Consider the following 72,089-nt stretch of genomic DNA (forward strand, 5'->3'; position numbering starts at 1 on the left):
CCTCACCTGATTCATGAAAAGCCCCTAGGATAATCAGTCACACACCCGCAAGGTTTCCCATTCAACACCCTAAAAATGATATTCCCCATAACTAAACTTCAGTATTTCTTCGTATACAACATTTCCTATAACTATAAAAAGACCAAATTTTGAATAAAAAACCTTACCTTAACTTAAGGATGAATTCCATAGTATCTCCACCAACGATCTACTTTGGTAGGTTTGTAGAGAACTTTCCCAGGAGCATCGTGGTGGCTTCAGATTGTCAAACCGGTGAGAATCTAGCCCGAGATGTTAGAGCGAAGGTAGGAGGAATGAAGTGAGAAGAGAACGAGAAATTCTCGCAGGATTTTTGGCCAAAAATGAAGATTAGGCCTATTTATACACTGGTCTTCGTCGACGAGCCACGTCACCTCGCCGACGAGGGCAAAAAGGCAATTCATCGATGAACTCTCACCCCTCGTTGACGAAATTCAGAATCTCCAAAACCCCTCTCGGTATCTTCTCATCGACGAGACACGTCCCCGTCGACGAGCCCCTCTTGTGCTCTCATCGATGAATCCCTTGCGTTCATCAACGAGGCTCTGTTTATTACCTTCTTTAATTCCTCTTTTCCCCCTTCTTTCATTATTTAAATATTACAATTTCTCTGGGGCACTACAGTGTATATTTGGAAATCAAGTAAACATAAAGTGTAATTTTTATTTGGGATTGCGAAAACCGAAAGGGAGTACGTTGGTTAAACCATACTTTGCGGAAACCATAAGGGAGTATGTTACTTGGTTAACACCCAAAGATAAATTTACTAAAAGTTTATTTGAATTCTGAATTTTGGGAAGAGTGTGAATGTTTTGTTGAAAATTACGTTGAGAAAGCTAACTCATTATTAAAAGGATTGCATTAACAATAGAGCTACACACAAGTTGAAAAAGCTGAGAATTTTCATTAAGTTGCAACGTATATCTTGATTGAATGTTTGGTTTGAATAGTGTGGTTGATTGAAAGGTTGATTGGTTACTTAATTGTTTAAGTACTTGTGCTGTGGTTGTGGAATGAATTTTTGTTTTAAATATTCATTGTGTATTTGATAAAACAACAAGAAAACAAGAATTCATTAAAAAGACTTAAAAGAGGTTAAGAAGTCCCCAAAGGAATTAAGAGAAATTTTTTTAAATCCAATTCAACCCCCCTCTTGGGACTACACCTTAATTTTCAATTGGTATTAGAATCAAGTTATAGCAAATCTTAATTAGTAGCTATAAAAAGATCTTAATGGCTCACATAGGCGTAGCTCGCTTTGGAGAGGGCCAATCCTCAACCCGACCACCTATCTTTTGTGGACATAACTACACTTTTTGGAAAAAATGAATGCAAATCTATCTTCAACATATGGATTAGAAAGCATGGGAAGTTGTTATGGATGGAGATCGAATTCCTACAAAAATAGTGGATGGAAAAAAAATTCCTAAAGAGAAAAAAGACTTGACCGATATAGACTACAAAATGCTTCAAATAAATTCAAGTGCCATAAATGCCTTGTATTGTGCTTTAGATGTTGATGAATTCAATAGAGTCATGGCTTGCAAATCGGCTAAAGAAATATGGGACGAGTTAGAAGTCACTTACGAAGGCACTATAGATGTTAGGGATAATAGGATTGATATACTTACAAGTGAATATGAAGCTTTTAAGATGAACCCAGATGAATCTATAACTAGGATGTACACCAAGTTCACTCACATAATAAATTCTTTAAATGTCTTAGGAAAAACATATACTACCTATGGGATGATAAGAAAATTTCTTAGAGGGTTGTCACCTATACGGGAACCAAAAGCCACTGTCATAATGGAAGGAACAAATTTGAAAAACACCTCCTTAGATGAGCTAATAGGTTCTCTACTCACATATGAAATGTCAATAAACGAAAGGAGTGGAAAAACCAAAGCCCAAGAATCTATAGCCTTCAAAACTTCAAAAGAAAACTCTAGTAGTGAAGAAGAGATGGAAGAAGATGAACTAGCCTTCATATCTAAGAAACTTGCAAAAAATTCTTAGAAGGAAAAACAAATTCTAAAGAAGAAACCAAGATTCGGAATTAGAAGAAGAAGAAATTGGCAAAAAGAAATCCAAAAATAAAACTCCTACATGTTATAATTGCAACAAAGTTGGACATATAAAACCGGATTGTCCATTACTAAAGAAAGAGTCTAAGAAGAAAAATAAAAAAGCCATGAAAGCCACTACTTGGGATAGTACAAGTAGTTCGGAATGTGAATCAAGTGACCAAGAGGTTGCTTATACTTGTTTTATGGCTTGGGACGATGAGGAAATCTCCTCATCTAAATCCTTAAATTATTCTTGTAGTCATTCTTCAAATGAATCCAATGATGAGTGTATGTCATCTTACGATGAATTGCAAAATGATTTATACAAAGTACATAAGATGCTAATCAAAGTAACTAAACAAAATACATCATTGAAAAACAAGAACGATGGAATAATAAAAGAGCTAGAATCAATTAAGATTGCTGAAAATGATAAAGAATCAAAATTCAAGGAAATGGAAAATAAGTATGAATCTACAATAAAAAATTAGAAGTTAAAAATCTTACTGAAAAAGAAAAAGACTTGAAAATCAAGAAATTAGAAAGCAAGTACAAAAAGATGATAGAAGACCTTCGATCCCTATCCTCTATGGAACATAAGAAAGACATATATATTTCTGAATGAGATGATATAAGAAAACTATCTCAAGAGTTAGAGAAATCACTAAAGAATGTTGATAACAAGAAAGATATTGAAATAAATGATCTCAAAAATCAAATTGAAGATAAAGAAAAGATCATTTACAACTTCACAAAAGGAAATGAAAACTTTGACAAAATGATAGGCTCACAAAAGATGACCTTAAACAAAAGGCATTGGATTTAATGGGGTTGAAAATACAAAGAAAAAGAATCTTTACATAGGATATTTTTCAAGAGCATCCAAAGATTATGCTAGCACATCTTCTAATGGATGTAAGAATGTCTATTAAAGAGAAAGGATGTAAGAATCAAACAAGTATGGAGAATAAAAGAAAAATCAAGTCTTATGAAACCTTCTGGACCCAAAAAAGAATGGGTACCTAGATAAAAGGCCTTAAAAATCTAAAAGAATTTATTAGAACAAATAAAAACACAAATAACATTGTTGGCCAAAATCATAGGATGATTCATACAAGCTTAAAATAGAGAGTTTTAAAATTTGGAAAGAAAATTCATATGAAAGAAAAAATCAAGCATATTACATGAATATTTTGATAAGAAACATTTTAAGAATGAGAGATACTTGATGACAACTTGAGCAGTATGAAAAAGCAAATGAAAAAGAAATACATGTTGTGCTAATTTGCTATATATACTACATATATGATCATGACTTGACTCATATTAATAATGTATGACTCATTATATTGCAAAGTTGAGCATGATTATGAAGCTAAATCTTGATATAAGAAGTATGGAGTTTGAGCATAAGATTATTGAGCATGGGCATGAATCTTGATATAAAATTAATTTTTTACTATGCATGCTAATAAGAAACAAGGTGGATAAATTTGTCTTGTGTTGCTCTTTATATTGGTATCCATGAGCTATGAATGATATTTTTTATATCCATGAACTATGCATGATATGATATTAGCTTTGGTATCTATAAAGTGTTTTTGGTAGCACATTTTAAATATTTTAATTGGTATCACAATTTAAAAGGCTCAATTCACAAATTGATATTTAAGAATGATAAGCATAATTAAAGTCACGAGCATGATATGATATTGATGATAACATGATACTATTATTTGATGATTGTGTTCTTGAGAACATGCTTGATATGAATCAATATATGAAGCATGGACAATAAACATAAAAGCATAATTGGTATCAAATCTGAATATATTAAATTCAGGGGGAGCATTATGACTTATTGCTTGTATTATGTTTCTTCCCTAATTATTAAATTGGAATCATGGAATAAATAATTGGTATCATGAATTATTATGCATACTGAAGTTTAAAGTACTATACCTTTTTATGGTTGCTCAAAGCCTTAGTACTTAAAGTCTTACTCTTTTTTATTGATGTCAAAAGGTTGAGAAATTTTGGGTAAAAATTGAGCATGATATTAAAAATTGGAAGCTTATTGAAATGATATATCAAAAGGAGGAGAAGTACTTGATATTTATTGATATTGATATTGAATAATGTGATGAGCATAATAGTAAAAGAGTTTTTGAAATTGATCATGATATTGTTAAGTTTGTCAATATGATGCTTATTGAAAGGGGGAGCCGTCTTAAGGCTTTCTCAAATTTTTGCTCCTTCATTGTCATCATCAAAAAAAGGGGAGATTGTTGGCCTTACAAGACTTAAATTTTTTTTTTTTTTTTATGCTAGCAAAAAAGTGCAACTTAACATTTTTGGTTGAGTAGTGATATTTCAGAACTCACAAGGATCACATATGTGAAAGTAAGGTCAAAGTGCTCAGAAGGATCAAATGAAGCTTAAAAGAGTCAAAGTATGGACTTAAAAATGATTTAAATAAAGCTTGAAGATTATGAGAGCATGCATATTAAATTGAACTTGCTAAAAGCCTAAAGTACATTGAGAGCTTGAAGAAAAGATGGACTCAAAGTAAGGACATAAATGAAGACTTCAAGAGTTGAAGGAATTTTAAGTAGTTTTATGTAAGTACTTCAAATAATTTCATTATTGATATATGAAACTCTTAGGTTAACTTCTTGGACCAATATACCTTTTAAATATTTTTATAAGGTCAAAAGATATTTCAAAAAGGTTAAAATTATTTTTGGAATGAAAGCACCAAAAAGAGGTTTTTCCAAATGCTGTCATTTTTTCTATATCCGAATTGAGGTGCATTTGTCTTTATCAAATACTCCTTATTTTAAAAATTGTTAAACATGAAAGTTGTAGGATTTTCTCTTACCTTTCTTTTAACACTAAGAACACCTAATTTGGAGTTGCATAGAAAAGGTTATGACTAGAATACTGAAGCAAGGTCGAAGTTGTCTGGAAAATGAACCTTGTTCATGACAAAACTTCAGAAGACTGAACAGTAGACAAAACAACCTCAGGCGACTAACCCTGTGAGTTCAGGTGTCTAAACCTATACTGACTTCAAAAATTACATAGTTTTATAAAACTTCAGGTGACTGACCCCAAAACTTCAAGCGCCTAAACACTATTACCGGTCATATTTTTTAAAAGTTTTTAAATTCAAATTTGTGTTTCTTGTGCTCCAAACTTTCTATAAACTTGTAAAATACTCCAAGTCACTTGAGGAACACAAAATAGATTTGATTTATCATCTATAAATAAACCCCCAAGGCTAAGGATTAAAAACACCAAGAAAATACAGCAAACAAGCTTTCTTGCTCTCAAATCTCTCAATTCTCTCAAAGCTCTCTTGTGCAATCAATTTCTGAGTTTCACTACAACTGAGATTTGCTTTGAATTTATCAAGAAAATTTTGAGCCTTCTCTTAATTATTTCAACCTAGAAATAAGGGTTACAGTAATATCTTCTTGAGCTTCATATTTGCATATTTGTGAATTTAAATTGAAGCATATTAGTTTTTCAACTGTACTAATCAACTCTATTTGAGAGCACTCTTTGTACACATCTACTTTTTTGTATCTCTTGTAGATTGTGATCAGTCCAAGGTATTCAGATCATTGGCTAAGCGAGGGGTATCACTTAGAGAGGCGGGCTTTAGCCTTATTGAAGGAGTGACCGAATGAGGGTACATCGTTTGAAGAGGCGGGCTCTAGCCTATTGAAGGAGTGTGTAAATAGTGTTTTTCCGCCCGGAAAAGGAAGTGATTTTAGTGAATCCTTTGGTTGTTTTCCAAAGGTGAAGACTTAGGCTGCGTATAAGCTGAACCTCATAAAAATCCCGATTTCACTCTCTCTTTCCTTTACTCTTTATTTTCAGCACATATAAATTCTGTGGATGATTTAAATTCTTAAATCATAATACTACGTATATTTGGAAATCAAGTAAACTTAAAGTCTAATTTTGATTTGAGATTGCAAAAACTGAAAGGGAGTACGTTCATTAAACCATACTTTACGGAAACCATAAGGGAGTACGTTACTTGGTTAACACCTAAAGATAAATTTTCTAAGAGTTTGTTTGAATTCTGAATTTTGGGAAGTGTGAATGTTTTGTTGAAAATTAATTTGAGAAAGCTAACTCATTATCAAAAGGATTGCATTAACGACAAGGTTGTACACAAGTTGAAAAGGCTAAGAATTTTCATTAAGTTGCAACGTATATCTTGATTGAATGTTTGGTTTGAATAGTGTGGTTGATTGAAAGGCTGATTGGTTACTTAACTATTTAAGTACTTGTGTTGTGGTTGTGGATTGAATTTTTGTTTTAATATTTATTGTGTATTTGATAAAACAACAAGAAAACAAGAATTCCTTAAAAAGACCTAAAAGAGGTTAAGAAGTCCCCAAAGGAATTAAGAGAAATTTTTTAAAATCCAATTCATCCCCTCCCCCTCTTGCGACTACACCATAATTTTCATATATTTATGTTAAAATAGTATATGGTCATGTACTCTATGTTATTAGAACCTGGATAATAGTTTAGATTAGTTTTCAGCAGCACGGTAGTGTAGCTATACAGTTCAATTCAGTTCAAACTTGTGCTAACCACACCTGCTAGTAGAGGGGGTGGGAGATGAATAGTCAATGTGGTTTTCAGTGTAGAGTTGTAGACGTCCACCTGGCAATGTGGATCAGGGTGTGGTAGGCCCATCGTACTTACAAACATTTTGACTCGGCAGTGATCGGCCAGCCATTGTCGAGTCTCGCTTTCGAGCTGCAAAATCCGTCATGGGGGGTAATACATGACACTAACTAACTATTCATCCTGGGTATATTTCAGTACTACTATTTATAGCTGATGATTTTATGAACATTAAGATACAGTATGATTTAGTATAACTATGAAATTGTATGTTTATTCAGTTATAATATTATGGGTGTTTTCAGGCATGTAATATATACTGTATATTTATTTTTGCATGTAAATATTCATGTTACCACACAACTGTATTTAATTTATTTCCTTTACTGAGAGATGTTTCACCCTAACTCTGAACCATTTTGGGGAACCCAGAAAGACATGTGGACCGAGCTGTGCGCCATCGTGGCAGTTGATCTATCTTGCTAAAAGGGTGAGTTTTGAACTAGGGTCAGTAGTTTTTTGATTTAAGACCTTAGTTTTGTCTTTTGGTGTTTCTGAAGATTGTATATATACATCTATAGAAATATGGTTGAATGTAAGTAACTCTGGTATTGTATTTTATGGTTGGGTGGATGAAATTTATATTTATTGTTGCTTAGGTGTCCGTTGTATATGACAAGTTTGTTCCCGTTACCCACAGGTACGGGTTGACTTCGTGATTACGTGCCAAAACTGCGTAATTGGGCATCTTACCCGAGCTTTACGAGTTTTATTTTTCATTAAATGTCCAATTATGTCCAATATTTTAATAAAGTTCCAAATTTATCATTTTTGAGTTTTATTGCATAATTTATGGATTTTTGGTAATTTTTTATCGTAGAAAAATTCCTAGAAACCAAAACCCACACCAATTCGTAATTCATGTATAACTTTCCCGTACGAGCTTTGATCGAGATGATTCAAATTTCTATAAAAATAGGAAAAGATTATCTACAACTTTTGTGTTTATAGTTTTAAGAGAAACGGGTTCCAAAAAGGTCAAACTTGGTTGTGAACGCGGAGAACAAAAATGAAGGAAAAAAGAAAAAAAATAAAATTAGTTTTTTTATGTGACCCTGCCATGCATGGCCGGGTCGGGTCTCTTAAATGGGTCTAGGGTAAGCCCCTTCCTCTATTTAATCTTCTTTTTTCCCCTGTCCTCGGTGTGCCCCGCACACCAACTCTCTCCCCTCTTTTCCTTTGCTCCTTTATTCTTTTTTTTTTCTCATTCTCCCTTGTTCCCTCACCCTACTCCCTTCTCTTCCCCTCTGTTTTTATTTTATTTCTCTCCTCTCCTGAGTTCTCTCTCTTCCCCTCTATTCTCTCTCATTCTCTTTCTTCTCCTCTGTTTTCCCTCACACCAGCAGATCTCTACAGCCCCTATGCACAGGCAGCCCTCAATACCAGCTAGAAACAGTTCCAGCAGCCACAATTCTCTACTGCAACCACCCGGGAGGCCACACAGAGGCCACGGAGCTCTAGACTTCCCCGAGCCTTTCTCCAGCCACACAGCAAGCCAGAGTAGCCTTCCCCGAGCTTTTCTTCTCTGTAGAAGCCTTCACACAGCAGCTGCAGCCGGCCCTGCTACAGCCCCAAGCACCATAGGCGAGAGTCTCCTGCAGTTTCTTCTTTCTTTCCTCTCTCTCTCTCTCTCTCTCTCTCTCTCTCTCTCTCTCTCTCTCTCTCTCTCTCTCTCTCTCTATTCTTTCTTTTATATCATTGTTATCTCTCTTTAAACTTCAAGTAAGGTTTCAGTTTTGTTTTTACACAATGGTTTATTATTTATAATTTGTTTGGTTTGTTTTACTCTATTAAAGTATGGGCTACTTCTTAAAAAGAAAAAAAAAATTCTTTTTTTGAGGATTTAAATCTTGTTGATTTTATTTTAGTTGAAGTTGGTTTAATCAAGATCTTATTTTTTTTTTTTTTTTGTGTTAAGTTTATTATTTTGTTGTTAAAGTTCGAATCTTAGTGTGAGTTTTTATTTGATTAATTAAAGCTTGAAAATTTCTCTCGTGTTTCCATTAGTGTTCTTGTTAAAGTTTTAATTTTTGGTTAGTCCTTAGTTGTGTAGAATCTTTGGTTCTTGAGTTTCAATTGAGTTCTTATTGTTGCGTCTTTTAATTACGTATTAAAATTACCATTTTTAGTTTTATTCCAAAGTTCAGTGCGTGTTTCATTGTTTCTTTGATTAGACTAGAGTTCCCGTTTTTTTTCTTTAATTCTCTGCACGTTAGTTTTAGGACTTTAAATTGCGTGTCATTTAATTTGTCAAAAGTGAAATTGAACAATCTTGAAAAACCCAAATCTGAACTGAGTTCAGTACATTTTTATTATGTGAAATTTGAGATTAAAACACATTCCCTGAGGAGATGATCTAGCCCTTGGGCTGAATATTACACGACGTAACTCCTATACTTGGGATAGCTTCCGAGTTGCTCATTTTTCAAGTGAGTCAAGCTTTTAGCGCCATTGCTGGGGAATGTCGGTCTTAGTCTCAAATTAGCGTTTTTCCCATCATTTTAATTCGGCTTATGAAAAAGAAAAAAAAAAAAAGAAAACAAAAAAGCAAAAAAAAAATTGAGTTTTGAAAAATATACACATAAATATGGCTGCACCTGCACTGCACACGATAATGGACTTTTTGCAGCTTGAATATGCCACGGCATCCTCTTCCACTGTTTTGCCTAACAAAGAACTTAATTTCATGATGTAGCGCGGGAGGACGTCACTGCTACCCGAGTTCTATGGGATGGAATCTGAGTGCCCCTATCAGCACTTAGTAGAGTTTGAATTAACTGGCAATATGTTTTTCCCTCATGCTAGCACTGATAAATCTATTCGACTGAATTTATTTCTTGCTACTTGTCCGGAAAGGGCACAGATGTGGTTTCATTCGTTGAGACCTCACTCTATCACTAATTGGTCTGATATGGAGCATGAATTTCTACATGCGTTTTGTCCCTCACAGAAAACTCAATTTTTGCAGGAACAGATTCTTAATTTTGTGCAACAGGATGATGAGACATTTCGGGCTTGCTAGGAGCGATTCAAGGATCTGCTAAGTACTTGTCCACATCACGGGTTTGACTCATGGAGGTTAGCTGATTGTTTTTATACTGCTCTTACCCCTGATTGCAAGCACTTTGTCCAGACCATGTCTAATGGAGAGCCCATCAGCAAGGATCCAGACGAGGTACTATCATTTTTTGACTACCTAGTTGAAAATATCTCACAGTGGAACACACGATACACTCAAGCAACCATGACTGCACTCCCTATCAGCACAATAGGTGGTGGAGATATATACGAACCACAAACTACCCAGATATTCCTTCGCCTCAACACCAGCCACAACAGATCCCTCAAAGCTATACATCATCAGGACTTTTCGAGGATAGCATAACACAAATGTCGAACATGCTCCAGCAGTTCATGCAAACTCAAGTCAATCATAATAATGAATTTCCGGATACCATTAATGCGATAAGCACGCAGTTGTACATCTTAGAAAATGAAGAATTGTTCACAGAACCTCAGCCTAGTCCTCAAGAGTACTAGCAGTCACAACAACAAATGCACGATGTTCTCTTTGATACAGCAGAGACCGCCATTACTCCGAGAAGCGAGAAAGAAGTTCCCCAACCTGAGATGCTCATCGCCGAGCAACCAGTTGTCCCAACAACAGAATTTATGGCTGAACTAGAAGAGGTTAAAGAAAAATCAGAGGAAATCAGCCTAGAAGTGGAGCAGTAAGTTAATGCGAAGACTAATACCAATGAGGAGTACCAACCTGTGGTACCTCCCTCTCAGAGCCCAGAAACCAAGGAACCATCACAGCCGCTTGAATCAGATGTCAAGGAGCCCAATATGGACGTAGACCCTTACAGTGGTATGATGATATGTACACCCAATAAAGAGGGTGACTAGTCTGGTGAGCATATAATTTTCAAGGAATCAGGTAAAACTTGTAATGTTAATGCTTATGAAGAAGGTACATGTTCCAATAACTTTCTCTCAAACGTTAGTTCGTAAAGAAGCAAATTTCCTGGACACGATGTTGAATAAAGACCCTTTCTTGTCAACACAAAAGGGTCGACCTGCACACATATTGTTTGGTATATTGACGCGTATTAATTCATTTGAGGTTGATTTTCGTGTAGGTATGAAGACCGATCGATTGTGGCAGCTCAAATTTGGTGACCCGCCAGTGTAATTTATATACCTGCAACCACCAAACGAAATTCCTCTTGAGCCTCCGCTAGACAATTGTGATGTTTTTATTTCCATTCGTTCCCTTTTATTTTATCTTATTTTATTTTTAGTTAGTTTTCAGGTCCATTTGCTCGTAGTTCAGTTTTTCTTTTCCATTACTTTACCACTCAGGTACGCCTTACTTTTCCCGTGCATAGTCTTTTCTATTTCCCCTATGCTTTCACATTAAGGACAATGTTCCACTTTAGTTAGGGAGGGTGAGCATTCGCATGTGACACTGTGCACATATATGTACCAGGTTTTATATTAAAAACAAAAAATAAATAAATCAAAAATCAAAAAGAAAGAGAGAAAGAAAGGAAGAGCACTGAGGAATTACACTGCATTATGTCATGCTTAACACTGTTGCATACCCTTCACATACTTGCATATAACTTAAGAATGACACACTTGAGTCAATCATGTGTAGTTTCTCTTTATATGATTTTATGACTCCATGAAGAATCGATTGGTAGTACATTCGTATTAATTTGGCTATATAATTTCTTGTATTTACATGACATCTCACGAGGCTGAATAAAAATATTCACGTAATTCATTGCACTTAGGGTTTCTTGTGAGCACTGAGAGAACACCCGTGACGACTATGACACCTTGTGAGGTATTGTTGAGGCAATTATTGTTCTTTTGAGTTTTTGACGTCAACTTAGAGTTCATGAAACTCAACCTTCTTTTTTATTTTTATTTTCTGGATATCCCTTGTATGCTAGTCTATGTTTTGATTTGCTAGCCAAGAGGTGACACCTAGTGGGGAGATAGAAACCTAGGTCTTGCAGCCTACTCAAGATGTGAAGGCTGAGCCACCCCTAGAGATAAACTTAGTCATAGACCATTACTTGAGCTCAATTCCCATTGATTGTTTGAAGATTACAAAAGAAGTGTTAAGATTGTCCTAATTGATCAAGAAAAGATAGAAAATGAAGAATGAGCAGAAGAAAGATTAAGAAATACACATGCGCATAAAATGAAATGCTAATGCCGGCTCCACATAAATATCACAAAAAAGTCAAGGACAGAATACATATTTTCCACGTATGAAGATTCTTCAACCGGTTAATGCCTCAGATGTATTCACGACAAATTTGTGAATGAGTTGATCTAGGGTGGTCTCGGTTGGATATGGCGAGTAGGTGAGAAGATACTAGGGTGAACCCGACACCTCATAGATAGGTTAGATCATTTCCATACTAGTCCACTCTATATACTTAGCGGTTGTTTCTTTTAATATGTGGAATGTTTGAGCACGACACTCCTCCTCACATATGATGAGTGAACCTATTTTCTTCGAGTGTTCTTGAGGGTATACCAGTTAAGTTGAATCAAAGCAACCGTTTTGTAGGTGTCCATTTGTATCCTACGAGTACTAAGTCACAAACATCACACACACCTCGAGAGTTTACCTATTTATACTTGAACTTATATGACTATATTAACTATGAATTGTGCCACTGATTAACTTTATGTGAGTATACTGTTCTTAAATAACACATGAATGATGAAACTTGCATGAGTGGCGTGCTTCAGAGTTGTGTATGTTGAATATGAATGAACTAGTGTGAAATTTAGTTATATTCTTCTATGTGAAACAGTATGGTTGTGTCGCATCTAGATTAATTTCATTTCACTAGAGTTCATAGTTTCGGGCACTACTCTAAAATTCATTCACGTCATTTGCTAGAGACTAGTAAAACGTTAGTTGGGGGGTGTGATTACACGCCAAAACTGCATAATTAGGCATCTTAACCCGAGCTTTACGACTTTTATTTTTAATTAAATGTCCAATTACTTCCAATATTTTAATAAAGTGCCAAATTTATCATTTTTAAGTTTTATTGCATAATTTATGAATTTTTGGTAATTTTTTTTCGTAGGAAAATTCCCGAGAACCAAAATCAGCACCAGTTCGTAATTCATGGATAACTTTTCCGTTGAAAGTCCGATCAAGACAATTCAAATTTCCAGAGAAAGAGGAAAAGATTATCTACAAATTTTATGTTTTGAGTTTTGAGAGAAACAGGCTCCAAGAAGGTCAAACGTGGCTATGAACGCCAAGAACAAAAATGAAAAAAATAATAATTATTAAATTAGTTTTTTTATATGACCCGGCCATGCGGGTCTCTTAAACGGGTCTAGAGCAAGCCCCTTCCTCTATTTAATCTTCTTTTTTCCCCTGTTTTGGGCGTGCCCCGCGCACCAACTCTCTCCCCTCTTTCCTTTGCTCCCTTATTCTTTTTTTTCTCATTCTCCCTTGTTCCCTCACCCTACTCCCTTCTCTTCCCCTACGTTTTTATTTTATTTCTCTCCTCTCTCGAGCTCTCTCTCTTCCCCTCTGTTCTCTCTCCTTTTATTTCTTCTCCTCTGCTTTCCCTCACACCAGCAAATCTCTATAGCCCCTATGCACAGGCAGCCCTCAATACCAGCCGAGAACAGTTCCAGCAGCCACAATCCTCTACTGCAACCACCCAGGAGGCCACACAGAGGCCACAGAGCTCTAGCCTTCCCCGAGCCTTTCTCTAGCCACACAGCAGGCCAAAGCAGCCTTCCCCGAGCCTTTCTTCTCTGCAGAAGCCTTCATACGACAGCTATAGCTGGACCTGCTACAACCCTAAGCACCATGGCCAAGAGTCTCCTGTAGTTCTCTCTCTCTCTCTCTCTCTCTCTCTCTCTCTCTCTCTCTCTCTCTCTCTCTCTCTCTCTCTCTCTCTTTTTATTCTTTCTTTTATATCATTGTTATCTCTCTTTAAACTTCAAGTAAGGTTTCAGTTTTGTTTTTACACAGTGGCTTATTATTTACAATTTGTTGCTTTGTTTTACTCTATTAAAGTATGGGCTGCTTCTTAAAAAAAAAAAAAAAATTTCTTTTTTTTTAGATTTAAATCTTGTTGATTTTATTTTAGTTGATGTTGGTTTAATCAAGATCTGATTTTTTCTTGTTAAGTTTATTATTTAGTTGTTAAAGTTTGAATCTTAGTGTGAGTTTTTATTTGATTAATTAAAGCTTGAAAATTTCTCTCATGTTTCCAATAGTGTTCTTGTTAAAGTTTTAATTTATGGTTAGTCCTTAGTTGTGTAGAATCTTTGGTTCTTGAGTTTCAATTGAGTTCTTATTGTTGCGTCTTTTAATTACGTATTAAAGTTACCATTTTTAGTTTTATTCCAAAGTTCAGTGCGTGTTTCGTTGTTTCTTTGATTAGACTAGAGTTCCCGTTTTTTTTTTCTTTAATTCTCTGCACATTAGTTTTAGGACTTTAAATTGCGTGTCATTTAATTTGTCAAAAGTGAAATTGAACAATCTTGAAAAACCCAAATCTGAACTGAGTTCAGTACATTTTTATTTTTGATTGGACAAATGTGAAATTTGAGATTCAAACGCATTCCCTGAGGAGACGATCTAGCCCTTGGGCTGAATATTACATGACATAACTCCTATGCTTGGGATAGCTTCTGAGCTGCTCATTTTTCGAGTGAGTCACTTCGCTATATCATTAGTTATTGGTATCAAAGTATTTAATGTGAGTAATTATGCAGTAAACTAAGAAGGCCGTTATAGTTTGGTATCAGAGCTTAGGATGTTAGGTTCTGTAAACTCTAGAATGCAGCAGTAACAATACTAGAGTATAGGATAAGGGAATTTGAGGTTTGGTTTTGTAGTCTAGATGTAGGACTATCGTGATGGTTTGTGTGTCTTTCCTGGAGTGACGATTTTAGGAAAGTCATAGTAAACTATTGTCACGTTGGGTATCTAGGTTACTGGATTAAACCTAGAATTAAGATTAGGGATGATAAATCAGTTAAGGATATAATATACTAGTCTGATGATATGTTATGGTAATAGAGACCTAGCTAAGTTTATTGTTTTTTCAAGATGGACCCTAGAGGTAGTAGCGCCCATGCTAGTGGTAATGAGGGTGCTGAGCCATCGGGTGCTGCGAGTGGCGATTCAAACGCAGTACTGTGCAGCATGGCTCAACAAGTCAAGACTGAAATTGCTAGAAACTTTAGAGAACAGGGTGGTCCATCTGCAGGCCTTAAAAGTTTGATTGAGAAGTTTATTAAGATGAATCCTCCGGTTTTCTTAGGAGGAACTGATCCTGCAGTCGCTGAAAACTGGATGCAGGAGACTGAAAAAGTGTTTGTTGTGCTACAGTGTACTGAGGAGCAGACGGTGCTATTTGCTATGATTAAACTGATAGGAGAGGCTGAGAGATGGTGGACGGCAGTCAAAATCTTGGAGCAGTAGAGGATAGTGCCTATAGAGATGACATGGTATTGGTTTAAGGAAGTATTTTTCAACAAATACTTTCCAGCCCCATTCGGAGAAGCCAAAATAGAGGAGTTCCTGAATCTGAAGTAGGGATAGCAGACAGTACAGCAGTATACATCGAGGTTTATTGAATTATCTCATTTCACCCCGTACATTATTTTGGACGAGACGAAGAAGGTAAGATAGTTTGAAAGAGGTCTGAGGAGAGAATTATATAAGGAAGTTTAGTTACTGAAATCGCAAGATTTTTTAGAGCTGGTAGACAATGCAACTATGGCAGAAGTCGAAGAGTGGTTGGAGGTTAAGGAGTAGAAACAGAGAAAGAGATCCATGCCTTCTTATTCCCAGTAGGGGTCCAATCCAGTTCGTGGAAGAGAGGTGGCTACTATACAGATCAGAGGCAGGAGTCCTAGAGTCATGGGTTTCAGGGTATGCAGTCATTCTCAACTTGTCCGACTTGTGGGAAGAGACACCTTGGTGAGTGTCGTGCTGGGTGAGGTATCTGCTACCGATGTGGAGAGTTAGGGCATATAATGAGGGACTGCCAGGTTCATATTGGAGCTGCTCCTGCTCCTAGACCTATTCAGGGAGGGTATCAAGCGCCTCGTGGAGGTCAACAAAGGAATACAACCCCAACGAGAGTTTATACCTTGACGCCTGGTGATGATGAGATAGCCGATGATGTGGTGACAGGTATGGTTAGCATGCTTTCATTTAAAGTTATTGTATTATTTGATTTAGGGGCCATGCACTCGTTCATGCCTATGGAATGTATTAAATTGTGTGAGGTAGAAATGCAGTTATTATATACTGAACTGTTAGTAACTACATCGACCGAGTCGTGAAGTGTAGTAGGATGCTTTGAGGCTGTCCAGTGGATATTCAGGGGAAAATTTTGTTTGCTGATTTGATAGTGCTGGATATGCATGAGTTTGATGTAATATTCAGCATAGATTGGTTGGCAGATAACTTGGCCAGTATAGACTGTCGTTCAAGGGAAGTGATATTCAAACCTACGGGAAGACTAGAATTCAGATTTATAGGGTCGTGAGTGCAATCTCCACCTCAGTTAGTTTCAGCTATTCAGGCGAGGAGACTGCTCCTGAATGGTTGTCAGGGGTTCGTGGCCTTTGTGAAGGAAATGTCAGGGAATGTATTGAAGCTTACTAGTACACCAGTGATAAAGGAGTTTACAGATGTTTTTCTAGATAAGCTACAGGGCTTGCCACTTGATCGTGAGATAGATTTTCCTACTGATCTGCTTCCAAGTACAACGCCGATCTCTAAAGCACCTTACCGAATGGTGCTAGTAGAGTTGGTAGAATTAAAGAATCACTTGCAAGATTTTTTTGATAAGGGTTTTATACGGCCCAATCTTTCTTCGTGGGGAGCTTCAATGTTACTTGTGGAGAAGAAAGACTAGACCATAAGGATGTGTATAGATTACAGGCAAATTAATAAGATAACAATCAAGAACAAGTATCTTCTACTCTGTATAAATGATTTATTTGACCAGCTCCAGAGCACACGGGTTTACTCCAAGATTGATCTAAGATCAGGTTATCATCAAGTAAAGGTAAGGGCAGAAGATGTATCGAAAACCGCCTTTCAGACCAGGTATAGGCATTAAGTGTTTCTTGTTATGCCTTTTGGTCTGACGAATGCTTCTGCAATATTCATGGATTTTATGAATAGAATCTTCCACCAATATTTAAAACAGTTATACTGGTCTATTCGTGGAGCTATGAGGAGCATGAGACACATTTTAGGCAGGTCTTACAGACGCTCAGGGAAAAAAAGTTGTACGGCAAGTTCAACAAATGTGAATTCTGGCTTGAGAAGTTTGCGTTTTTGGGGCATGTTGGCTCAGGGGACAAAATTTCTGTGAATCCTAGTAAAATTGATATGGTAGTGAATTGAATTAAACTGAGGAACGTCCAGGAGTTTCTTGGGGCTGACTAGTTATTACCATCATTTTGTTGAGAGATTCTCAGCATTATCGGGGCCTTTGACACGGTTGACTAGGAAGAATGTTAGGTTGAATGGAACTACATTTGTGAGTAGAGTTTTCAAGAACTAAAGCAAAGGCTTGTCATGGCACCGGTGTTGATCATTCCGTTAGGAGGTGAGGGTTATGTTATCTACAATGATGCGTCCTTGAAGGGACTTGGCTGTGTATTGATGCAGCATGGTAGGGTGGTAGTGTATGCTTCCAAGCAGTTGAAAGAATATGAAAAGAACTACCCTACCCATGATCTAGTATTGGCTGCAGTGGTACATGCATTGAAGATTTTGAGGCATTACTTGTATGGCGAGTGATGCGAAATCTTCTCCGACCATAAAGGTTTAAAGTACTTTTTCCTCAAAAGAAACTGAATAAGAGGCAGAGAAGGTGGTTGGAGCTTATTAAATATTTTTATTGTACTATCAGTTATCACACAGGAAAAGCAAATGTGATAACTGATGCCCTGAACAGGAAGTCTGTGGGACCAGTGCTAGCAACTATGAAGATCCAGTATCCAATCCTGATGGATTTGGAGAGACTCAACATAGAGTTGATTAAGAGTGATCCTCAGGCATGTATTTCCAGCTTAGTGGTGCAACTTACTCTGCAAGAAAGAATTAAAACTGCTCAGAAAGAGGATCCATAATTAGTAGAAGTAATAGCCTGATAGCGGGATGGTCAGGGAGAGGAGTTTAGTATTTCAAATGATTGAGCTTTGCAGTTCCATTCTAGATTATGTGTTCCTGTTAATGCTAATATCAGAAAGACCATCCTAGAAGAGGCTTACAGATCTCTATACACAGTTCATCTCGATAGCATGAAAATGTATAGGGATCTGCAAGAGTCTTATTGGTGGAGTGATATGAAAAAGGAAAATGCTGAGTATGTAGCACAGTGTTTGACATGCCAGTAGGTAAAGACTGAGTACCAGAGGCCAACAGGCCAGTTGTAGCCACTTTTTATCCCAAAGTGGAAATGAGATCACATATCTATGGTTTTTATTTCAGGGCTGCCGTCCGCATTACATGGCTAGAGTGCAATATGGGTGATAGTAGATTGTTTAACCAAGACCACCCATTTCCTTACCATCAAGATCAGCTACCACCCCATTAACAGACTAGCAAAGATTTATATTCAGGAGATAGTCTGTTCTCATGATGTTCCAGTGTCAATAGTGTCAGATCGAGACCCACGTTTCACGTCACGATTTTGGAAGAGCTTACAGGAGGATCTAGGGTCTTAGTTATCTTTCAGCATGACGTTCCATCCTCAGTCGGATGGGTAGACTGAGAGGACAATTCGAATATTAGAAGACATGCTTCGAGCATGCGTGCTGGATTTTAGGGGTAGTTGGACCCAGTTTATGCTACTGGTGGAGTTTGCGTATAATAACAGTTATCAGGCCAGCATTGGCATGACACCATTTGAGGCACTCTACGGTAGAAGGTGTCGTACTCCTCTATAATGGGGTGAAATTGGAGAACGGCGAGTTGTGGGACCAGAGTTAGTACAACAAGCGTATGATAAGGTCCATCTCATAAAAGATAGGGTCAGTGTAACTCAGAGCCGACAGACGAGTTACGCCAATACCCGCCACAGAAAATTGGAGTTTGATATCAGCGATGATGTGTTTCTAAAAATACCTCCGTTAAAAGGGGTTATGAGATTTGGAAGGAAAGATAAACTTAAATCTAGGTTCATTGGCCCATTCGAGATTCTAAAGAAGGTGGGGTCGGTTGCCTACAGGCTATATTTACCACCTGTGTTATCCAGGATACACAACGTATTCCATGTCTCCATGTTGAGGAAATACGTCCCAGACCCTTCTCATGTAATCAGTTATGGTGAATTAGAGCTCAGTGATTTATTAGTTTATGAGGAGGTACCAGTGAAGATTCTGGACAAGAAAGAGCAGGAATTTCGTAATAAGAAGATTCCTCTAGTAAAAGTCTTGTGGAGAAATCACGCAATAGAAGAAGCTTCTTAGGAGTTCAAGAAACATATAAGGAAGAAATATCTGCATTTTTTTAGTGGCTATCTGTAACGCCCCAGACCCACCACGCGGGGCCCAGAGTGTTATGAGACCGACATGCGTCTCTGATACCATTCATGTAGCAAAAAATAATAAAATAACCTTGAACATAATATACTAGAGTTCTATATTTGTACATCAACAACCTCATATCATATAGCCATGTTCTTCATATTGCAAACTTGGAGGAAATATAATAAAACATATAAACTAAAACATAACCGGTCAAATATCACTCACAAAACTACCCCGCCCAGGAGCTATCTAAGTTCGATCACCTGGATAACCTGAAAAGATTTAACATATGACGGGGCGAGACACCTCTCAGTAAGGAAGAAATAGTTTATAACAGTGTGTGGCTGAAGTGTTTGTTATACTATTAAAATACCCATCCAAGGTGTACTCACAATCCACAACTAGCCCAAATATAGTGCCCATAATCACACAAGGTCAATGTCTTTATCATCCATTCACATACCCATAACCATCAATATTTTACTATTAATTCCCGAGAATAGGGAAATCTACCTGCCCATATAAGTAGGTTCCCTCTGCTCTAATGTTAACACTAGGCACAAACCTTTCTTAGTAAGTCCTCGAGTTTGTATCTAGGTAAAGTCACCAAGAATGGGGAAAATCACCCACCCATACAAGTGGCTTCCCTCTACTCCGGTATCCATAAATAATTACCAGAGTACTCACCTTCCTTAGCAAGCCCTCAGGTATAGTAATCTACTTTACCCAAAATACGTAATTAATTAAAATCACACACTGCTGACTATATTCTTTTCATGGGACTCCACACATATAAACATATCGCAACCAATCCACACAGGATATTCATACAGTTTTCAATTATACCCACACCGGGTCTACATTCACATAACATATAATCATTCACACAGGATCAAACACAGCATATATGTCCACACAGGACTGGTCCACCCAGGACTAATCAAATCACAGCTTAAATGTCCACACGGGACTAATCAAATCACAGCATATATGTCCACACAAAACTAATCCACACAGGACTAATCAACCCACATAGGATACAAAACAATACTTCGTTCATAGTAAATAGGTAAACAACCTCCTCATACCATTGTCAATGTTTACCTCCCAATATAAACGTCCATATAACGACCTCCTCATACCACTACCAACATTATATGACGGTTATACCAGGTACGATATAACGACCTCCTCATACCACTACCAACACTATATTGTAATTTACATGAACCAAAACCCAAATCAACAGTAACCAACCATTTGACATATTCATGATTCTACCACAATATACACCACAACATCATATTCAATCAGTGAGAATTCACAATCAAACAAAATTCGTTTCCTCAATAATTTCTTATTCCGCATTATCCACAATCATTTAATTATCAAAAATAGTTTCAACCACACGATTTTTTTTCCAATATAATTTATCTATCTAAAAGCAACATTTTCAGTACTAGCAAGGTTTAGAAAATTATACCTACATATATATAGAAATTCATACTCAAAACTAGTCATTTAAAATTATTAAAAAGTCATTATAAAATATTTCCCCTTACCTGCTCCTCGATATTCGACCCAAAATCAACAAAACGAGACCCTGTAATCCAAAGTTCCAAATTCCTCAAATCTTAGTAAAACACCCTTTTAATACTTCCTAGATTCCAAATTACAATATTGGCTAAGGAAATTCCAAAATAACTCACTTACCTTGGTTTTGGGATGTTTCCCAAACTTCTAAAATCGAAGATCCACTCCGCCTATATTCCAGAGAATCTTCCCAGGAGTCTCGTGGTAGCTTTTGATTGTCAAACCAAGCTAAATTCAGCCCGGAATCGAAGAAAGAAGGTGGTAGGGCTGAATTTCTAGTGAGAGAGAGTGAACATGCAGAAAATTTCATGCAGAAATTAAAGAAACCGCCATTTATATGCATGGATTCATTGACGAGACACGTGGACTCGTCGACGAGTCCTAGTACATAGTTCCGCGATGAAACAACCAACTCGTCGACGAATTTCAATCGTGTAAAAGCCCTCTCAGTAATTCCTTGTCGATGAGACACGTGCCTTCGTCAACGAGCCAAGAAAGTACACTTGTTGACGAGACCAGTTTGCTCGTTAACGAATGCTTGCTGCCACCTTTATGAACTTATTATTTCTCCCTTCTATCTTCCTTATTATCTCAAATTATTTAAAATTTCCCAGGTTATTACAAGTTCAATTATAATCAGAAAAGTGTAAGTGGTTATGAAATGTTTCTCTTGTAGGTTAGTCAGTACATGTAGTAGTTTAGTTAGTAAGTAGTATTTTAGTTTTGGGAGAATTTTATTTTATATATGTAATCTTCCAAAACTCTGAATCTAACCACGATATTCCTCTGCCACAAGTGAGGGTACATAATAAAATAAGTAGACTGTTTGTCTTTAGAAGATAGTGAAATTTCAAGGACGAAATTTTTATAAGGAGAGGAGAATGTAGAGATCTCGTGAATTATATTAATTAAAAATTAGGAGGAGGGGATAAAAGGAAATTGTAAATTTGGAATTCAACAGGATCTCGTCGATGAACACGCTTGATGGGATTGTCGACGTAGACACGCGTCTCATCGATGAGAAGTTACCGAGGTACTATTTTCAGTTCGGAATTTCAGCAACAAGGAATAAGAATTTGTCAACAAACTCCCTTCATGGCCTTGTCGACGAGGTGACGCATCTCGTCGATGAGTGTAGGTGTATAAATAGCCTGAACTCGGTTTTCACCGTAGAATTCACGTGAAGAACCTCTCTCTCTCTCTCTCTCTCTCTCTCTCTCTCTCTTTTTCTTCTCTTCGGTTCTCCTTCCTTCTGTCTAAGATTTTGGGTCCATTCTTTGTTGAATCGATGATTTGAAGCCGCCACACTACTCTTGGGGATGTTCTCTTCAAGTCGATCTACTAGAGTAGATTGTTGGTGGGGCTAACGTGGACTCCATCCTAGATTCAGGTTAAGACTTTTTATTGAGTATTTGACATTCCTACAATTTTAGAAAAGGTAGCATTTGAAGAAATACTAAAGTTTTGTTTGGGGTAATTTTGTTTTCAGGGTGTTGAGCGGGAAACCATGCGGGTGCAGGACTAGTCATTTTAGGGGCTGTTCAGTAGTCAGGTAAGGGAGTAAACTAAAACAGTAATATTTCATGAAAATTATTATTAAATAATAGCAGATTAATTTTTAGAAAGCATGTATTATGCATGAGTATATTTGGAAAATATATATTTGAAAAAATACTATTGTTACACAAGAATATGTTTTTAGTATAAAAAGTCAGAAAATGTAATTATAGAACAGATTTCATGTTTTTATTGAGTTTGTGTGGCATGAATATTATTTCAAGTATATTGCATTATGTTAAGTCAAATATGCTAGAAAAAACATGTTTATAGTTATTTTCAGGAATAACATGGATAATACAGGAAATTATGGTTTCATAATATATGATAAACAGTACATATGCTCAGTTCAGTATCTATGATATGTTCGGCGCAAAGCCGTGATTGATAGTCAGCGTAAGGCCGCAGTTATGTATGTTTTTCGGCACAAGGCCGTGATTATTTATGTTATAACAAAATTCAAAAAATGCTATCAATCTATTTATGTTAAAACAATATATGATCATGTCCTATATGTTATTAGAACCCGGATGATAGTTCAGATCAGTTTTCCGCAACACGGTACCATAGCTATACAGTTCAATTCAGTTCAGACTTGTACTATCCACCTCTACAAGTAGAGGGTGTAACGCCCCGACCCTCTACGTGGGCCTAGAGTGCTACTAATCCATTCATTTACCTGATAATCCACATATTAATATCATGTACGTAGTGAAAAACATAAATATAATCTCCACAAATATAATACCAGAGTTTACTATTTCTATCTATAATCCAAAATAGCTATTCATCACCTGTATTCTCATATATACACATATCTCCAAAAACATTCAGTATTCACAACTAACCATTTCCTCAGAAAACATAAAACATAAATTTTATACATCCCAAAATATCATCAACATTATACCCTCTATTGTAATAACTCAAATCGAGCTCTCTAAGCTCGATCACTTGGAAGACCTGAAAAAGATGAATTCATATTTGGGTGAGACACATCTCAGTAAGGGAAGAAATAATATATTAAAACAGCATATGGGTAACATTAGCTTCATAAATATCATTTTAATAACATTCGCAAAATGTTATCATAAACACTAAAATCATTCTCTGAGCCTAATCAAATGCATGCAAAATATTTAACCCCGCGAGTTACCCAAGGGTAGGGGTGATTACCCGCCCATACAAGTAGCACCCATCTGCTCTGATACATTTGGCAATCCAAGAGTCACTAGTGAAGCATACCAGGGCACTCACCTTACTCAGTAAGCCCTCAAGTATTATATTAATCTCGTACTCACACAAGTTCAAACAAAGGTTTACCAGCGAAGGCTCCAAGGATAGGGAAATCTATTCGCCCACACAAGTAGGTTCCCTCTGCCCTAGTACGTTATGCAGCGACTGCTATATCTGAAGTTACTAGTGCACTCAACTTCCTCAGCAAGCCCTCAGGCGAAGAGTACGCCCCACTTAATCGTAACATGTTCTATGAGCATAAATACGTCTAATATCATAATACATTATTCTTTCTGTCATTATTCAACCATTCACATCTGTTCATGTTCATAACTTAAACATTGCATTACATTTCACTTTAAGTGACTCTTTCTTAGTTACATCGTTCACATTTCACATTTCACATTTCATTCCATTGTTATTTCATTCCATTTTCATTTATTCATTTGTACTACAACCGTTCTTTATCCGATATCAGTTAGTCCACATAGAAATGCGCTAAAATATGCTAATACAACTTCTTTTAGCTATCATCAGTTAGTCCATATAGAAATGCGCTAAAATATGCTAACACGGCTTTCAATTGTCATACATTTACATGGTTGCATAAACATACACAAGCAGCATGGTTCATATCATATTTCATTCTTAATGCTTTACTTACTTAACATGCATCTCATACATTTAACATATATTTGCACAGAACTTACATTTACTTATGCCACACAATTCGACAGTAAAATTCATACATTACCTGTAAAATAAGTCAACCAACATTTAACGTTTATATATTAAAAATACCTTTCATTTCTTACATAATTATCTTAAAAATATTTTTCCCTTTCATCAGTTCATTTTCACATATACGTATCTAATAAATAACTCTAAACTCGAAAAAAAATAATTTAAATGGTTGGCATTTTAAACTCATACCGAAACATATACACGTATATATAACGCAATTCATTTTCCATTAAATTCAGAAAAATTCTAGTTTAATATATATTTTTTCCCTTACCTAGTTTCTTGAACTACGCTAACAGGGACCCCGAAAAATACCTACGGCGCTCATCCGAGCCCTGAATCCAAAATCTTAATTCCATTAAATTAATCATAAATAAAATATTATTTTAATATTCCCTAGGCACATAAATTTTAAATAAATAATTATACCCTCAAATATAACCAATTTACCTAATTTTTCAAATCTCATTCTCGCTTTGGAGTAGGGCCTAAAAAACCCCAATTGGAAATTTACTCCAGCCAAAACGTCGACGATCGCGACTAGGACCAAGTACGTGGTGATGCCCGATCATCGATTTAGTGACAGATTTAGGGAGAAATTAAGGATTTAGAGGGAATATATCTTTCCTCATGAGTGGTGCCTACATCGTCCCTATGATAAAGCCACTCCAGTAGAAATATCGGTGGCGGAGCTAGGAACCCAAGGGTGCCTTCCATTTTCCGATCGATCAAATATCCGCCAAGAAATTGAGAAGAGAGGAAAGAAGGGACGAAGGAGGCATCGAACGCTCTGAGAGCTCTCTCTACAAATTCAATTTGCAGGAAGCTTCTCAGTAAGCTTCTTTATCCTTTTCTTAAGCTTCTTTATCTTTTTTTTTCTTTCCTTTACTTACTTTAACTTATATGATAATAATATTATATTTTATATATATATATATATATATATATCATATTATTTATTCAACAAATCAAATTTAACAATACTTAATTAATTAATTAATTAATAACAAATAATTTTAAATTAATTTCATTTAATTTTTTTATTATTCATTTTATTTGTTTATTTAATACATTAATTTAGTAATGTTTAATTAATTAATTGATTGATAATTTTAATTACTTAAAAAAATTTTATTTTTTTTCCCAGGTTATTACATTCTTCCATCCTTTAAGAAATTTCGTCCTCGAAATTTTGCTAGCGAATCAATCATTTCCTCATTTCAGACATTCATTAACTCACTATATCCCAATATTTATCTAATGAGTTCCTACATTATCCGTAATGAAATAAAATTATCATATAAATTTCTCAATCATCCATAACCAAATTAAATCATTATTATCTTAATCATAAACCTATACTTGCACCCCTGACATTATCTGGCTTAGTAAAGATCAACGAGTACACTCATGCTGTTGCACCTCTTCCTAGAGGTACTTTATCGTTTCTCCCGATACCATAACCTCTAAAATCAACTAGCCAACCTTATACCACACATTTCCACATACTCCAATTTAAATATCAAACTCCCAACTTGAGTACAAACCATTTAATCACATCACCTAAATTATTCTGCTTCAAAGATTTTTCTCCCTAAATCAACCAACCAAACCTTCGAGTTCAAATCCCAAGTTCTAATTTCTCTGCTCAGAAACATCACCATCGATGGATTTACCGTGATTTTCTGAAGCTAACTACTTCTTCAGAAAAACACAGAAGACCATCAAGGGATTTCTACCCCTAAGCTTACAAAACACAACTCAGAATTCCTAATGGTATCTTAATCTACCCATCCCTATCTTTATTGCAACTCAATCCTATACTCTGGTATAAATCATCCCTAACCTAATACTCTAATATTTCCATATTCAAGCGATGTAAATCTAATCACACTTTTGGTTGGACATTACTCTAATATCATCTGTAACGCCCAGACCCTCTACGTGTGCCTCGAGTGCTACTAATCCATTCATTTACCTGATAATTCACATATTAATATCATGTACGCAGTGGAAAACATAAATATAATCTCCACAAATATAATACCAGAGTTTACTATTTCTATTTATAATCCAAAATAACTATTCATCACCTGTATTCTCATTTATATACATATCTCCAAAAACATTCAGTATTCACAAACACCAGTATTCACAACTAACTATTTTCTCAGAAGACTTAAAACATAAAACATAAATTTTATATATCTTAAAATATCATCAACATTATACCCTTTGTTTCTATAACTCAAATTGAGCTCTTTAAGTTCGACCACGTGGAAGACCTGAAAAAAGATGAATTCATATTCGGGTGAGACACATCTTAGTAAGGGAAGAAACAATATATTAAAACAGCGTGTGGCTAACATGAGGTTCATAAATATCATTTTAATAATATTAGCAAAATGTTATCATAAATGCTGAAATCATTCTCTGAGCCTAATCAAACACATGCAAAATATTTAACCCCACGAGATTACCCAAGGATAGGGATGATTACCCGCCTATATAAGTAGCACCCCTCTACTCTGATACATTTGACAACCTAAGAGTCGCTACTGAAGCATACCACGACACTCACCTTACTTAATAAGCCCTCAAGTATTAGATTAATCTCGTACTCACATAGTTTAAACAAAGGTTTACCAGTGAAGGCCCCAAGGATAGATAAATCTATCCGCCCATACAAGCAGGTTCCCTCTGCCCTAGTACGTTATGCAACTACTGGCACATCTGAAGTTACTAGCGCACTCACCTTTCTCAACAAGCCCTTAGGTGAAGAGTACGCTCCGCCCAATCGTAACATAATCTAAGAGCATAGATACTTCTAATATCATAATATATTATTCTTTCTGTCATTATTCAACCATTCACATCTGTTCATGTTCATAACTTAAACATTGCATTGTATTTCACTTTAAGTGACTCTTTCTCATTTACATTGTTCACATTTCACATTTCATTCAATTGTAATTTCATTCCATTTTCATTTCATTCATTTGTACTACAGCCGTTCTTTAGTCGTCATCAGTTAGTCCACATAGAAATACGGTAAAATCTGCTAACACAGCTCCTTTTAGCTGTCATCAGTTAGTCCACATGGAAATGCGCTAAAATGTGTTAACACGACTTTCATTTGTCATACATTTACATGGTTGCATTAACATACACAAGCATCATGGTTCATATCATATTTCATTCTTAATGCTTTATTTAGCCTGCATCTCATACATTTAACATATATTTGCACAAAACTTACATTTACTCATACCACACAATTTAACAATAAAATTCATACATTACCTGTAAAATAAGTCAACCAACATTTAACGTTTATATACCAAAAATACCTTTCATTTCTTACATAATTAGCCTGAAAATATTTTTCACTTTCATCAGTTCATTTTTACATATACGTATCTAATAAACAGCCCTAAACTTGGAAAAACATAATCTAAATGGTTGGCATTTTAAATCCACACCGAAAAATATACACGTATATATAACACAATTCATTTTCAATTAAATTCATAAAAATTTTGGTTTAATATATCTTTTTTCTCTTACCTAATTTATTGAACTATGCCAACAGGGACCCCGAAAAATACCTGCAGCACTCACCCGAACCCTGAATCAAAAATCTTAATTCTATTAAATTAACCCTAAATAAAATATTATTTTAATATTTAATAGGCCCATAAATTTTAAATAAATAATTATACCCTCAAATATAACCAATTTACTTAATTTTTTTGAATCTCACTCTCGCTTTGGAGTGAGGCCTAGAAAACCCCAATTGAAAATTTACTCCAACCAAAACATCGACGATCATGACTAGGACCACGTAGTGGTGCCCGATGGTCAATTTAGCGATAGATTTAAGGAAATGTGGGTGGCAGAGTTAGGAACCCAACGGTGCCTTTCGTTTTTTGATCAACCGAATATCCACCGAGAAATTGAGAAGAGAGGGAAGGAGGGATGAAGGAGGCGTCAAACGCTTTGAGAGCACTCTCTACAAATTCAATCTGTAGGAAGCTTCTCAGTAAGCTTCTTTATCCTTTTCTTAAGCTTCTTTATCTTCTTCTTCTTTTTTTTTTTCTCCTTTACTTACTTTAACTTATATTATAATATATATATATATATATATATATATATATATATATATACCATATTATTTATTCAACTAATCAAATTTAATAATACTTAATTAATTGATTGATTAATAACAAATAATTTTAATTTAATTTAATTTTTTATTATTCCTTTTATTTGTTTATTTAATACATTAATTTAATAATGTTTAATTAATTAATTGAATGATAATTTTAATTAATTAATTTCTTTTAATTTCTTTTACGGGTTATTATAGAGGGGGTGGGAGATGGATAATCAATGTGATTTTACTTGGGGTAATGTTGTTTTCAAGGTGTTGAGCGAGAAACCCTACAGGTGCAGGACTAGTCGTTTTAGGGGCTTTGCAATAGTCAGGTAAGGGAGTAAACTAAAGTAGTAATTTTTCATGAAAATTATTATTAAATAATAGCAAATTAATTTTCAAAAAGCATGTATTATGTATAAGTATATTTGGGAAAATACTGCTGTTGCACAGGAATATGTTTTTAGTGTAAAATGTGAGAAAATGTAATTCTAGAACAGATTTTATGTTTTTATTCAGTTTTTGTGGCATGAATATTATTTCACGTATATTGTATTATGTTAAGTTAGATATGCATAAAATGCATGTTTATAGTTATTTTTATGAATAATATGGATAATATTGGAAATTATGGTTTCAGAATATATGATAAATAGTACATATGCTCAATTCAGTATCTATGATATGTTCAGCGCAAGACCGTGATATATAGGCGATGCAAGACCGCAGTTATGTATGTTATCCAGCACAAGGCCATGATTATTTATGTTATGACAGAATTCAGAAAATGCTATCAATCTATTTATGTTAAAACAGTATATGATCATGTGTTATATGTTATTAGAACCCGGATGATAGTTTAGATCAATTTTCAGGAGCATGGTACCGTAGCTATACAATTTCGTTTAGTTCAAAGTTGTGCTAACCACCCCTACTAGTAGAGGGGGTGGGAGATGGATAGTGGATGTGATTTTCAGTGTAGAGTTGTAGACATCCACCTTACAATCCAGACCAGGGTGTGGTGGGCCCATCGTACTCAAAAACATTTTGACTCGGCAGTGATTGGCCAGCCATTGCCAGTTCCCGCTTTCGGACTGCACAACCAGTCATGGGGGGTAATACATGACACCAGCTAGCTATTCATCCTAGTTATATTTCAGTACTACTATTTATAGCACATGATTTTATGAACATTGAGATACAGTATGATTTAGTATAACTATTAAATTGTATGTTTATTCAGTTATGATATTATCAGTGTTTTCAAGCAAGTAATCTGTACTGTATATTTATTTTAGCATGTCAATATTCATGTTTCAACATAAATGTATTTAGTTTATTTCTCATACTGAGAGTTGTCTCACCCTAACTCTAAACCATTTCAGGAAACCCAGAAAGATAGGTGGACCGAACTTCACACCGTTGAGGTAGTTGTTCTACCCTGTTAGAAGGGTGTGTTTTGAACTAGGGTCAGTAGGTTTTTGATGTAAAACCCTGGTTTTATCTTTTGGTGTTTTTGAGGATTGTATATATACATCTACAGAAATATGGTGGAATGTAAGCAACTCTAGTATTGAATTTTATGGTTGGGTGGATGAAATTTATATTTACTGTTACTTAGGTGTCCACTGTGTATGACAGGTGTTTCCCTGTTACTCCCAGGTTCAGGTTGACTTCGCTATATCATTAGTTATTGGCATTGGAGTACTTAATGTGAGTACTTATGTAGAAACTAAGCAGGTCGTTATAGAGCAAATGAGTAAGCATATGTGTCACGTATACTTCCTTTAGAATACTGAGTAGATTGAAAAACGACATGGGAAATGCCGTACATATTTTCTTCTGGATAAAATCAATCTGCCTATTGTGGACCACAGCTATTTTTTGAGTAATTTATTATCAATCATAAATATATTTTTAAAAACATAAAAAAGATTGGTAGTACATATAGTTTTGGGGTACAAACTAACCATAATCATAATTTCTTCGATATAAGTAACTTTTACATAAGACATGGATATTCTATCGAGGAGTAATCATTGTAATTGTCATCTCATTTTTGGAACACGCACTCGATGTGGGTCCCATAGGATTTGAGTTTGGGTCCTTATTGGTTTGTTTGACAACAAATGCTGGTTGTTTTGGAGAAGAAAGAGCTACTTCATTGCTTAACATGAAAAAAATTGTTGACATGGTTGGCCTATCCACAGCATTACCTTGAACACATAAGAGCCCAACTTGGATACACCTTAAAACTTCAAGCTCTTGCCAAGAATTGCCCATTGAAAAATCAACTATCTCTAAAGCTCTGTCTTCACTCCACAAGTCCCACGTCTGAAAAGTTACAACATTTCTTTAAAAAAATGTAAAGAAAACTTTAGCAGTATGGAATGCTAAAATGTACATCTATGTTGCACTCACATGTTTTATTAAATTTGAGAGTGGATCATCATTGTAAGAAGTAATATTCTTTTTGCCACTAATGATCTCTAATAGTAAAACTCCAAAGCTAAAGACGTCTGATTTCATTGAGAAGAGACCATCTAGTGCATATTCTGGCGACATATAACCACTGCCCATTACGATAGAATTCAAATTAAAATGTTTTTCAATGATTCATCGTTTAATTTAATATACTTTGTTATATTCAAAGTGTAAACTGAATAGGTTGATCAAACTTACAATGTCCCGACTACCCTATTTGTATTTGCTTGAGTTTGGTTTTGTCCAAATATTCTCGCCAACCCAAAATCTGAAACTTTTGGGTTCATCTCTCCATCAAGAAGTATATTACTAGCTTTCAAATCCCTATGAATAATTCTTAACCTTGAGTCTTGATGAAGGTAAAGAATGCCTCGAGCAATTCCAATGATAATTTCGTAGCGCTTTTTCCAATCCAATATTGCCTGCCTAGTATGATCTGTCATGAAATCGAACACTTACATATCAATTGGAGTTTCTTTATAAGAGAGGAACAACAAATGTTAAAGGGGTCATACCAAAAATGAAAGAGTCCAAGCTTTTATTAGGCATGTATTCGTAGATTAGCATTGTATCTTGCCCATCAATGCAACAACCTAAAACTTTAACCAAATTTCTATGTTGAAGTCTAGAAATCAATAAGACTTCATTTTTGAATTCTTCAACCCCTTGGCTTGAGCATTTCGAGAGCCTTTTCACAGCTATTTCTTGTCCATTGGATAGGTGACCCTACAAAGGCAAGTTAAACTTTCACAAATGCATAAATATTGGCAAAAAGTTTAATCTTTGTAGCTACTTTTTTCAATTCATATATCATGCCTTTACTTAATTGCAATAACAGATTCTTTACATAGTAATCTTGATAACTAAAATCCACTTTCTCAACAAAATAGAAGGGAGATGGATACAGCAATATTGCAATCCAAATGAAAAAAAAAAAAACATTTACCTTGTAAACTTCGCCAAAACCACCTTTCCCAAGTTTGTATGAGAAGTTGTTTGTTGCAGATTTTATATCCCTTAAATTAAAAAATGGCAAATTGACATTCGTTTCTCCCACATCATGTCCATCTTCTTCCAAATAGTCCTTGTGTGTTTTGGCCAAGTTGAGCAATAACATTTTTCTGTGACTCTTCTTTCCCCAGTGGCCTAGTTAAGAGAAACAAATCCAAAAAAACATAATATCAACCATTACTCTAATATAAAATTTTTGTTGTTTCTATTTGTTGATCCAAAGGGGAAGTGTAGATAATCACTTTGTTAACAAGGGATTTACCAAAAGAACAACACAAAATTAAAAAGAAAGGAAGAAAGAAAGAAAGAAAGAAATTTCCTCCTCAACCTACAAATCAAAAGTTTAGTTTAACCAACTTTGCAGAATATTAAAAACAAAAAGAAAAAAAATATATAAAGCCTCCAAAAGATACCCAAGATAAGAAATATTATTATAATATTTGATGCTATTAATATTTCATATCCTCTTTATGTTGAAAATTTTAATATGCATGTGTGGGTGATCTTTCATGATCACATAGTGTGAGCACCTATATATAAATAATTAATTAATATTAACCTATGCTTTAACTTATTAATGAATATATAATGGTAAATTGACCAAAGTCAATTGTCTTATTTATTGGTATGTAAGACACAATGACCAAAGTCATGTATCTATAATGATTAATGAAAAATATCCTAAACAAGATATGTTAAAATAATGGAAATGCAGTAGCTAAAGTCATGAATCTCCTTAAGTAATGCATCATTAAGGAATTCATCATATTTAATCAATGTATATTCATCTTAGAGGAGGGGAAAGGTCACATGCATGTATTTATGATTCTTTGATTGATTCAGTCACTTATGGATTTCTATATAAAGGGTTCTTGGTCCCTCTCAACACTCAATAATCAAGTTTGGTAGAATCTCCATCACTAAACCAAAAGGTGTAAGACTAAACCAAAAGGTGTAAGAGGGAGAAGATCAAGTAGTTTTCTACGTAATAAGAATACAATGAAAGAAGATCTAATTGCATCGAAATATGGAAAGATATATTTGAATTGTTTTCCTTATCTTGACATGATCATGGTTCATAAAATAAATTAACTATGCTAGTTATATGTATTAAACAATAAGAAAGTGTTTTGCAAAATAAAATCTATTGTAAATAGATACCTCTAATCTTTGGATGCCTCTTACACAAGTAAAAGATAACCACGAAAAGCCCTACCAAAACAATAGGCCCAGTCACAATCACCAATGTCCTCTTAGTACCCTTAATGCCATTGGAGCTCTTTCTTGTCTTTCCTGTTACAAATAAAAAATGTCAATCAATAACAAATCATAATTAAAAAGCCATCTTATTTTTGTAGTAAAAATCATAAAATTTTGTAAAGTAATAGTTAATCCAACAATACTACCCTACCCAATTCAATTGAGTCGACTCGAATGTACAAATCTTGACCGTCACTTGCATACAACTTGGTATCAACCAAATCGCCATGCCACGTGAGGCACCCCCTCCCTCCACCCTGATATCTGCACTTGTATACGCTACGCAGGTGCAATTCCTCAAGCACTCCTCCTCACACGCTTCTCGGTTCAAATTCATGTTCACACGTGCCACTGACGTGTCAGGCACCTTCACCAGTCCAAATTTCACGAATCCCTCTCCGTTCCCACACATCGAGTCAGCATGCTTCCTCTTGCAACCCTTCGAACCATCCCTCAAGTACCAGTCCTGCGGTGACTTGGGCTCGAACCCAGGAAGGCACTTGCACTCTTCATACAAATTTCGATTCGGGTCACAATAACCGTACACACCGCACTGTCCGTAGTTGTCACATGGGTCAATTGGCGCAGAATGAAACTCGACCCATCTCCGGTCGCTCTCATGCCACGCTAACCATTGGATGTACCCAGATTCATCCAACACCATTCTCAATAAGATGGATGGGTTTAGGATGTTGTTCATCGCATATATTTCGTCACGATCCTCAACATAAGTAACGTTCTCGAGGATGTTGTTGGCCATCTCCGGTATGCCGCTAAATCTGACTCCGTTCCACGGCCCGGCCCGCCACCACCGTGTAGAACCCTTGTACAGGAAGAACTGGGGAGTTCCTGTGGGATCTATTCTGAAGGTGTAAGACCCAAATCCCGGGTCATCTGGGGACCTCCAGGACGTCAAGAACCAGTTCAGACCGGTTTTCCTGTCCAGCCCCAATTTCATGAACGGCATCATGGTTTGCGTGGGAAAATCGAAGCCTTGCCATACAGTTTCTTGCGTCGATTGTCGAATCAGAACCAAGTTTCCCGTGTCTAAGAGATGGGCTACTACAGAATCGGAGTTATTAGTTAACGGCGCCGAGATATTCGTAGACCAAACTGGGGTGCTGCTGTCATTGCCCTGGATGATGAGGTTTCCGGCGCCGTTAAGGGAGAGGACTCCGGAGGTGTCGTTGAGAGGATCGCCTCTGTTTGCCACCCACACCACGGTTTGTTTGGAGACCTTGTTGTACCACACTCCGACGTACCGGCGGCGAGAATTACGGGGGCTGAAGAATCCCAGAGCAAATGTTTCTCCTTGGGAGACTAAAACGCCGCCGTCCGCCACGGGATTTGCGGACGTGATGGTGCTGATTGAAGAGCAAAACGGGAGTTGGATGCACAGAAGCAGTGGATACAGAAACCCATTTGGAAGATTCATGGTTTATCCATGGCGGATTTGGGGTGAGCGATGCTTTTAGTAATTTATAATTAGTGGGGGGGGGAGGGGAACACCCGAGAGGGCGAGAGAATTGGAGGAGGAGATTGGTCGGCACTCACAGTCAATGAAAACCAGAAAATGTTAATGAAGTCAAACAGTTTAGCTTAAGGGGAAACTGTGTGGTGCAAGAAATCCCTTGCATATCTTTGAGTTTTTTACGGAAATAATAACAAAAAATAATAAAAAACATAAAAAATAGATAAAATATGTAATATTTACCAAATTATACCCAAATCGACTTTTCAAAAGTCGGTTTGGGTTTTGATTCTGACCCAGCCGCAACTTTTAGTTTTAAAAAATAAATAAATAAATGGGTGGGGGAAAGGCTGCCAGAGAGACGTTTTTGGGGTGGGGTGGGGGGTGGCGGCCTGTGGAGGAAGGGAGATTGATGGGAGGGGTTGTCAGACCAAAAAAAAAAACACATAGGGGCGGGGGGGGGGGGTGGACAGCATGCACAGCGGGAGAGGGTGGGTGGGGGTGGGTGTGGGGGCATTTAATGCCCAGGGAATTAAAAAAATAATAATAAAAAAAATTTTATTTTTTGGAGGAATAAAACAGATATATTTTTTTTATTTTGAAATAATAAACATATTTTTATTTTTTATAAAATAAAATAAAATAAAAAATTATAATATTTTTATAATTATTCAATAAACTAAAAATAAATTACCCAACTTTGTTTCCTCCAAACAAATTCAAAATAAATTGTAGGAGTGAAAAAAAAAAATTTATGCATGCATAAAAATGTAAATTAAATTTTAATTATTAATAAATTTAATTATCATTATTATTTTTTATAAAAAATTAGTGATTTTTTTTTATTTTAAATTTACAATACATAAATTTTCTTTTAATGTTTTATTGATAGTTTTAAATTTATTTAAAAAATAAATAAACATAGGTAAAAAGCAATTTAAAAAAAAAAAATGAACGTGTCAAGTGAGCCAGCTCAGGGCTTCAATTTATACGTGAACGTATCGAGTATTGTGAAATTGAATCTGCCTTGACTGAGTTTTGAACTCATTGAGAAGTCGATGTTCTCTCCTCCAGCGAGGAACTACTTCATTGACACGGAACACGACGTGAAGTGTCCAATGATTCAACCAGTGAGCTTGTCGTCGGGGTTCTCAGTAAAAGGAAATATGATGCAATAGAGTTTCCTATTTGAGTTTGATACAGATCGGTCGCGACTCCATTTTTCATGGTGGGGGTATGGTTGACTATGACGGCGAACGAGTTTTTTACTCATTGAGTTGAGTTTAAATGTCATTTAATATTAAATATTTTACACTTTTTATTTATTTTTCAAATGAATAAAAAAAAGTAAGTTAATTTTTTAATTTCAAAATATTGTATAAAAATGAATACAATATAAAAAAAATTGAAATTATTTACTTTTAGGAATATTAAGACAAAAAATGATATTTTTCTTTCTAATTACATAAAAAATTTATTTAACATATAAAAATTAAATAAAATATTATTATATATATTTTATATATGAAAATTTTAAAATGTAATATTTCTTACCTAACCAACTTTTCAAAAGTGAGTTTTGGTTTTAAAAAAACGAAACAAAAAACTTGCACAAAAATCTAGGCACAAAAAACAAAACAAAAAATTGAAAAGTTGGTTTGTTGACCTGCACGCATCACACAAAATTGTCTTCTTAAAATATATATATATATATATATATATTTTAATAAATATATTAAGTCAAGGCTCATCAGCCCACCGACCCTTTATAAGCACCGACCAAATACTCACTTATAAGCACTGATCAAATACTCACTTTTTCCAATGTAGGACAAACTTCACAAATAAAATTCTCAATAGTTCCATCAATTTCTATGTATAAATTGAAGCCCTGAGCTGGCTCGCTCGACACGTTCATTTTTTTTTATTGAAATTGCTTTTGACTTATGTTTATTTATTTTTAAAATAAATTTAAAACTACCAATAAAACATTAACGGAAAATTTATGTATTAAGGATTTAAAATAAAAAAAATAACTAATTTTTTATAAAAAATAATAATGATAATTAAATTTATTAATTATTAAAATTCAATTTATATTTTTATGCATGCATGCAAATTTTTTTTCACTGCTGCAATTTATTTTGAATTTGTTGGGAGAAATTAAAATTGGGTAACTTGTTTTTAGTTTATTGAATAATTATAAAAATATTAATTTTTGTTAAAATTTTTTTGTCTTTTATAAAAAAAAAAGAAAATATATTTTTTATTTTAAAATAAAAATATATATTTAACTCATCCCAGAAATTAAAACAAAAATTTCTATTTTTTTCTTTTTTTTATTTAATTTCCCTAGGCATTAAATACCCCCCCCCCCACCCCCACTTTTTTTTTGAGTTTTTTACAAAAATAATAACAAAAAATAAGAAAAAACACAAAATAGATCAAATATGTTATATTTACCAAATTATACCCAACCGACTTTCCAAAAGTCGGTTTGGGTTTTGATTCCAACCAGCCGTAGCTTTTAGTTTAAAAAAAATAAAATAAAGGGGTGGGGGAAAGGCTGTGAGGGAAAGACATTTTGGGGGTGGGAGGGGGGGGGGGGTGGGCTGGGGGGAAGGGAGTTTGATGGGAGGGGATGGAATTTTGATTGTCAGACAAGAAAAAAAAAAAACACGTGAGGGACTTGCGTGCATGCGTGGAGGGGCAGGGAGATAAGGGTGGGGGGGGTGAATTTTTTTTTGTTGAAATTTTGCATGCACAGCAGGGCAGGGAGAGAGGGACGACAGGGAGTTTGATGGGAGGAGAGGGAATTTTGATTGTCAGACAAGAAAAAAAAAACACGTGAGGGACTTGCGTGCATGCGTGGAGGGGCAGGGAGATAAGGGTGGTGGGGGGGGGGGGGGCGAATTTTTTTTTTGTTGAAATTTTGCATGCACGGCAGGGCAGGGAGAGAGGGGGGGGGTCGGACTGGATTATTATTATTTTAAAAAAAAAAAAAAAAGGACAAAACCGACTTTCCAAAAGTCGGTTTGGTGTTCAAATTTTTTAATTTCAATTTTTTTTTATAAAGTGACCAAATCGACTTTTCAAAAGTTGGTTTGGTGAATTTTTTCTATATATTCATATCATCTTCCAACTGCTCTCATCTACTATCATTTCTACAGTTGCATTATTTGCATTAGTTTCATTGTCAAAAATATTTATTTTGTTTGAACACTCCTACTATATTTAACACTTAGAGATGGAGTTTGGTCCACTTCATTCATCTATATTGACATTGGGGATTGTACATCCTTCCTATAGGGCATGGGAGGAGGATCATTCTAACGCCTTTAAAGGGCGTTAGTGTGTGCGTACATTAGAAACCATGTGGCATGCCCATCCTAGAAGCATTCCGTGGATTCAACGAGTAGGGTTCTATCCACCGTACCAAATTCGGTATAGTCGCTTAGACCATCATTTAATTAGTGCATTGTTGGAGCGTTGGAGGCCTGAGACACACACATTTCATTTTCCTTGCGGCGAGGCAACGATAACGTTGCAGGATGTTGCAATTATCACAGGATTACCTATTGATGGTGACGCTGTTACGGGCATGATGCAGCAAGACTAGGAGATGATGTGTCAAAGCCTACTCGGATGCAACCCCCCCACTGGCCGGAGCGGACGAAACGACGCGTCCTTGTCTATGACATGGATGGACGGGAACTTACCTGATCTTCCTGATGAAGCATCTGAGGAGGTCGTATTGCAGTACGCTCGAGGGTACATACTACGTCTAATATGCGGCTTGTTATTCGTGAACAAGTCGCAACATTATGCGTCGTTGATGTTCCTCCCTCTGTTGAGTGACTTGGAGAGGGCGTCGACGTATAGCTGGGGTAGCGCTGCACTTGCATGGCTGTACAGAGAGATGTGCCAAGTTGGTCGTGTGCAGACGCAATCAATTGGAGGTGCACTATTCCTCCTGGAGGTTTAGGCATGGGAGCGCAAGCCCTTTCTTGCTCCAATTAGAGTTGGCATGCCACATCTTCCTACTGATGTCGACGATGGCCCATTCCCACTTACAGTTAGATGGCGAGCTTCATTTCATGTCGCCCACGTCCCTCAACATACTCTGCGGTCCTATCGATATGACATTGATATGATGCGTGAGGACCAGGTAATATCGTATTTATTTTATTTGAATCGTTCAATATGGGTTCGGAACGTTTACTATTCGTAGTAATTTTCTAACATAAATTCATTGTTAGCAGTTTATATGGATGTTGTACACTGCGGATATCTACGCGAATCTACCCCCTATATGCCTTATAGGTGTACAAATTTGGCTTGTTCTCACTCCTATGATTTGCTTTCAGATCATGGAGTGGCACTTGCCGGATCGTGTAATGCGGCAATTCGGGCTGAGGCAACAAATCCCTCATCCAGCTCAGACAGGTTACGACCCCGACAACCATCATTCGGATCTACATGACTGTGACCAGCGCGGCAGTCATCAAATCAACTTTCGCACTAAGTATGAATGTACGCTCTAGATGTGGCAACACAGGCTGGACAATGCCATCTACATACTTAGGGAGCTTCCACTCCCTAAGCATACACCTCCATTGGCGGAAGATGGATATAATGACTGGTACCGATCCATCATGATTCGCTGCGTGAGTAGAACCGCCAATTTACACATGACAGTGGTGAGTTAAAAAAATAACTAAACGCATGTAAAAAACATACTGGTTTTATATCATTAACTTATTCGTATTGTGTCCAACGTATTTTTTTGTAGGAACATATGATGGGGACCATCCACTTATCAGATTGTGTCCTGACATGTCCCGCTAGACCAATTGCAGAGGCATGTATGCGGTTTGTGGCTGAGGAAGCTCGTCGATCAATTCATAGGTCTCGCCACGCCAACGCGGAGGGTCCTGAATCAGATGATGATGTCACAGCTACTGAGCAGGCATCGCATAGAAGAGGTCGTGGTGGACCTCGCCGAAGTCGTGGAGGGGGGCGTGTTCGAGTTGAGGGGGGGTCCCACCCAACCATCCCAGTGGACAGAAAGTGATTGGAGAGCATCAACACCGCAGTTCACACCGGCACAGACCTCCATGTGGCACGTAGAGGCTTCTTCTTCCCATATGCCATACGGGGGTTATCAGCATCAGTATGGGGCATCAACCAGTACACCATACCATCCAGAGGCTCTGCAGTCCATACAAAGTGACCCACCTTCAATGTATCGGGAACAACAGCAATACCATCAATTTCCGAGCTCATCACCGATCCCATTCGATCTTTTCATTGATGGGGGGTCGCTTGATGCCGGACTGGAGGAACATATCCCTCCAACAGCTGAAGGTAACGATGGTGCGGAAGGGGCAGCTAGACATCGCAGAAGGCAACGTCAACCTCCGCAAGAATGACACCAACAATCGCCGAGACAAAGGAGACCACGACCATGTGGGACTTAGTGACGCAAGAGTACATTATTATGCATGTATACTTTAAAATTTTTTTTTTTTCGAGCAATGAATAATAATAATAATAATAATAATAATAATAATAATAATCATATTTAATAAAAAATAATTGTATATAACTTTTTTATACAAAATTTTTTTAAATTTATATTTATAAATTGACCATGAAATAAATTAATAACAGAATAGAAGAACGAAATAGAACTCGAGTACAACTCACTAATTTCAAAAGCTAAAAAGCTTAATGGCAACTCACAAATTTCAAGTACATTACACATTAAGTACATATTTTGAATGTATTATGATGGTCCAGCATTGTCATGACCTCCAGTCCTCCTTGGACATCGATTGCGGTTGTGACCCTCTTGGTGGCAAAACCCGCACCGCATCCTCCGACTACCCTCTCGTACATCCATTTCGTTACGCAGTCTCGAACTTTTAGGGCGTCCTTTCTGCCTAAGCAAATTTCGATTACCGTATAATATTGGCGCTACTGGATCCCTCCAATAATGTTCATGGAGGATGGGAATGAAGTCCATCGCATATGTCGCATAATGCTCCTGTACCGTGAAACAAGGGTCAATATAGGTTCTAAACCCCAATCTTTTTGCACCACAGACAACTAACAAGTGAGAACAAGGGTAGTGTAGATTCTGCCACTTCCCACATGTACACCGACGTCCCTTTATGTCAACTGTTTGAATATTTCGACCCTTATTTGGTGGCCGCGGTGCAGTTTGAATGCTGAACAACCCCCTTTCAATGTTGAAGTTGATAACCTCATGTCCAGCATACGCCATCTCCCTCCTTTGCATTTGCAACAACATATGTGGTGTGTAACCATTCCCCGACTCCATTGCTTGGCGAGATGCCTCTCGGCGGGCACTAAAGTACTATGCAACGCGATAAAATGTCATCTGGAACAATGGCCGTTATTGGTAGACTACGAGTTCCTTTCAAGACGGCATTAAAACATCAACAAGATTTGTGGTCATGTTTCCTTACCTTCGACCACCATCGTGACATTGCGTCCATATGTGAGGAGGTATCTCTTCAAAAAAGGACTTTGCAATTGGCCCACCCTCTCTTAGGATTCTTTCCATCATACTATTGAATTTCCTAACTTGGTGCTCCCTACCAGCTATTTCAACCATCCGCTTGAGCATCGTATTGTGCACCCTCTGGTTGAAGTTGCTAACAATGTGATGTAAGCAAAACCGATGGTGCGCACGCGGTGGTTGCCAGTCATCGTTCTGACGAATGGCAGCAAGAATACCGACATGTCTATCTGATATAAGACACAAATTATCGCGCGATCAGTCACTTCATCCCGAATGCACTTAAGGAACCAGGACCATGTGCGCAAACTCTCCTCCTCAACGATGGCAAACGCTACTGGAAATATTTGTTGATTTGCATCAGGGGCCGTTGCAATTAATAATTTACCTTTATATTTTTCGTACAAGTGAGTTCCGTCCACATAGAGAACTGGAGGACAATGACGAAATCCCTCTATTGATGCTGCAAATGACCAAAACACACATGTCAAAATAGCAGCGTTGTTAGCATCAGGGATTTCTGTCCACGCCCACTTCACCTTTGTACCGGGATTTATTTCACACATAGCATGCATCCATTTTGGAAGTAGTTGATTTGAAATATCCCAATCTCCAAACACCCTTGCAACTGCCCTTTGCTTCCCGAGCCAAACCTTTCTGTATGATACATGGTACTGGTACTTTGACCTCAAGTGTGTTTGCAAAGCTGCAATAGAAGCACCGGCATCACTTTTGATAATTTCTACGACTTCATTTGCAACTAAGGTAGACTTCAGTTGTGGGTGGTCCTGCGAGAGAGTCTCGTTTATGCATGTATGTGGCCCTCTGTATTGTGTAATTTCAAATAGCCCATGCTTTTTACGTTGAGTTGCACGCAACCGCCAAACACAGGTTTCGTCTGCATTGCACCTAACCATCCACGTTGTTTGGGTGGATTGCACCACCTTAAATTTGTGGTGTGTTTGCGCATGGTGGACGCGCACGGAGTGAATGAGGTCATCCTTCGTGTTGAAAATCATACCTTTCCCAAATTCTGATACGCCATCCCATCGGGTGCCCTCGAGTGAACTTTCAACTTCAGTTCTGATATGACCGGATTCAACATCAACCATGTAAGCTAATGGCTACACGTCGCGTACCCTCCTGTGACCGACATGTGTGTTCTAAGGAGGCATCACAAATTCTTCATGGTGAACCCCATATTCATTTTGTTCACCAGCTTCATCTACCCCTGCATCCGCCTCTTCAAAATCCTCTTCTATATCCTTTTCTTCCTCAAATTCACGGTTGCAGTCCATATCAGGTAGCATTGGCTGGACCGTGTATGCCCCCCCTCTTATTCATGACAATAGATGGAACTTTTTGGAAGTCTGGTATGGACACAGCTCTAGTTGAACTTCGGTCATACCTATACTTTGTTGATTGTTCTGCTTCGTGATAATAATTGCTTCCCACACTGAATCCCTGCAAGGTAGACTCCTCACGTTGAAGCTCTGTTGTCAAGAATTCTGGTTGAAATGATGTACCAAGGATGTCATTCAAATCTAATGCCGCAGTCACCTGTGAAAGGTGATCAAATAGTCTGCTCGTCTCACCGGTACCATATTTGGTATATGGTTGAGAATAAATGAATGCTTCCCCTTGCAAAGTTGGGGCTCCGCCTATACTACTACTTCGAGGAATGCGATTAACAAAAATCTCAACAACATATACGTCTGGACAAGAACTCTGCGGGTCCAACGCAATTACGACGTCTGCATCATTTTTTATTGGGATGTCAATGTAGAACAAATTTCCACCACCCCCTCGTTGCGGATATCTTGATGTCAGTTCTAACATGTATTCCTTTGGATCAATATCTAATCCTTCATATATTTGCGTTTCAAACTTTCTAACTTCATCCTCCTTCGAACTCGAATGGCTTTCGTTGGCCCAGCGCTGTACTCAATACCGATTGATCCATGAATAATCTCACAGTCAATGTATAATAAGACCGTAACTTTGTTAGCTGGAGAATTTGACGTCATTATGACTTATCAAAAGTAGAGTTTATCTGCAAGGTGGTAAGAAGGTTGGAGGATCAACAAATAAATGAAAAGGGAGAAAGCTTGAGTAATGGTTGAGGGATGATGAACAAATATATATTAGACTAGCATAACAAAACCGACTTTTGGAAAGTCAATTTTGATTTTTTTACGTACACCCACACACATGCATACACGACGGACTTACTTTTTTTTAATACCAAACCGACTTACCAAAAGTTGGTTTAGACACTATTCATACCAAACAGACTTTCCAAAAATTGGTTTGGATACTATTTTCAAGAATTAATTTTTTAATACCAAACCAACTTTCCAAAAGTTGGTTTGGACACTATTCATGCATGCACAAATGCAGGAATTAATTTTTTAATACCAAACCGACTTTCCAAAAGTCGGTTTGCACACTATTCATGTACTTACACATGCAACTATTAAGCAAGCCCCCCCCCCCCCTCTTCTCTCTCTCCCCCTCCTCCTCTCTCCCCCTCCCGACACCTATCCCTCACCTTTTTTTTTTTTTTTTATTATGCTTCCCCTTTTTTAAAATAAAAAAAAAAAATTCAGCCTAGCCCCACCTCTCTCCATGCCCCTCCCGTGCATGCATGCAGAAGTCCCCTCATAGCTTTATAATCACAAGACTCATCTTTAAAAAATAAATTATTAACAATTGGAACAAGGTAAGAAATATGAATGATAAGAAAAGAATGTTAAAGTTGAATTTAGAATCGATATACCAAATTGCTAAAATTACCAAAATAAAACAAAATTTACTTAACAAAAACTTTTTAATTTCAAATTTGTAATTAGTACATATCTTGTGACTATTACAAAAAATAAGTAAATTTGCATGCATCATTCTTACTTTAATCTTCCTCTCTCCCTATGCTTCACATAATAATGTGCAGCCACTGCTACAATTGTGATTTCTTTCGATCCAAATTAAAACACTGACATGAATGCTAAAGATTTTGCCCCCAGATTGCCCTCGACTTTTTACCTAAATAAACTATCCCAATCACTTAAGTCTTACTTAATATAATTTTATATTATATTTTCGTGAGTTTTATTAAAAAATAATATAAATTTATATTATATTTTATCTAAATTTATGCTTAAATTCATATAAGATTTTAAATTTATACTTCCAAATACAGAGTTACTGTTCAAGCAAATTGAAGTTGACATCTTAACTTTAAATTTGTGTATTTTGAAATATAAACTTATATTAACTATCATACCAATCTATACATATATAAATTTAAGACTTTATATTTATTTTACTAAAAAAAGTTAAAAAAAATTAAAATTAAATAGTGAGATTGATCACCAAACTGACTTTCCAAAAGTCAATTTGGTCTCTTTTTTTTTTTATAAAAAAAAAAAAAATTCACCTCACGTGTTTTTTCTTCTCACCCCTTTATGTGGGTTTTTATTTTTTGTCTGACAACCCCTCCCATCAATCTCCATTCCTCCACCGCCCCCCCCCCCCCCACCCCAAAAACGTTTCTCTGACAGCCTTTCCCCCACCCATTTATTTATTTTAAAACTAAAATTTGCGGCTGGGTTAGAATCAAAACCCAAACCGACTTTTGAAAAGTCGGTTGGGTATAATTTGGTAAATATTACATATTTTATCTATTTTTGTGTTTTTTATTATTTTTTGTTATTATTTCCGTAAAAAACTCCATATCTTTCACCTGAGCAGCAGCTCATGCAAAAGTATGCATTGACTTGAAAGAATAGTATCTCTTTATTCTGTGGAGCGTTATTGTATTAACTGCAAGCATTTACGATCCATTTATTCATGGGGCTCTCTATGTATATATATAGCCCCATGAATAAATCGATATATATAATGTGAAGTGTATTCGTTAATAAATTATAAGGGTGATGTGTATTGGTTACGGGCAATTGAACATGATTTTCAGTCTCTTTTTTTTTTTTTTTTTTAAGCTTTTGAAATTTGATGAGAAAATGAATGAAAAACCCTATGAAGGACCACAATTTTTTTCTTTTTTTTTTTTTTTCGTGGGGCTCTCTATCTATATATATAATGTGAAGTCGGGGTTGAAATCTCCCTCTAAATTCGAATGCAATCACGGCCTATACACAGCCGAGTTGGATTTTCGGCCAATCTACTTCGAAAACTCCGCCCAGGATACTGTTTGCTGCCAGCATCAACCAGGTTTATCAACTGGAATTGAATCTCCGATGCTCTTACTGGATTGTTCATTGCTTTACCACCACGTCATGCCTATTTATTCATTACTTTGTGAGTGTTGTACTCTAATAGTACAATTATTTAATGTAATGGATAAGAAAAAAAAAATGTGATGATTAATATATAATTCTAGCATTAATACCGGACCTCATATTTAATAAAAAATTATAATGGTATATTTTTAAATTTGTTGTGCAATAATGTAAATGACTGCAAGGTTAAAAAATTTATTCTTTATCGGGATCTTTGGTTTATATAAAATAACAAGATAAATTTGATTCCATTTCAGTTCTATTTACTAAATAGAGGAAAATCATAAATATTAGGATTTGAAATTTTTATATAAAAAATTTAAGGATTAAATAAGTGCATTATAAAATATGGGTAATTGCTGTTTTGCAGCTTTAAGTTTATTAATATACCCTAAATAGATACATTTAAAAACAAAACAAAAACAAACAAACAAACACACACACACACTTGGATTGAAATATTCAAAGATTTTGATTGACGGGCATTTAAAAGGCACAGCTACGTGGGGCTCGTGTTCTGTGGAGCGTTGTGGTACTAATTGAAAACATTTATGATCGATTTATTCGTATATATATATATAATGAGAAGTTGGTGAGTGCTTGGACGTGGTCATACAAATTAAATTTGTGTGGTCCTTCTGCATAAAATTTGCTATCAAATTAGATTGGTAGTGGGTTTGTAAGCATAAATTCCATATCATGAATTTGGATAAAATGAATTTAATAAACTTTTCTTAAATATAGATTAAATTTTAAAAAAAATCAGGTAATTATTTTTTTTAAAGTTAAAATTTCATACTTCCAAACGCTACTTAACTTCTCATACAATTTGTTATCTTTACCTTCTTAAAACATGTTAGAATGCAAATTTAAAGTATATTTGTTTCCTTGTTAGGTTGTTTCATTACAACCTAAAATTTCTACCAGCGTGCAATCCTTATCACTGCATTCGCCATGCAGGAGACATTTAATACAAGCATGCAATCTAGTAGTTCAATCAACAATTCATAATACCATCCATCAAAAAGAATTATTCATTTAATGTATTATGGATTGTAATTTACAATTCTGATCACATAAAGGCATAATGGCATTAACACAGTAAGATTATAAGGGCATTCAATTTATATAGTAATGAAAGAAAAAAAAAATGTTCCCCTTAAGTTATGCACTGTTACTAACTTATGCCTTGATCTTCTTTTCATTCTTTAAGGTCATAGCCAAGTGTTTTAAGATTTTCAATGATTTTAAGTTTGGCTCTTCATGCTTTGGCGTAGAGGACCAAAAGGTCATAACCAATATTTTTTAGGGTCATAAGCTTGCATTGCTTCTTATGAATTTCAATGCGTGAGAGGCATAAGTTCAAATAATTTTGAATTTTAACTACATGTGCATAGGTCTCTTTCAAATTTCATTTCATCATCTAGATTTGAAACCTAGTGCAACCACTTTAGTCATTCAACATCATTTGAAGCTCTAAAAGATTTGATTGAAACTTGAGAGCTTGTAGGAAAAATGAATACTCTCAAGGATTAAATTTTTATTATGTTCAGACAAGTATTTAAGGAAGCAGGACATTATGCATGATGAGCACGCCAAACAAAATGTCCTTACAAATTTTAGCAAAGAGCATTATGGAGTGTATGAATATTTAAAGAATGATGCTCTTTGGTAATTTTAGATCAACTATAGAGACCCGAAAAATATAATAAATAAAAAGAAATTGAAAAATGGATTTTTGGCTGGGAAAAGGGAAAAATCGGCGATGGTTTTCACAAGAGGAAAAATATTAGCGATGGTTTTGGAGATCAGAAAATAGGCAACGATTTTCTGGAGAAGGAAGAAAACCGACGACGGTTGTGGGATTTAACCGCGGGACGGTAAATGGTAAACGGTAAATTTTGATCCAATTAATAGAAAATCAGCAATGGTTTACTAAGAGTAAGAGAAAGTCATTGATGATTTTTGTTAGCAGTGCTGAAGATATAAAAGAACCGAGAAGCTCATTTGAAGAATTAAAAAAATAAACACCCTCTCTCTCTCTCTCTCTCTCTCTCTCTCTCTCTCTCATGCAAACCTACGAACCCTTTTCCAATTTCCTTCGATTCCGCCTCTGTTAAAGTCCAGATTGATGATTAGGAACTACCACGGGGTTCTTGAGAAGATTCTTTACAACATAGGAGGAGCGGAATTTTGGTTTGGCATTCCGGGTTACCATTCCAAAACTGAGGTAAGGGTGTTAAATATAAGTTTTTTTTTTTTTATTTGGAGTATTTAGAGCATTGGAAATACTGAAAGATGAATATTCTGGTAATTGAGCTGATTAATTTGGGGAAAATATAATTTCAGGGATTTGAGTTCTGAACGTCGCAGGGGTGTAGATTTAGCGTTTTAATGGGCTTTCTAGGAAACATGTAAGGGAATAGATTATGTCAGGTTTTTTTTAGGAAAATTTACGTTTATTATACAGTATATATTTCAAAAATTATATGTATAATATAATTAGTTTTGGGAAATACTGATGTTGAACTGAGTAAATCATGATTTTATATTAAAGGATATTTTATCAGTAAATTATGTTTTCAAGGCCAAATAATATCATATAGAATTACTCACTCGTGTGGCATGAGTATAAATGGAATGTTTTAATAATATATCAGAATATGTTTTAATTTCATGGAATAAGCATGATATTACAGTGATTTTAGAAACATGATAATCAGTACAAAAATTAAGATATTTTCAATATATTATGATATGACAGTCAGCGAGATGTCGTGATAGTATAGCCGACGCAGATGCCGAGATATGATAGTCGGTGCAGATGCTAAGATATGATAGCTGGTGTAGATGACGTGATCAGTACTGTTATGATGTCGTGATCGGTACTGTTATAATGTCGTGATCAGTACTGTTACGATGTTATGATTCAGAAATTATGAAATAACAGTTCTATTCAAAGTTACATAAAAGTTAGATTTTATTACAAAATTATGAAAATGTTATTTATGAACAGAAATATAATATGTGAAATGTATTATATAGTAGCAGCACCTAGATGGTTACGTATGTTAAAAGCACGGTACCATAGTTAGTTTTTAGATCGGTGTAGTAGGATACCCAATGAGTGCCGACCCCTAGAGGTTGTCGGTGCATAGGTTGGGCGGATTAGATTGGGTATAGCCGACAATGCAACCACACTAGTAAGGAAGTGTGGGCCAATGACCGATTAGCCCGGAAGTGTAGGCGGTGTAGTAGGATACCCACAATGTTAGTGACCCCTAGACGTTGTCGGTGTAGTAGGCCGGGCAGGCCAGGTTGGGTGGGCAATCGTGCATAGTATGTTATGTTTGACTTAACCTGGTAGGCTAGCCAGCGTTACGTCTAGCCTTCGGGGCACACAATCCAGATCATGAGGGGTGGAGTCATGATAAACAGACATGCAAGGTATAATTTCAGTATTATAAAGATTCAGCAGATGATTTAAATGTTATGGAAATTCTTTACGTTCTAGTAAGATTATGTTTATAAATACAGATTTTCAAGTAATATCAGTTACAGCTTAAGTTACATTACAATTATAATATTTGCAGTATATGATTATAGGATGATAATGCTCATGTTGCCACACACAGATAATAGTCTATTTCCTTTAGTGAGAGGCGTCTTACCCTAGAATTACAAATATTTCAAGAAACCCCGACAGACAAAGAGAGCGAGATCCGTGATAGAGGAGTTCGTGGACACTACCCAGTTGTAGGATAAGCAATCGGGTCAGTCTCATAATGGATTTTTGGGGTATAGGTGTATATATGTAGAAACAATGTTACTCTGGTATTGTATATATGAAAAGTGTATTTTGGTTCCGCCGCTTAAGTGATATGTATGTATATACAGGTGAATCCCTAGTACCTTTGCGTCTAGGTTGACTTGACTATATGATATGGAATGAGAGTAATAATATTTTATAAAAGGAAAAGAAATTGTTCTAAAAATAAGGGCATGACATTTTGGTATCAGAGTCTAGGTTGTTAGGTTCTGTAAACTTTAGTATGCAGCGGAAATAATACCAGAGTATAGGAATGGATTAAGAATTTAGTGAGTCAATGTTGGGGAAATTAAGATGAGTATTTAGGATTTTATCTAGTGATTGGGAAGCATGATTTCCATAGTGGTTTATATGTTTTTCCTGAGGTGACGATTTTAGGAAAGCCATAGTAAACTATTGTTGGGTTGTGTTTCTCAATTGCTGGACTAAATCTTAAATTGAGGACATAATATTTCAGTTAGATGAATATGTCAGTTATGTTATGCATATAGGGTCCTTAGATTATGTTTATTTCCTTTTTAGGATGGACCCTGGAGGTAGCAACGCTCACGCCAGTAGGGATGATGGTGCAAGTCCCTCTGGTGTGGGTGGCGGTGATTTAGACATGGTTTTGTGTAGCGTGGCTGAGCAGGTTATGACTGAGATTGCACGGGGCTCGAGGGAGCAGTAAGAACCAGTGGAAGACTAGGGCTGCATGATGAAAAATTTCTCTAAAATGAATCCTCTAGTGTTCTCAAGAGGAGATGATCTTGCAATTGTTGAAAAATGGATGTACGAGATCAAGAAAATACTGGCAGTGCTTTACTGCACCGATGAACGGAGGGTTCAATATGCCACATATAGGTTGATAGGTGTGGCTGAGAGATGGTGGACAACCATGAAGTTGCTTGAGGAACAGAGACCCGTACTAGTGGTTATGTCATGGAACCGATTCAAAGAGATATTCTTTGATCGTTATTTTCCTCCCATTGTTAGAGAAGCTAAGATAGCAGAGTTTTTGAATCTAAGACAGGGACAACTGCTAGTGCAGCAGTATGTAGCAAAGTTTATCAAGTTATCACGTTTTGCTCCCTACATTGTTTCAGATGAGGTGAAGAAAGTAAGAATGTTTAAGAGGGGACTGAGGCATGATGTCCATAGACAGTTGGTGGTCCTTAAGATTTCTACAATTTGGTGGATAGGGCCATAGTGGCAAAGGAGAGCATTCAAAGGGACGTGGAGACGTTGAGTTAGAGGAAACGCCTCCAGGTTTCTAGGTAGGATCCAGTCGAGGCCCTTGGAGAGGAGACAGATATGGCAGAGCTTAGAGGTAAGAGACTGGGAGATGGGAGATTCAGGGTGAGCAGGCATTTCCAGTTTGTCTTACATGTGGAAAGAGACACCGGGGAAAATACCGAGCAGGGAGGAATGTTTGCTTTCGATGTGGTGGACCGGGTTATCTAGCATGGGACTATCATATGCAGTATAGCACTGCTCCTACTCCCAGACCATTTGGAGGGAATATCTAGGAACCCATGGGTGGCGGCCAGAAGAGGAACATAGATCTGGCGAGAGTATATGCATTGACGTCGAGAGATGCTGAGGCTACAGGAGACGTCGTGATAGGTATTATTATTGCTTTATCATATAATGTTGTTGTTTTATTTTATTCAGGTGCCACACATTTGTTCGTATCATTAGGATATCTCAAGTCGACTGGTGTTGAGACACATTTGTTAGATATTGATTTGTAAGTAGCCATGCCAACTGGTTTTGTAGTGAGATGTGGAAGAGTACTTAAAAATTATCAGTGGGTATTCAGGAGAGAATTTTGTCAGTCGATCTTGTGGTGTTAGATATGCAAGGATTCGATATAATATTGGGGATGGATTGGCTGATAGCTAACTACACCAGCATTGATTGCCATCAGAAAGAGGTGATCTTCAGACCCCCGGGAGAGTAGGAATTTAGGTTTGTGGGATCGCATGTGCACGCCTCACCACAGTTTGTGCTAGCTATTCAGGCCATAAGGTTACTTCAGGATGGTTTCCAAGGGTATGTGGCTTATATAAAAGAGGTATTAGAGAAATAATTGAAACTTGCTGATATTCCGATAGTCAAGGAATTTTCAAATGTGTTTCCAGAAGAGTTACGTGACTTACCACCAGATTGGGTGGTTGAATTTGCCATGGATTTACTACCAGGGTCAGCACTGATATCTAAGGCACCCTACAAAATGGCCCCAGTCGAGTTAAAGGAGATGAAAGACCAGTTGCAAGATCTGTTAGATAAAGGGTTCATTAGACCTAGAGTGTCGCCCTGGGGAGCACCAATACTGTTTGTAAAGAAGAAATATAGGACTATGAGGATGTGTAGTGATTATAGAGAGATAAACAAAGTGACAGTCAAGAATAAATATCCTCTTCGTAGAATTTATGATTTATTTTATTAGCTCTAAGAGACTTAGGTCTACTCCAAGATTGACCTTCGGTTAGGATATCACTTGTTGACTCTATGAGTCCAATCCATTTTTGATAATGACAAATCACTTTATATTTGATCTGTGCATGAAGTTTGTGAACAGGAACTATATTAAGCATGCATGGAAAGAGGACGAGTCATGGAGCCTTCAAGTAAAGCTTACAGATCTTGGCAAGATCCATGGAACTCAAAGAGTACGAGAATCAAGGTGCAAGTGGCAAAGTTCAAGAACATCTTGAGAATAGGTATTTAGAACTTATGTACTTACATTGTCATATGATTTAATTTGAGGCTCAACATAACTTAGAATGATTATAGGATTCATGCATTTAATGTACATCATTAGGGAACTTCCATGGACTTAGAAATGTTTTTAAAATCATGGAAAAGTTGTTTTATAAAAGACCTAAGAAAAGGAGCAAAGTAGAATTTTAAACTAGAAAAGAAAAATTAAGAAAAAAGGGACTTTGGTAGCCTAAACTCAACCTCAGTCGCTTGAAGAATTTCCTCAGGAGCCTGAAGATTTAGTTCGATAGCCTAAAGAATTAATTGGAAACACAACAAGTTGGCAGAGGCTCTTCGGTCGCCTGACCTTGGAACCTCAGGCACCTGAACCCACTTCAAGAGCTTGAACTTACCTCCTTAGGCGCCGGACCTTGTATTCCAACTTGATTTTTTCAAAGGCTTAAGGAACTTCGGTCACCTAGGCTTTCAACCTCAGGCACCTGAACTTGTGGGAAACTTAAAAACGTATTTTTTATTAAATGAACTCGCGAGTTTTTTTCTTTGATCCAACGGTTGAGATCAATTCTAAGCGTAAGACACTATATATACTGAATATCTAAACCCTAGAACAGAGGTTAGACACACAAGAAAGAGAAGAACACACCTTGTTGAAAGAACATTGAAAATTTGCTCCTATTGCTATACGATTGCCTACACTTCAATCTCTAATCTTCGAGCTTGGGAAAATCAACTCAGATTCTCAAAGGGAACTTATTTATGCAACTATACTTCAATCTAGTATTAAGGTTTGATCTTTCAAGTTAATATTCTTAGGAACTTCTCATCTCATCCCATTACGTGCTCTTGACTATCCTTAGAAAAGTTTTGATCTTGAGTGAGCATATTCGTGTAAAAATTGATTTTTTGAAAAGATCATTACTTGCGAAAGTTTATTTAACTTGGTTGATTGATTTTTGATTCAATATATATCATTCATTGAGCTTATTATTGAACAACCTATTTTGATTAAAAGGTTGATCTTGAAAGTGCCTATACATATACATATTTATTCCAAACAAGATCATTACTTGATTTAAGTTGTGTGATTGATTGAAAGGTTTGTTTTAAGTGTGTGTTTTCTAAAGGATCTATATTTTAGATATATTTTAATGCTTGATTAAATATCCTTGGTACTTATAACTATATATTTTTGAGGGATAATTTCTGAAAAGCAATATACTCATTTTGGGATTGAATATTTGATATAAAACTTTGTGATTTTGATTGATTTAATATTCAAGAAAAAGTTTTTGTTAAACTTGTTTTTGTTAACAAGTTCACTTCAAATATATTTGTGCATTTTTGCAAAGTGAACCAAGAATCCTAGTATACTCCAAAACATTTTAAATATATCTTTACTTGGGAGTTTTGGTTAAATAAGGATTTGTGTGTTGAAGCATATCATACATTAAAACGATTGTATCGTTTTCATACATTCATGAGCTTCAAGTTATATCATATGTTAATGTATTAGGAAATTGAATTGTACTCACAAGCTTTTGTTAGACGCATTGTTTTGAGTGTTATTTTTCAGATCTTATTGTATACACGGTTCGGTGTGTGAATCGATGTGTGAGGAGAGAGCTGTATCTTTTGTAAGCAGCGGAGTAGGAGGGAGTTGTGCCTCTTGTAAGCAACAGATTGTAGGGGAAGCTCTGTCCCAATTTAAGGAGCAGGGATTTAGTGAATCCTTGAGTGTTTGCTCAAGGCGAGGACGTATGCCAAGTTGGCTGAACCTCATAAAATTGTGTTTGTCTTCTCTCTTCCCTTTACTCTTTATTTTCAGCACTGCATTTAAATTGTGTGTATTACATGTATAGGTTGGATAGCCTTACACATTAGTAAATGAGTAACAAGAAGTCATTGGTACATATATAAGAAGGGTTTAAGATGTAAATAATTGTCAAAGAATTTTTTAAATACCCAATTCAGCCCCCCTCTTAGGATTACTCCTGATTCAACATTTGGTATTAGAGCGGGTTTACATAGACTTGATAGTTAATTTGTAAAACGATCACATGGCACACATCGGTGTAATTCCATTTGGTGAGGGACAATCATCCACTAGACCACCCATCTTCTGTGGTGTAAATTACACCTATTGGAAGCGTAGGATGAGCATGTATCTACTAAACGTAGATTGGAAGGTTTGGAAAATAGTGACTAAGGGAAATCACATTCCCATGAAAGTAATTGATAAAATTAATGTACCTAAAACCGAAGATGAATATACTGAAGAGGATTGGAAGTCAGTACAAATCAATGCCACTACTATGAACTTACTCTTTTGTGCATTAGATGTCTATGAATTTAATAGGGTAATGGCATGTAACTCAGCTAAAGAAATTTGAGAAAAATTAGAAGTTACATATGAAGGCACGAAGGAAGTCAAGGATAGTAGGATAGACATGCTTACTAGTGAATATGGAGCATTTAGAATGACAACTGATGAATCCATACAATCCATGTATACTAGATTCACACACATCATTAACTCTTTAAATTTTCTTGGAAAAACTTACCCTACTTATGAGTTGATCAGGAAAATACTCAGGGGATTACCTCTAGTGTGGGAAGTGAAAGCTATGACAATAGCAGAAGGGAGAAATCTCAAGGAGATTTCGGTGGACGAACTCATTAGATCACTCATCACCTATGAGCTGGCAACAAACGAGAGGAAAAATGAGCAAAACAAAGCTAAGGAGATCACTGCACTTAAGGCATCATCAAGCTATTCAAGTGAGGGAATCGATTCTGAAACGGATGATGACATATTCTTGCTAACAAAGAAGTTCGGGAAATTCTTCAAGAGGAACAAAAAGTTTAACAGAAAATTCTGGAACTCTAAATCGGAAAGAGGAGAGCAAAGCATGAAGAAAAAGAAGGAGGATCCACTAACATGCTACAACTGCTGAGAAGTTAGACACATTAAGCCTGAGTGCCCCAAGCTCATAAAAGCTTCAAAGAAAAAGAAGAAGGAGTTGAAAGTCGGCTAGGATACACACAACACTAGCGGTTTAGAATTTAAATCCAGCAACAACGAGGTTGCCAATCTGTGTCCAATGGCACATGATGACCTTGAGGTACAATCATCATTTTCATCATCTTCATATTATTCTAGTGATTCTAAAAATGAAAATGATATGATTTTATATGATGAACTGAAACAAGAATACGTGTACATTATTAAAATGCTTGAGAAGAAAATAAAGAAAATTATTGAGTTGAGAAGTAAAGTCAAAGAACTTTCAAGCTTACTTGACCTTCAAAATGAATCTCATGCATCTTTCATAAGAAATAAAGATTTGAAAATTGAGGAGTTAGAAAAGGATTTGAAAGATAAATCCGAAATTGTTTGTAAATTTACTGAAGGACAAAACAACTTTGAAAAGCTCCTAGGATCTCAAAGAAATTCTCTAGAAAAGGAAGGGCTCGGTTTTAATGGTAAAGAAAATATAAAGAAAAGACATCTTTGCATAGGGTATTTTACAAAAGAATCAAAGGCATATGTTCCAACTAAGAATCATTATAGAAATACTACATGTTTTAAATGTAGAAGGTTGGGACACATACAATTCACCTGTCCTTTCAAAAATAAAGATGCAAAAATAAAGAAAGTATGGAAGGTCAAAGGTCAATCCAGCACTAACCCCCCTAGACCCAAGACAATCTGGGTACCAAAGCTAGTTGTTTACTTGTCTCTTGCAGATTTGCTTAAGATCAGCATCCTCAAAAGATAGATGGTATATGGATAGCGGATGCTCACGCCATATGACAGGTGATAAAGAAAAATTCATATCCATCATACTCAAGGATAAAGGGTTTGTTACTTTTGGAGATAATGCTAAGGGAAGGATCACAGGTGTCGGTAAAGTCGGTAATGATTCCTTACTCATTATAAATGATGTTTTATTAGTTGAAGGTTTAAAGCACAATTTATTGAGCATAAGTCAACTATGTGATAAAGGCTACAAAGTATCATTTGAACATGACAAAGTGCATAGTTGAGCACAAAACTGATAATAAAATACTTTTCATTGCTAAGCGTCATGAAAAAGTATATACCACAAGCTTTGATAACTTAACTTCACAAAGTGTGACATGTTTATCTTCTATGGATGAAATAAGTTGGATTTGGCATAGGAGACTAGGACACGCAAACATGGATTTAATCTCAAAACTAGTTAAGAAAGAATTAGTTAAGGGACTGCCTAAGACTAAATTTGTGAAAGATAAAATCTGTGATGCATGCCAACTAGGAAAACAAGCTAGGACAAGCTTTAAGAAAAAGAAAGAGATCTAAACTACTAGGCCACTTCAAATGCTACACTTAGACTTTTTTGGACCAAACCCAATTCAAAGTTTAGGAGGAAAGTCATACGCTTTTGTTATAGTTGATGACTTTTCAAGATACACATGGGTACTATTCTTAGGTCATAAAAATGAAGCATGTGAAAAATTTATAAACCTGTGCAAGAAAGTCCAAAATGAAAAAGGATTTACAATTACTAAAATTCAAAGTGATAGGGGGAGAGAATTTAAAAGTCAAGGCATGGAAAACTATTGTAATTCATTAGGAATTACCCATAATTTTTCAGCTCTTAGAACACCGCAACAGAATGGTGTAGTTGAAAGGAAGAATAGATATATACAAGAAATGGCTAGAACTATGCTTAACGAACATAAATTACCTAAATACTTCTGAGCCGAGGCAGTAAATACCGCCTGCTATGTTCTAAACAGAGTACTAATCAAACCATCACGTGGAGTAGCCACTCGCTCCTCTCTTAGGAACATGGTTAGTCATTTTGCATTTTTATCTCAAGAAGAACCTAAGAATGTGAGTGAAGCTATAGAGGATGAATCTTGGGTGTTGTCCATGCAAGAAGAATTAAATCAATTTGGGAGAAACAAAGTATGGACATTAGTTCCCAGACCTGAGGATAAGTCAATCATAGGGACCAAATGGATATATAAGAATAAGAAAGATGAACATGGAGTAGTTGTGAGAAATACGGCTAGATTAGTAGCTCAGGGATATAATAAAAAAGAAGGTATAGATTTTGAAGAAACATTTGTCCCTGTAACTATGGAAGTCATACGAATGCTTTTAGCATATGCAGCTTTTAAGGATTTCAAGCCATATCAAATGGATGTCAAAAGCGCATTTTTAAATGGTTACATAAATGAAGAAGTGTATATAGAACAACCCCCAGACTTTGAAAACCATAAGAATCCAAATCACGTGTATAAACTAACTAAAGCGCTGTACGGTTTAAAGCAAGCTCCTAGAGCTTGGTATGAAGGCTAAGTGGTTTTCTATTAGAAAATGGTTTTATAAGAGGATGGATAGATACAACCGTGTTCATAAAGTCTAAGAAAGATGATATTCTCCTAGTGCAAGTATATGTAGATGACATCATATTTGGCGCTATAGATAAAGAATTGTGTAATGAATTTGCCAATACCATGCAAAATGAATTTGAGATGAGCATGATAGGTGAACTAAATTTCTTCCTAGGACTTCAAATCAAACAAGCAAATCATGAAATATTCATAAATCAATTGAAGTATATCAGAGACTTACTCAAAAAGTTTAATATGGAAGACGAAAAAATACTAGGTACACCTATGAGTGCCTCATTAAAATTAGATAAAGATGAACAAGGTATACCAGTAGACGTCAAGCTATATCATGGAATGATAGGTAGCTTGCTATACCTGACTTCTAGTAGACCAGATATAATGTTTAGCGTATGTTTGTGAGTAAGATTTCAGTCTGCTCCAAAAGAGTCTCATTTGCTAGCTGTTAAATAGATACTTAGATATTTGATAGGAACTATGGACATTGGGTTATGGTATCCTAAGTACACATCATTTGAGATTCTTAGTTATTTAGATGCTGATTTTTCGGGTAGCAAAGTGGATAGGAAGAGCACTAGTGGTATTTGTCATTTCTTAGGACACTCCTTGGTCTCTTGGTTTTCCAAGAAACAAAATTCAGTTGCTCTTTCCACAACTGAGGCTGAATACATAGCGACAGGTAGTAGTTGTGCTCAAACGTTTTACATGAAACAACAACTGAAGGATTTTGGATTAAGATATGAAATAATCCCTATAAGATGCGATAATACAAGTGCAATAAATACCTCAAAGAATCCCATATTACATTCACAAACTAAGCACATAGAAATACGACATCACTTTCTTCGTGACCATGTGCAAAAAGGGGATGTAACACTAGAGTTTGTATGCACGGATGAACAATGAGCAGATATATTCATGAAACTACTTGCAGAGGATATGTTTATTCAAATTAGGTGTGAATTAGGTCTCATGCATAGTCGAGAGGTTGCTTAGAATCATGTTAGATGATATAATTTAGGGGGAGCAACATCACTTACGATATAATCGCTTGGTACTGCATTGATCAACAATTGGACACATTCAAAACCTTAAGATCTCTAAGGGGAGAAGAACATAAGGGTACGTCTACTCATATTTTTATTTGTTTACACCTTTTTGTTGATGTCAAAAGGGGGAGAAAATTTGGAAGCAAAAATAATAAAATGGAACCAAAGGGGGAAAAACAATTGGTTGATGTCATAGTTGAAACATCATGAGCATATTTCATATTTCATTTGGATTTAGGCTAAACACTTTGTGTATGAACATGACTATATTGTCATCCATTGATTATTTGATGCATTAATTGAGGGGGAGCCTAGTTAGGTGTAACCCATTATATATTTTTGCTCGTGCATTTGTCATCATCAAAAAGGGGGAGATTGTTGACTCTATGAGTCCAATCTGTTTTTGATAATGAAAAATCACTTGATATTTGATTTGTGCATGGAGTTTGTTAACAGGAACTATATTAAGCATGCATGGAAAGATGACGAGTCATGGAGCCTTCAAGTAAGGCTTACAAATCTTGGCAAGATCCATGGAACTCAAAGAGTACGAGAATCAAGGTGCAAACGACAAAGTTCAAGAACATCTTGGGAATGGGTATTTAGAACTTATGTACTTACATTTTCATATGATTTAATTTGAGGCTCAACATAACTTAGAATGATTCTAGGATTCATGCATTTCATGTACATCATTAGGTAACTTCCATAGACTTAGAAATGTTTTTAAAATTATGGAAAAGTTGTTTTATAAAAGACCCAAGAAAAGGAGCAAAGTAGAATTTTAAACTAGAAAAGAAAAATTAAGAAAAAAGGGACTTTGGTGGCCTGAACTCAACCTCAGTCACCTAAAGAATTTCTTCAGGAGCTTGAAGATTTAGTTCGGTAGCCTAAAGAATTAATTGGAAACACAACAAGTTCGCAGAGGCTCTTCAGTCGCCTGACCTTGGAACCTCAGGCGCCTGAACCCACTTCAGGAGCCTGAACTTACCTCCTTAGGCACCTGACCTTGAATTCCAATTTGATTTTTTCAAAGGGTTAAGGAACTTCGGTCGCCTAGGCTTTCGACCTCAGGCGCTTGAACTTGCGGGAAACTTAAAAACATGTTTTTTATTAAACGAACTCACGAGTTTTTTTCTTTGATCCAATGGTTGAGATCAATTCTAAGGGTAAGACACTATATATACTGAATATCTAAACCCTAGAACAGAGGTTAGACACACAAGAAAGAGAAGAACACACCTTGTTGAAAGAATATTGAAAATTTGCTCCTATTGCTATACGATTGCCTACACTTCAATCTTTAATCTTCGAGCTTGGGCAAATCAACTCAGATTCTCAAAAGGAACTTGTTTACTCAAGAGTTTTCAAGAGTTGAAACAGCGATTTGTCTTCGCACCAGTGTTATCTATTCCATCAAAAGAGGATGGATTTGTAATATACAGTGACGCATCCTTGAGGGGACTTGGATGTGTGTTAATGTAGCACAGGAGGGTTATTGCATATGCTTCTTGGTAGCTTAAAGAGTATAAAATGAACTACTAGGTGAATGATTTAGAGTTAGCTACAGTGGTGTATGCTCTGAAGATTTGAAGACATTGTCTTTATGGAGGAAGATGTGAGATCTTCACTGACCATAAAAGTTTGAGGTATTTCTTCACCCAAAAAAAATTGAATGTGAGGCAGAGAAAATGGTTAGAGCTCATCAAAGATTATGATTGCACTATCAACTACCACCTAGGGAAGGCAAACGTGGTGGCTGATGCTTTGAGTTTGAAATCAGTGGGAGCTGTAACGACTCGAAGAATAATGGTATTTTAATAATAAAGAGGGAGAGAAATAGAAATAGTAATAGAAGGAGGCATCCGACTTCGTCGATGACGTTGCACTTTGGGATGTAATGACCTAAGAGAATTTAATAGGTCCTCGTTGACGAACACATGACATTTGTCGACGAGGGTACAAGAGGGCTTCGTCGATGAAGACAAGTTTCATTGATGAGAAGACACCAAGAGAGGATTTTTGGAAGTCTAAAATTCATTGATGAGGGTGCAGGTTCGTCAATGAACTTTCTACAGGACTCATCGACGAGGTGACATCTCTCGTTGACGAATTTGGCTCTATAAATAGCTGAAACTTGGATTTTTGCGCAGAAAATTTATAGAAATTCACTCCCTCTCCCTCTCCTACGGCTCCACTTCCATATCTCTTCGATTTCAACCCTGTCGTTCATCGAATCGATGATCTGAGGCCACCACAATGCTCTTGGGGAAGTTCTCCCTAAGTCTGCCGGAGCGGATCGTCGGTGGGACGAAGTTGAATTTCATCCCAAATTCAGGGTAATGTCCTGTAAGTAAAATTTGGATTTCCAGCAGCTGTAAGAAATGCAGTTGATGTAGAAATAATGATGTTTTATTCTGGGATATATGCTTTTTAGGGTGTTGAGTGGAGAACCCTACGGGTGTAGGACCCGTCATAGTAGGGGATTTTTAGCAGAAATTAGGTAAAAGAAATATACCATGCTAGGCGATTCTAGTATGTTTTAGTATAAATTATACGTTTTTACCAAATTATTATTCACAAAAGAAGTTTATACAGCTTATCCATTATGTATAATATGTTTTAAATTACGGTGTGGCTTGAGAATATAGATATAGTACAGACACATCTTTATAGTATTTTTCAGAGCTATGTTTTATAGAATATACAGATAGTGAATATATTTTATAGTAATTACAGAATATCTTGATTATACAGTTGATACAAATACAGTTTTCAGTACCCTGACATACAATTTTACAATTCATTTCAGAAATACAATTGATACAAATATAGTTTATTACAGCGTCATGGTTAATACAGATATTACAAAATCATGGTAAAACATATAGATTGTATATAGTAATGTATTATTTAGTATCAGACCCTGATGGACCATTACAGATTACAGAGCACGGTACCGTTGCTACATACAGTATAGAGTGTAACCACCTATTCAGATAATACGTGGTATGAAAATCGATTGTATAGAGCCCATGAGTGGATAGGCTCCCCACAAGATATGGGTTGAGGAAGGCTGATCAGATTGATGGAGTATAGTAGTTTATCTTGGTCGGCCGGCTAGGGTAGATCCCTCCTACGGGCCGCATAACCTTGTCATGAGAGGTTAAATCATGACATACAATTATCCACAGGGAAGTTTTTAGCTATTAGATGTATATACAGTTTTACAATAACAGTGGGGGTATTTATGTATAGTAGAAGTATTATGAATGGAAAACCTATAAAAAATCGATATGTTAAACAATGTGGGTACAGGTGGTGGTTGTATATGTTATTTGTACTTGTATTCTCATATTCAGTTATACATGATTATTTAGAAATAGATCTTTAAAGTATTGTAACTCATTTGCCATACACTAGTAATAGCATATTTCGTCTTACTGAGCGTCGTCTCATCCCATTACTTTAACATTTTTTAGGTGATCCAAGTACGCGAGCAGATCAGGCTCGCAAATAGAGGGGCTTTAGTACTGCCCTATCAATAGAGAGCATTTTTGAGAATATTTATGTATAGCCCTAGCCTAGTTGGGGGTATTTTGGGAAACAGTCATATGTGTTTATTTTGGGGACACATTTTAGTACTCTGGTATTGTATATTTTCTTGATTGTGGTTATACGAATTTCGCTTCCCGTTGCTTAGGTTGATGGTTTGGTTTAGTTTAGTAGGTATCAAAGTATTATTAATTTTATAGTATAAAAAAAATCGGAATTGGAAAATGAATAGAAGATCATTACAATTTGGTATCAGAGCCTAGGTTGCTAGGTTTTGTAGACTTTAGAGTGTAGTGGAAGCAATACCAGAGTATAGGAAAGGATTTGAGGTTTGTTATGTGGTCTAGGTACAGGATTACCTTGGTGGTTTCTATGTTTTTTCTGGGGTGACGATTTCAGGAATATCATAGTGAACTATTGTCGGGTTGTGTGTCTAGGTTGCAGAACTGGATATTTAGTTAAGGTCAGGGAAGGAAGTCAATTTTGAATTGGTATAGGATAGGTCTGTGCATGAGATAAGGTTTTAAAGCGTGTTCTTTGTTTCAGGATGGACCCAGGAAGTAGTGGCATGAATGCTGGGGAGGATAGGCCAGGACCTTCCAGCATAGGTGGAGGAGATACATATGTTGTGCTGTGTAGCGTCACTTAGCAGGTGATGGCTGAGATGGCCAGGAGCTCTGGGGAGAGTGGCTGTTCGATTAAGCAGTTTAAGCGTATGAATCCCCCATTCTTTTCTAGAGGATATGACCTGATTGTAGCTAAGAATTGGGTCCAGGACATTGAAGAGACGTTGGCTATGCTTCCATGTACGGATGAAAAAAAGGTGGTATTTACGGCATTTAAACTGACAGGAGAAGCGAAGCGCTGGTGGAGATCAGCGCGACTGATAGAGGAGTAGAGACCAGTTCCAGTACCAGTGACATGGGACAAATTCAAGGAGCTGTTCTTTAAGTGGTATTTCCCTGCTATCGTTCGTAGCGTGAAGGCGATAGAGTTTATGCACCTGGTATAAGGCAAGATGACCGTATCCCAGTACGCAGCTCGGTTTATTGAGTGGCTGCATTTTGCTCCATATATTGCACCTGATGAATAGAAAAAGGCAAGGAAGTTTGAAGAGGGGCTGAGGCAAAACTTTTTTAAGCAGGTGATTAGCTTCAGAGCTTAAACATTTATGGAGGTTGTAGACAGAGTTGCGATCATTAAAAGTGGTATATAGAGGGGTATAGCAAGTCAAAGGAAGAGGAAGAGGTCTGCGCCTCAAGGCTTTCAAGCTGGCTCCAGTAGGGATCCATGGAGAGGAGGTTGCGATAGGGGAGATCAGAGGTAGATGGTAGGACCTCATAAGAATCAGGGTGCGCTGAATGTCCCGCTATGTCATATGTGTGGGAGACGTCATTTGGGGGAGTGTCGGGTTGGGAAAGATGTATGCTATCATTGTGGAAGACCCGGCCACATGGCACGTGCATGCCCAGGTCCGCCAGACTAGGTCCCAGCTCCCAGGCCTTATCGGGAAGGATATCAAGTGCCTTGTGGAGGTCAGCAGAGGAATATGGCCCCGACGAGGGTTTACGCGTTGACGCCAGGTGATGCTGAGGCTGCTACGGATGTGGTGACAGGTACTTTTACTGTTTTATCACATTCCATTATTGTTTTGTTTGATTCAGGTTCTACTCATTCCTTTGTATCTGCATCATATGTTAAATTATTTGGAAGTGAGACTCAGTTATTAGATAAAGAATTGTCAGTAGCTACACCATCTGGGTCAGTGTTGAAGTGTAAAAGGGTACTTAGAGGCTATCATATAGAAATTCAAGGGAAAGTGCTACCAGCAGACCTGATTGTGCTTGAAATATATGGGTTTGATGTAATACTGGGTATGGATTGGTCAACAACTAATCACGCTAGTATTGATTGTTCTTAGAAGAAAGTAATTTTCAGACCCCCTAGTGAGAAAGAATTTAGGTTTACTAGTTCATGTGCACGTGCTCCATCATAGCTAGTATCCGCTATACAGGCAAGCCATTTACTTTGGGATGGAAGTCAGGGGTTTATGGCTTTTGTAAAGGAAGCATCAAAGAATGAAACGAAGCTTGAAAATACCCCAGTCATGCCAGAATTTCTAGATGTATTTCCAGAGGAGCTACCAGGGTTGCCTCCCGAACGCGAGGTGGATTTTCCTATAGATTTGCCTCCAGGGATAGCGCCAATTTTTAAGGTTCCTTATCGTATGGCTCCAGTTGATTTAGGAGAATTGAAGAATCAATTACAAGACTTGTTGAATAAGGGATTTATACGACCAGCGTATCGCCATGGGGAGCTCCAGTGTTATTTGTAAAGAAGAAAGACGGGTCTTTGAGGATGTGTGTTGATTACTGGGAAATAAACAAGGTTACCATTAAGAATAAATATCCTCTACCCCGTATCGACGATCTGTTTGATCAGATTTAGGGTACACAAGTGTATTCTAAGATCAACCTCAGATTAAGGTATCATCAGGTGAGAGTAAAGGCAGAGGACGTTACAAAGACAGCTTTCAGGACCAGGTATGGGCACTACGAATTCCTCGTTATGCCATTTGGTCTGACAAATGCCCCAGCAGTGTTCATGGACTTTATGAATATAGTTTTTCACTAGTATCTAGATTAGTTTGCGGTGGTTTTTATTGATGATATACTGGTATACTCAAGAAGTTTTAAGGATCATGAGGTACATTTGGGACAGGTTCTACAGACACTCCGGGAGGAGAAACTCTATGCCAAGCTTAGCAAGTGTGAGCCAGAGCTTGAGGAATTTGCATTTTTAGGCCACGTGATCTCAAAAGATGGTATTTTAGTGGATCCTAGCAAGATTGATGTAATAGTGAATTGGGCCAGGCCGAAGAACGTGCTGGAAGTCAGAAGTTTCTTAAGACTAGTGGGTTATTACCGTCGGTTTGTTGAGGGGTTTTCGGCTTTATCAGGACCTCTCATGCGGTTGACCAGGAAAAATGCCAGGTTTGTGTGGGATAAAGAATGCGATCAGAGTTTCCAAGAATTAAAGTAGCGGCTCATCACTGCACTAGTACATACGATTCCATCAGGAGATGATGGTTATATGATTTACAGTGACGCGTCTTTGAAAGGGCTCGGTTGTGTACTGATGTAGCATGGTAGGGCGGTGGTGTATGCGTCCAGGAAGTTGAAAGAATATGAAAAGAATTACCCTAATCACAATCTGGAATTGGCTGTAGTGGTCCACGCACTGAAGGTTTGGAGACATTATCTATATGGTGAGAAATGTGAAATATTTTCTAATCACAAAAGCTTAAAGTATTTCTTTACACAGAAAGAGTTGAATATGCGCCAGAGAAGGTGGTTAGAACTCATCAAGGATTACAACTGCACCATTAGTTACCACCTAGGTAAAGCAATTGTGGTGGCTGATGCTTTGAGCCATAAATAAAAGAAAACAGCACAGTTAGTAGCAATAATTCAGCACCCAATTCAAATGGATTTGGAAAGGCTCGGCGTGGAACTAGTAGCAGATGATCCTCAAGTGTTCTTGGCCGGTTTGGTTGTACAACCTACACTATATGAAAGGATTAAAGTCGTTCAAGGGGATGATCCAGAATTAGTAAAGGTGATAGCCAGAATACAGGATGGTTAGGGAGAAAAATTCAGCATTTTTGACGATGAGGCTTTGAGATTTCACACCAGATTGTGTGTGCCTATAGACAATAGCTTCAGGAGGACGATTTTAGAGGAGGTACACAGATCTCTACATACTATTCATCCTGAAAGTACGAAAAATGTATAGGGATCTGCAGGAGTATTTCTGGTGGAGCGGCATGAAGAGGGAGATTGCAGAATTTGTGCAGCAGTGTTTGATGTGCCAACATGTTAAGGCTGAGCTTTAAAGGTCGGTTGGTCAGATGCAGCCACTTTTCATTCCTGAATGGAAGTGGGACCACGTATCCATGGATTTTTTTACTGGGTTACCGCCGGCACCACATGGTCAGAATGCCATCTGGGTAATAGTTGATAGGTTGACGAAGATAGCGCACTTTCTTCCCATTAAGGTTAGCTACCATACGAACAGGTTAGCAGAGATTTATATACAGGAGATTATTCGACCCCATGGAGTGCCGGTATCCATAGTCTCGGACTGTGATCCATGTTTTACATCGCGGTTTTGGAGGAGTTTGTAGGAGGCACTGGGGACTCAGTTAGCATTCAGCACTGCTTTCCATCCTTATATGGACGGTCAAACTAAGAGAACAATTCAGGTACTTGAGGATATGTTGCGAGCATGTGTATTGGGTTTTGGGGGTAGCTGGACTTAGTATATGCCATTGGTGGAATTTACCTACAACAACAGCTACCAGGCTAGCATTAGCATGGCTCCTTATGAAGCACTTTATGGTAGGAAGTTTCGTTCCCCTTTATACTGGAGTGAGCTGGGTGAGAGGCAAGTTTTGGGACCAGAGATAGTTCAGTAGGCGTACGATAAATTTTGACTCATTCGAGATAAGATCAGTGCAGCATAGAGGTAGAAAAGCTACGCAGATACTCACCGTTGGGAACTGGAATTTGAAATGAGTGATCATGTATTTCTTAAAATAGCACCATTGAAAGGGATCATGAGATTTGGGAAGAAGGGTAAGTTAAGCCCTAAGTTCATTAGCCCATTTGAGATACTCGAAAAGATTGGGTCAGTTGCCTATCGGCTGGATTTACCGCCATCTCTATTCAGGATTCATGATGTGTTTCATATCTTTATGTTAAGGAAATACGTCCCAGATCCTTCCCATATCATCAGCTATGCAGAATTGGAACTCAGTGGTGATTTAGCATATGAGGAAGCTCTAGTACAGATCCTAGATAGAAAAGAACAGGAATTGCGCAATAAAAAGATACCACTAGTAAAAGTCCTGTGGATGAATCATGCAATAGAAGAAGCCTTGTCGGAGCTTGAGGATGAGATCAGACGGAAATATCCCTACTTGTTTAGTGAATACAGCAGTGATGTATAATTAAAGTAATGGTAATTTTATTTTATAATGTAATTGTAATATAAAGTATAGGATATGTAGTATTTTGGTTTTGGGGGAATTTCTTTTATACTTATAATCTCCCAGAACTACCTATGTAACCACGGTATTCCTCCGCCATAAGTGAGAGCAGGTAATAAAATACGTAGACCGTTTTTCCTTTAAGGGATGATGAGCGAGATAAATAGTAAATCTCGAGGACGAAATTTTATAAGGAGGGAGAATGTAACGACCTGAAGAATAATGATATTTTAATAATAATGAGGGAGAGAAATGGAAACAGTAAAAGAAGGAGGCAGTTGACTTCGTCGACGATGTTGCACTTTGGGATGTAATGACCCAAGAGAATTTATCAGGTCCTCGTTGACGAACATAGGGTATTCGTCGACAAGGGTACAAGAGGGCTTCCTTGACGAAGACAAGTTTCGTCAATGAGAAGACACTGACAGAGGATTTTTGGAAGTCTGAAACTCATCAACAAGGGTGCAGGTTCGTCGACAAACTTTCTACAGGACTCGTTGATGAGTTGACGTGTCTCGTCTATCAATCCGGCTCTATAAATAGGTGAAACTTGGATTTTTACGCAGACAATTCACAGAAATTCACTCCCTCTCTCTCTCTCTCTCCTACGGCTCCACCTCCATATCTCTTCGATTTCGGCCAATTCGTTCGCTAGATCAATGATCTGAGGCCACCATGACGCTCCTAGGGAAGTTCTCCCTAAGTCTGGCAGAGCGGATCATCAATGGGATAAAGTTGAATTTCATCCCAAATTCAGGGTAAGGTCTTTTAAGCAAAATTTGGCTTTCCAGTAGTTGTAGGAAATGCAGTAGACGTAGAAATAATGATGTTTCGTTTTGGGATATATGATTTTTAGGGTGTTGAGTGGAGAATCCTGCGGGTGTAGGACTCGTCATAGTAAGGGATTTTTAACAGAAATCAAATAAAGGAAATATGCTATGCTAGGCAATTCTAGTATGTTTTAGTATAAATTATACGTTTTTACCAGATTATTATTCACAGTAGAAATTTATATAGTTTATCCATTATGTATAATATGTTTTAAATTACTGTCTGGCTTAAGAAAATAGATATAGTACAGAAACATGCTTTACAGTATTTTTCAGAGCTATGTTTTGCAGAATATACAGACAGTAAATATATTTTATAATAATTACAGAATACCATGATTATAAAGCTGATACAGATACAGTTTTTAGTACCACGACATACAATTTTACAGTTCATTTCAAAAATACAGTTGATACAGATATAGTTTATTATAGCGTCATGGTTAATACAGATATTACAAAATCATGGTTAAACAGATAGATTGTATATAGTAATGTATTATTTAGTATTGGACTTTGATGGACCATTACAGATTATAGAGCACGGTACCGTTGCTACATACAGTATAGAGTGCAACCACCTATTCAGATAATACACGGTATGAAAGTCGATCGTATAGAGCCCATGAGTGGACAGGCTGCCCACCAGATATGGGTTGAGGAGGGTTGATCAAACTGATGAAGTACAGTGGTTTATCTTGGTCGGCCAGCTAGGGTAGATCCCACCTACGAGCTGCACAACCCTTTCATGAGGGTTTAAATCATGACATACAGTTATCCACAGGGAACTTTTCATCTATTAGATGTATATATAGTTTTACAGTAACAGTGAGGGTATTCATGTATAGTAGAAGTATGAATGGAAAACCTATAAAAAATAGATATGTTAAACAACATGGGTACAGGTGGTGGTTGTATATGTTATTTGTACTTGTATTCTTATATTCAGTTATACATGATTATTTAGAAACAAATCTTTAAAGTATTGTAACTCATTTGTCACACACTAGTAATAGCATATTTCATCTTACTGAGTATCGTCTCATCCCATTACTTTAACATTTTTCAGGTGATCCAGGTAGGCGAGCATATTAGGCTCGTCGATAGAGGGGCTTCAGTACTGTCTTATTAGTAGAGTGATTTTTTTTAGAATATTTATGTATAACCCTAGCCTAGTTGAGGGTATTTTGGGAAACAGTTATATGTGTATATTTTTGGGACACATTTTAGCACTCTGGTATTGTATATTTTCTTGATTGTGGTTATACGAATTTCGCTTCCCGCTGCTTAGGTTGATGGTTTGGTTTAGTCTAGTAGGTATCAGAGTATTATTAATTTTATAGTATAAAAAAAATCGAAACTGAAAAATGAATAGCAGGTCGTTACAAGAGTAGCATTGTCAGCAGTGGGGATTTAGCATATGATTCAAATGGATTTGGAGTGGCTCGATGTGGAATTAGTAAAGGGTGAGTACCAGCCATTTATTGCCAACTTGGTACTACAGTCCACACTATAGGAGAGGATTAAAGCTGCTCAGAGGGATGATGCAAAATTGGTAGAGCTGAAAGATAAAGTGCAGGATGGACAGGGGGAGGAGTTTAGTGTTTCAGAGGATAGAGCTCTAAGGTTCCGTACCAGGGGCTGCATACCTGCAGACACTGAGATTAGGAGGATTATCTTAGAGGAGGCACATAAATCTCTTTACATGGTACATTCTAGCAATACTTAGATATATCGGGACCTCCGAGAATCATTTTGGTGGAGCAGTATAAAGAAAGTGATAGCAGAGTTTGTGAAGCAGAATTTGACGTGCTAGTAGGTAAAGGCTGAGCACTAGAGACCGACAGGACAGTTATAGCCACTCCACATTCTTCAGTGGAAGTGGGATCACATCTCCATGGATTTTGTTACAGGGTTGCCGCCGGCATTGCATGGGAATAATGGAATTTTGGGGATTGTAGACCGGCTGAGGAAGACTACTCATTTTCTCCCTATTAAAGTAAACTATTCCATGAGCAGTCTAATGGAATTAGATACTCAGGAGATAGTTTGACCCCATGGTGTGCTAGTATTCATAGTTTCTGATCAAGACACACGATTCATGTCAAGGTTCTGAAGAAGTTTGTAGGAAGCTTTGGGGTCTTAGTTATCATTCAGCATAACATTTCATCCTTAGACTAATGGACAGATAGAGAGGATGATCCAGATACTTGAAGATATGCTCCAAGCATGTGTGCTAGATTTTGGGGGTAGTTAGACCTAGTATATGCCACTAGTAGAGTTTGCGTATAATAACAGCTACCAGACCAACATCCAGATCGCACCTTATGAGGCGTTATATGGTAGGAGGTGCCATTCTCCATTATACTGTGTTGATTTAGGTGTAATCCAAAGAGGGGGGGGGTGAATTGGGTATTTTAAAAAATTCTTTGAAACTTATTTACCAATCAATCACTATTTCTATGTTCAATTAATTAATGAATGGAATTTGATGTTGATTTGAATTACTAAATCAATGAATTCCTTTTTACCTAAATTAAGTGCGTGTAAAGTTATTCAAGATACATAAGCAAACAGGAAATTGAAATATGAAGCGGAAAATAAAAAGGATAAGGGAAGAGAGAATGCAACCACGATTTTATGAGGTTCAACCAACCCGACCTACGTCCTCGCCATGAGCAACCCACTCAAGGATTCCACTATGATCCCTACTCCTTAAATTGGGACGGGGCTTCCCTTACAATCCGCTGCTTACAAGAGGCATAGCTCCCTCCTACTCCACTGCTTACAAGAGATACAGCTCTCTCCTTACACACTAGTTCACACACCAAACCGTGTATGCAATAGAATTTGAAAAATAATACTCAAAAATGCTTATAACAAAAGCATGCGAGTACAAATCAAATTCCTAATACATTAACATATGATATAAGTTGAAGCTCATGAATGTATGAAAACGATACAATCGTTTTATGTATGATATGCCTCAACACTCAAATCCCTATTTAACCAAAACTCTCAATTAAAGATATATTTAAAATGTTTTGAAGTATACTAGGGTTCTTGGTTCACTTTTCAAAAATGCACAAATATATTTGAAGTGAATTTGTTAACAAAAACTTTGTCTTGAATTTTAATCAATCAAAATCACAGTTTTATATCAAGTATTCAATCACAAACTGAGTATATTATTTTTCAGAAAATATCCCTCAATAGAATATATAGCTATAAGTAACAAGGATATTTAATCAAACATTAATATATCTAAAATATAGTTCCTTTAGAAAACACACACTTGACTCAAACCTTTTAATCAATCACACAACTTAAATCAACTAATGATCTTGTTTAGAATAACTATATATATATATATATATATATATATATATATATATGTATAGGCACTTTCAAGATCAATCTTTTAATCAAAATATGTTTTTCAATAATAAGCTCTATGAAAAATGTATATGTATATTTATACTCTTGAATCAAAAACCAATCAACCAAGCTAAACAAGCTTTCTCAAGTAATGATCTTTTCAAAAAATCAATTTTTATACGTATATGCACAGTGAAGATCAAAACTTTTCTAATGATAATCAAGAACACGTAATGAGATGAGATTAGAAGTTCTTAAGAATAATAACTTGAAAGATCAAACCTCAATACTGGATTGAAGTACAGTTGAATGAATGAATGCCCTTTGATTTTCGGAATGGATTTGCCCAAAGACAATGAAAGTAGGATGAAGTGCAGACAATCGGCTCAAGTTTCTTTTCAATCTTGCAATACAATGTGTTCTCCTCTTGTTGTGTGTCTTAGCCTCTTTTTAGAGTTTAGATATTCAGTATATATAGTGTCTTACCCTTAGGATTGATCTCAGCCATTGGATCAAAGAAATAACTCGCGAGTTTGTTTAA

General features: G+C 36.5%; 1 protein-coding gene and 1 pseudogene across 1 annotated transcript; both read right to left on the minus strand.

The window, feature by feature from the left end:
- Positions 1 to 26,751: 26,751 nt before the first annotated feature.
- On the minus strand, positions 26,752 to 34,889 carry LOC131153490 (G-type lectin S-receptor-like serine/threonine-protein kinase At1g11410; annotated as a pseudogene).
- Positions 34,890 to 40,691: 5,802 nt separating this feature from the next.
- Positions 40,692 to 42,562, minus strand: LOC131153693 (uncharacterized). Its single transcript, XM_058106141.1, has 3 exons — positions 41,839 to 42,562; positions 41,398 to 41,680; positions 40,692 to 41,277 (listed from the first exon to the last, which is right to left on the minus strand). The coding sequence occupies exons 1-3, from the start codon at positions 42,560 to 42,562 to the stop codon at positions 40,692 to 40,694; spliced, it is 1,593 nt and encodes a 530-aa protein (XP_057962124.1).
- Between the last annotated feature and the right edge of the window lie 29,527 nt (positions 42,563 to 72,089).

Source organism: Malania oleifera, chromosome 4, assembly GCF_029873635.1.
Source record: "Malania oleifera isolate guangnan ecotype guangnan chromosome 4, ASM2987363v1, whole genome shotgun sequence".
Lineage (NCBI taxonomy): Eukaryota > Viridiplantae > Streptophyta > Magnoliopsida > Santalales > Ximeniaceae > Malania > Malania oleifera.

Excerpts from the sequence above, each read along its gene's own strand:
- LOC131153693 (XM_058106141.1), bottom strand. The coding sequence starts at position 42,562 with ATGGTTGATGTTGAATCCGGTCATATCAGAACTGAAGTTGAAAGTTCA. Across the intron at positions 41,681-41,838 it reads CTTGTACGAAAAATATAAAG|ATAGACATGTCGGTATTCTT; the intron begins GTAAATTATTAA and ends GTCTTATATCAG. Across the intron at positions 41,278-41,397 it reads TGTCACGATGGTGGTCGAAG|TGCCCGCCGAGAGGCATCTC; the intron begins GTAAGGAAACAT and ends ATAGTACTTTAG.